The sequence below is a fragment of the Esox lucius genome, chromosome 16 (genome assembly GCF_011004845.1).
Source record: "Esox lucius isolate fEsoLuc1 chromosome 16, fEsoLuc1.pri, whole genome shotgun sequence".
NCBI classification, from domain to species: Eukaryota; Metazoa; Chordata; class Actinopteri; order Esociformes; family Esocidae; genus Esox; species Esox lucius.
The window spans coordinates 16042764-16103711 of NC_047584.1; the positions used below are offsets into that span (position 1 = coordinate 16042764).

Genomic DNA, 60948 nt, shown 5'->3' on the forward strand with positions numbered 1-60948 from the left:
GCTATGCTCCCCCCTGGCCCCTGAACCTTACTGTTTGTGAAAAATTGCTTCCCGGACTTGGTTGGTTGTGGTTTGTTGGCAGGACCTTTATCAAGGCATCAGTGGGCTTTCTCATTCATAGATACTGCTAACATAGAACTCTCATATACGCATGGGTCTAAGGAGATATATATTGAGCCGTGGAGTACTGTTATTGAAAAGAAAAGAGAGATGCTATGACAGCCTTATCAAACAGGGTCCTGTTGGCAGGAGGGTGGCACTGGGTCTTGTTTTATATCTTTTTTTCTATTCGCCTTCATTACCTGTTGTCTCTTGCTTGTATCAACATACATTAAATGAAATACTGTATACCAAAGGACAACACACAAAAAACTGGGTGAAATCCCCAGCATTTTATCCCTGTGTTTATCTCTTAAAGCAGGATGCAGGGATGGAGATTGGGACAGAGGGAGGCAGCTCGCCGGGCTGATTCAATCTCCAGTCTGAGGTCCATCTGTGGCATGCAGGGTTAGTCTCCTCTCACCCTCGGAGATGGTGATGTGGCCACTTTGATGCTGATGCTCCGTGACACTGATGGTGCACATGGATGACCTTTGAGCGTGTTGGCGTGCTCAGGCAACACTTGCTGCATGTGTTTTTTGTCCCTGAGGCCTAATGAGGACGCGTCCGTCTGTCTACACTCTGCTGTAGCCAGAGCCGTGTCGGGCCTACTCTAAGAGGTTGAGAAGTGTCAGGATGTAGATGCAGTCAGCTGGGTTGTAATTACAGCTTACTGCCTGAGACACATTGCCATCTCACCATGGGGTGGAGAATACAGAAGGGGGCTCGGCTCCTCATGCCACCCACAGACCACACCTCCGTTCATACCAAGAACGTGACACACCTCGGGGGAAGGTACAGCGTTGTTGGACTACATTTTCGGAAAAATTTTCTCATTCAGCACGTGATAACCCCATTGCTGATGAATACATAAAAAAACCACCCGGTTTGAATGTTATCATTGGATTGAATGGCCGTTATCAGTGGTTATCAGCCTCATAGATATGGTAGGCTCAGAAGGCTGTTATTATCCATTTGCATGGTAAATCACGGATAAATACACAAGAAGACTCCAGATCCAATCCCAGACGAATTCAGGTTGCTGCTACAGGTAAGACCATTAAAATGGGTTAGGGTTAGAGTAAGTCTACAGGTAAGACCATTAAAATGGGTTAGGGTTAGGGTAAGTCTACAGGTAAGACCATTAAAATGGGTTAAGGTTAGGGTTAGGGTAAGTCTACAGGTAAGACCATTAAAATGGGTTAGGGTTAGGGTAAGTCTACAGGTAAGACCATTAAAATGGGTTAGGGTTAGGGTAAGTCTACAGGTAAGACCATTAAAATGGGTTAAGGTTAGGGTTAGGGTAAGTCTACAGGTAAGACCATTAAAATGGGTTAGGGTTAGGGTAAGTCTACAGGTAAGACCATTAAAATGGGTTAAGGTTAGGGTTAGGGTAAGTCTACAGGTAAGACCATTAAAATGGGTTAGGGTTAGGGTAAGTCTACAGGTAAGACCATTAAAATGGGTTAAGGTTAGGGTTAGGGTAAGTCTACAGGTAAGACCATTCAAATGAGAGCCTTTAAACTGTGATGATTTCATCAATACTAAATTATCTAAATACTAAATTAACCATCCGAATGGATGATAACAGCCTTCTGAGCCTACCAGTAGGCTAGCAAGCCCCTTCTGACCCATATCTATGAGGCTGATAACCACTGATAACGCCCATTCAATCCGATGATAACATTCGATCTGTCTTTAATAATTTTATCCTATCATGCAAAGGTGCCATTTGTCAAAAGATATTTTCTGGTAATCTTTGGTGCCTATTGTGTGTGGGACTGTTTGGAAGCGAAGTTTGTAAGCCTTCAAGTGAAGTCTTGTAGATTTTTTAAATAAAAACTAGTAGTGTATGGTATTTTCTTATGATATGATTATGGTCAGAGATTAGCAGTGTCATAATCTTAGCACTCTTATTTTTCAAAACCAAGGGCTGATTTAACTGACAGGTCCCATAAATAAAATGTCTGTTTGAGCAGAATGCAAGGAACAATACACCCTTCCCAGAATCCTTAGAAATAGTGGCTAGAGAGTGCTTTATGGTCCCCAAAGGTCAACAGTCCTGCACCCTGAGTGCATGTGTGTGTGTACCTATGTTCATGCAATTTACCTGTATGTGTGTTTATATGTGTGTGTGTGTGTTTACGGAGTACCTAAAAAGCAGAGCAGCTTTGGAGTCAGTGTGAAGTCTCAGCGGCACATCCCACTTTATCCGGTCATTCTGTCCTCCCGGATCACATCCGATTATAACCCCATTAAATATTCACTGGCACTCAGAGGACATCACCTCTGAGCCTTCCAACCCACACCTGCCCCCTCCCAGCACTGGGCTCTCTTTCTAAGGCTGTTGTTTGCCTGGACATACCTAACTGTTTGGGAGTCTGATGTTTTTTTCTTGAAGCTGTTAAAAGAAATCCTGTGGAATGTGTGTAAACAGCTTCCTTTGCCATTGTGTTGAGACAAAATATCAAGACATCAGGTAACTCTTATGTGTTGTCATTTGGATCTTGAATAGGGACTGTAAACTGTATACAATCCCTGCATGTACAGTAGTATGTCCTACACAGCATTATACAGTGTTTTCTCTCTGAACTACATCTTCCAGCACATTCTCCATGTTTTCCATTTAAGTAAAGCTTCCTCATTTTTCTTCCAGTGACTTACCATAGACCTACAAGATTTGAGGACATAGTCCTTCTCCTGCAGGGGAGGCAGCGATGTGTAGAAAAATGATATTTCTTTAAAAGCTCTTCTCCATCCAAGTTATACTAGAACTTCTCCAGGTGCAGCTCAGTGGAAGTCATGGGGAAAACACTTGATTATGAGTACAAAACTCTCGTCACAAACACTTCATCCTCATTCGGATAACCCTGGACATTGAGGAATGGATCTGATATGCTTTATTCGCATCATTGACAAACTAGGTTTGGGCTCCAGGCTCTTTCCAATGACTACGCATGCTCATGAATAGTTGTCAGTATGAACAAATAATATAACCTCAGAGGACTTCTAAAACACCCATTACTCTGGCGGGGTTCACCTACCATTGACACGATAAATCATTTTCATGTTATGGGGAACAAAAAGACCACTGACCATCTCTGTTTCAGTGTGGTAGATAATTAGCATTCGAGGTGTGATACACTGTCACAAAAGTCACCATCTGTCAATACAATGCTAGGTTAGCCCGTGTGATGAAGATGTGTTCACAGCTCTGTAACTGTTTGTTTTGGCTGCAGGAACTTCTACTACATCACTATGCTACGTGACCCTGTCTCCCGCTACCTCAGCGAGTGGAAGCATGTACAGCGCGGGGCCACCTGGAAGACCTCACTGCACATGTGTGATGGACGCTCGCCCACGCAGGACGAACTGCCCACCTGCTACGCCGGGGACGACTGGTCGGGCGTCACCCTGACCGAATTCATGGACTGCCCGTCCAACCTGGCCAACAACAGGCAGGTGCGCATGCTGGCAGACCTGAGCCTGGTGGGCTGCTACAACCTGTCCTCCATGAACGAGAGCGAGCGCAACCACATCCTGCTGGGCAGCGCCATGAACAACCTGAAGAACATGGCCTTCTACGGCCTCACCGAGTTCCAGCGCAAGACGCAGTATCTGTTCGAGCGGACGTTCACCCTGCGCTTCATCGCCGCCTTCACGCAGATCAACAGCACGCGCGCCGCCAACGTGGACCTGAGCGAGGCAGTGCGCCGTCGCATCGAGGAGCTCAACTACCTGGATGTGCAGCTGTATGAGTACGCCAAGGACCTGTTCCTCCAGCGGTTCCAGTACACCCGCCAGCGCGAGCACCAGGAGGAGCGCTTGAAGAGGCGCGAAGAGCGCCGTTGGCTCCGGGAGCAGCGGGAACAAAGCAGGACCTCACTCCTAAAACGCAGAGGGGACAGTGGCGAGGAAGGAGGCAGGGGCGAGCTTGCCTCTACCACAGAAGACTACACCAGCCAGGTGGCCCGGTGGTGAAGTCACACTCCTGACCACACACACACACTCACAAACACACACACAGAGGTCACTGGTGATCGCCTACAGAGCAGCCTTACATGGTCTGTCACTGTCTCTCATCCATCCTCACTCCCTCTCTACCACTCCCTAACAGCTTTCTCTCTCTGTCAGTCTCCATCTCTGTCTATCTATTTCTGTCTAGTATCGCTATCTTTAGCCACCCCTGTTTCTCAGCTTCAGTGTGAGCTGTAAAAGTTTCTTTCAGGTCAGGAAACTGCAATGTCTGTGAGTCCGTCTGGCAGCAGCTTTGCTTGGAGTGCCCTTTGGTGTCTTACATCCTCTAATAGATGGTCTCATTGATTTATTTCCAATGGTTTGTTTTGGCGCTCCCTAACTGTCCTTTCTCTTAGCTATGGTTATTTATTATCATGCAGATTGTGAGAACTCTAAGGGCAGTAAATTAAGCTCAAAGACACAATCAAAAGATGCTGCTTGTAATGACTTTATTATTGGGACTCTCAATGTCAAAGGGTGGATCAACTTGCAAGAATATAGTAGTTCAAAGGTAGTTCAAGAGAAACCGATACAAGTGCTGATTCTTGCATGTCCTGTGTCCTTATTATATTTGAAAAACAGTTTGAGGATGGAAAGTTATTTCCAAAAGAAAAGATGAGAGCCAAAGTACACTTGCTCATGTGTTTTTATTTTTTTTCAGACAGATGTTTTATAAATGGGAACTTGAAATTGACAATTTCACAGAAAATAAGATACCATGTATTTAATTTAATTTTATCATGGCAGTTTCAATAATGTCATTTTCTTAACCAAATAGTCTATAGTTGTGGTTGATTTTTCTTTTTTTATTGAAGCAACACAGGCTTTTCTAGGGTGCAATATTCCATAGAGTTTATCTACATGCAGGACCTTTAAATAGGTTTCCATTACTGTTGTGATTCAGCTACCATCTGTGTGTTGGAATGTGAAGTTAATCACAGACTTACAGAAAGAGGATTACGATTAAGCAAATACTTACCACATTCAGCATTCATATTACAAATGGAAGGAACTCAAGTCAAACAAACGTCCCACATTTTAAGCCTGGATTGTTTGAGTTGTCCCCTCCAGAAGGTTGAGATAACCAGTGAAGGTAAACATGGCAGGTGAGGAGGCAGGGCGGCAGGGTTGTTGTGGACTGAATGTCAATGAGGCGCTCGGCATTCGTCCCTCGCCCTTTGCCCCGTCACACTCTGTGGTTTTACATGTTTGTGGAGCCCACGCCAACGGCATTGTGAGCTGTGAGCGGCGTTCAAATGGCAGCAGAATGCCAGTCGAAGATGACCTGACTGGCTCAAACAGAACAATCCTTTAAAATAGAGAGAAAATGTATCATAAAGGTATCTCCTTTCTGTTTGATCCCCCATTCTCAAATGTAGGTAACCTCTGAATGAACATTAAAGGAACATGAAAGTAATAAAAAGAAGATTGGTGTACCGGTTAGGGTTTAATGAATGGAGTGGGGATGGCTGTGTGGATTTCATTATAGATTACATATTGTATATGCTATTATTCTGTTATGAAAATGTGAACTCTCCATTGACAATATTTTCATGAAAATATACATTTGCTGCTGCTTTGTTAAAAACATGTTTTTAATCCTGTTTGTACTTGATTTATTTTCAGAAGATTAAGGTCTGCTTCATCACTGAGAAATAACCTTAACATATGAGTTTAAATGTTTATGTTGTTTAAGTTCATGTATCCAGTGTTTTCACACTGTAATGTAACCATTATCACTATTTGGTTTGGTATCACGGGTCCAGATTAGCTGTTGGTCTAAAAAAAGAAGAATCTGCTGAAAGTGCATTTGTATCCAAGAATAGGCAGAAATTGTTTACAGGTTACTGTTCCTTTGAGTTCAAAGTAATTATTGGAGCCAATAAATTATTAGAGTGGTAGGCATGGGTGTGTGTGTGTGTGTTTCATCATTGTATATTGATCACAAATTTGCCTGCAATTTGAATAAGTCAACACAGTGTAATACATTACCCAAGCTTTTTCAAATCAAACATTATAATCCAAATCCTTTTTTTGTTGAATTTACTCCTGAAGGTTGGAATGTGCTGTGAAGAAAACTCAGCTTATAGTCATGTAATTCTTATATGCTCAGTAGTGTGGTGTGTATATTGATGCAACATATGGAAAGTCTGAAATGAACGTTTCAAACCTATTATCCATATCAGACCACAGTGTAAATTAAGTGATAAATTGGAGCCTGAAAGGGAACTGTCACAATAGGTACTGCCATACTCACAGCCCTGTGACATGACATGTTATAAAAGAGTGATTTGAATAAACTTCAACTGCCACTCAACCTAAAAGTGCACATCTTTGAAGAACAAATAATATTGCATTTATTTACGGGAATAAAGGGAGTTTTGTCTAAAAGGAAAAATGTTATATTTAACATCAGCCTTGGGAGTGGTGTCTAAGAAGAACTTTTTAAATGTATTATTCTGTATGTTCTGTCCAAATTATTGTGTATAAAAAATGGACAGTCTTAATGACAAGTATCATACAATATCAGCAATTTTCTTTGTCAGGTATGCAAAGTTGGGTGAATACTCCATCGGACATTATAAATAAATAAATAACTAGAACAGATATGACTCTTTTCTGCTTGGAATCATTGGTATAGATTTATTGGTAAAGTTAAACATTTTATTGAAGGACACTGAAACACTTTCATGATAACTTGACCTTTAAAATGTGTTTTATGTTTCTCTGCACGTACCAGCTTTGTCCAAGTCGCAAACTACCCAAACTTTTCTTCATCAGTAGACTATGCACTGTAAATATGAACTTCAACCTGTTTACATTAGTGATTAGCATTGTTTGTGTATTGGTCTGTGTGACATGTTTTGCATAAAACTTAAATGTCCCAATATTTAAATTGTCCCATTTTTAAAACTAAGCTTTTGTATATACATCCCCTCTTTCTATGTATCTACACTGTTAAAAAAAAAAAAAGGAAACATCTAAATCACATGTTGGGTCTCTACATATAAAATATGTTAAAGATCAAAATCTTTACTGCACATTGTGTAATTAATTGAGAACAAAATGACGTAATAACGGTGAATGGAAACCAAAATCACCAACCGATTGAGGGCTGGATTCAAACTCACACAGAAAATCAAAGTAAACAATTAAAATCACAGGCTGTTCCAACTTGCATGAATTTAATCACGACAACTCAATGTGACTCAGTAGTGTGTATGGCCCCCACATGCCTGTATGCACTCCTTACAACATCTGGGCATGAGACGGTGGATGGCATCAATGCCTTCGTCATCCAGGACCTGCTTACAAACTCTGGCCATATGAGGCTGGCATTGTCCTGCACAAGGAGGAACCCAGGGCCTACTGCACCAGCGTAAGGTCTGATGGATTAAATCCCGGTACCTAACAGCAGTCAGGGTACTGTTGGATAGCACATGGAGGTCTGTGCAACCCTTCAAGTTCATGCCTCCCCAGACCATCACTGACCCACCGCCAAACCGGTCATGCTGGATGATGTTGCAGGCAGCATAACGTTCACCACGGCGTCTCCAGACTCTTTCATATCTGTCACATGTGCTCAGTGTGAACCTCGACTTGAGGACGATCATCTGTGAAGAGAACGGGGCACAAATGGCGGATCTGCCAATTCTGGTGTTCTCTGGTGAATGCCAATCAAGCTGCACAGTGCTGGGCTGTGAGCACAGGTCCCACTAGAGGAGCTCATGCCACCCTCATGGAGTCTGTTTCTGACAGTTTGGTTCAGAGTAGGTTGGTAACAGAGTAGGTTTGTATTGTTTATTGGGGGTCAGGGTCAATGGATCCCAGGATTTTCACTCTTTTCCAGGGGGGTCGCGCAGACCTGTCTGTAATTACCCCCCATCCCCCCTAATTCTACAACCCTGTTTTTTTCAGAAAGATGCACACCAGTAGCAAGCTGGAAGTCATTTTGAATGGCTCTGACAGTGCTCCTCCTGCTCCTCCTCACACAATGGAGCAGATACCAGTCTTGCTGCTGGGTATATACCATTCTATGGCCCGGTCCACCTCTCCTTGCGTATACTTGTGCTCTTCTGGTATCTCCTCCATGCTCTTGAGACTATACTGGGAGACACAGCAAACCTTCTTGTGACGGCATCTATGAGTGTGCCATCCTGAAGGAGCTGGATTACCTGTGCAACCTGAATGAGCTGCAGGCACTTCCTCAAACTACCAGTAGTGACAAGGACACTAGCAAAATGATTCCCTTTATGGGGGTTGTCTTGCTGTTGCACTTCCAGTGCAACTGCTGTCACTTTCATTTGCACCAAAACAGGTGACTTTGATTCACAAACAATTATGCTTCCTAACTGGACAGATTGATACACATTTTTCTTTTTTTGAGCCTCAGAACCGTAATTAGTGCTTGAATTTGGCGGGAGCTGTCACTTTCATTTGCAGCAGTATATAGGTAACTTTATATGGCACTTGACTTGTGCTGGAATGGTTGAGAGCGCTTCACATAAGCTTTTTTCCATATAACAATGTAGAGTAGCCTTCACATTCATGTCGTGAATCATGTTAACAGGTGTGCCTCTGATCCTTTTCTGAAACTGATCCCTAGACACCTTGTGTGCACCTTGCTTTTAGCATGGTAAGTTATTTTATGTTGTTGCTAGCATAAACTAGACATTAATTTTGTTGCCAGTCGCATTTCCACTAGAACATAATAGAATTTAATAAACGACAACTTCAATGCTGAGCATAAATAAATTACATATCTGACCCTGATTAATGTATGTATATAAACATCTCTGGCTACCTTGTTACCTTATGCCAAACATTGTGGCCTTTGGAAATCTTTTAATAAAGACACATATTTAACTATGGCCAAACACCTATTAAAAAGATACTTGTTTGCAGGCCCTGACCTAAACCCCATACCAACCACATTTTAGCCTAAAAATCTAAGGATTTATGTTTTCAAGAAGGCATAGGTGTGATTCAGTGTTGGATAACATGTCTGCAGCTTTCCTGATACAGTGGCTGATGGGTGTTTTATACAGAATCCTAACATAGTTGTTATTGAAATTGGTGCCTTGATGAAGAGCACAACGGTAGAAGATGGTAGATCTTTTGGATCATAGACCAGCAACTTTCTATTTAGATTTACATTGGACCCCAATAGATTCTGCCAGTCATTGTGATTATTTGAAGGGAGTCATTTAAGAGCCATGACATACCCTGTTCTAATGGAGCAACTTGGAAAAAGACAGCTCCTGCACTTATTTAATTTAAAATCAAGCAATGTCCATAGTTTACAATAAAATGTAAAGTCTTCGACATAATTCACAGATTTTTTTTTACAGAACATTGTTTATTTAGGACCACATTTGAATACATTCTAAAATTGTGATTAATTGTGATTAACTACAGACGTTTTCTATTGAGGAAGCTATCCCCAACTCTGATTCCTTAACGTCATGCTTAAATATCAATATATTTTTAAGTATCATTTTAATGTCTACTAGGTATACATGCTTCTTAGATGTGTGCTGAATATTTGTGGACAATAGCATACAAATATTACATTTGTCAACCCTAATTTCAACCATTTAGAAAAACAAATAATCAAACATGATTATTGTAAAGTGCTGATCTTATTTAAGTACATACAGTATCTCACAAAAGTGAGTACACCCCTCACATTTTTGCAAATATTTGATTATATTTGTTCATGTGACAACACTGAAGAAATGACACTTTGCTACAATATAAAGTAGTGAGTGTACAGCTTGTATAACAGAGTAAATTTGCTGTCCCCTCAAAATAACACAACACACAGCCATTAATGTCTAAACCGCTGGCAACAAAAGTGAGTACACCCCTAAATGAAAATGTCCAAATTGGGCACAAAGTGTCAATATTTTGTGTGGCCACCAGTATTTTTCAGCACTGCCTGAACCCTCTTGAGCTTCAAAGGTTGCCACTGGAGTCCTCTTCTACTCATCCATGACGACATCACAGAACTGGTGGATGTTAGTGATCTTGCACTCCTCCACCTTCCGTTTGAGGATGCCCCACAGATGCTCAATTGGGTTTAGGTCTGGAGAAATGCTTGGCCAGTCCATCACGTTTAACCTAAGCTTCTTTAGCAAGGAAGTGGTCGTCTTGGAGGTGTGTTTGGGGTCGTTATCATGTTGGAATACTGCTCTGTGGCAGTCTCCAAAGGGAGGGGATCATACTCTGCTTCAGTATGTCACAGTACATGTTGGCATTCATGGTTCCCTCAATGAACTGAAGCTCCCCAGTGCTGGCAGCACTCATGCAGCCCAAGACCATGACACTCCCACCACCATGCTTGACTGTAGGCAAGACACACTTGTCTTTGTACTTCTCACTTGGTTACTGCCACACACGCTTGACACCATCTGAACCAAACAAGTTTATCTTGGTCTCATCAGACGACAGGACATGGTTCCAGTAATCCATGTCCTTAGCCTGCTTGTCTTCAGCAAACTGTTTGCGGGCTTTTATGTGCATCATCTTTTGAAGAGGCTTCATTCTGGGATGATAGCCATGAGGACCAATTTGATGCAGTGTGCGGCGTATGGTCTGAGCACTGACAGGCTGACCCCCCACCCCTTCAAACTCTGCAGCAATGCTGGCAGCACTCATACGTCTATTTCCTAAAGACAACCTCTGGACGCTGAGCACGTGCACAAAACTTCTTTGGTCGACCATGGCAAGGCTTGTTCTGAATGGAACCTTTCCTGTTAAACTGCTGTATGGTCTTGGCCACCGTGCTGCAGCCCAGCTTCAGGGTCTTGGCAATCTTCTTATAGCCTAGGTCATCTTTATGTACAGCAACAATAAAAAAAATCTGATCCTCAGAGAGTTCTTTTCCCTGAGGTGCCATGTTGAACTTCCAGTGACCAGTATGAGGGAGTGTGAGAGTGATAACACCAAATTTAACACACCTGCTCCCCATTCACACCTGAGACCTTGCAACACTAACGAGTCACATGACACCGGGGAGGGAAAATGGCTAATTGGGCCTAATTTGGACATCTTCACTTAGTTGTGTACTCACTGTTGTTGCCTGCGGTTCAGACATTAATGGCTATGTGTTGAGTTATTTTGAGGAGACAGCAAATGTACACTGTTACACAAGCTGTACACTCACTACTTTACATTGTAGCAAAGTGTCATTTCTAAAGTGTTGTCACATGTAAAGATATAATCAAATATTTGCAAAAATGTGAGGGGTGATATATTGTATATTCATTGTAATATATTGTATATATTACCTGTCTTTACTATTGTTTTTTCCATTTCCTGTTATTCAGCTCTAAAAAGGTAAGGTAATATTGCTGTGCTTATCAGACACTGATTTGACTATTACAGTACTTGCAGGAGACAAGCTTCCCTCTATGCGGGACATTTCTCTATATCAACATTGTTCAGTAAATAGTTGAATGAATGATCGAAGATTAATTTGCATCAGAAACCTAATTCTATTTATTGCTAAAAAGTTATGAAATCCCTGAGCACCATAATCTTTCAAGTTCTAATCAAGTCTGGAACAACTGTTTTCACATCACAAGAAAACTAACTGACTCCCAACAGATCCTGCTTTCATCCTCCTCAAAGCTGTGGTATGAGAAAGGTAAATGACTCATACCAATAAACACATACAATAACTTATCAGACATAAAACAGAAAATTAACTGTATGATTTCCACTAGCCTGATCAGTCACTCATGGTGCAAAATCTGCACCTTAGTGCTTAAATTAATGAACAAGTTTATGCACTCCCATTTTAGTTTTCATTGTACATTCTAAGCATCCACTGTAGACAATATGAGCTCCAGACACATACTCAAATGAGCCTGTATTATCCCTGTGCTGAACACATTTTTCTTGTTTTTATCCTTATTTGTTATTTTTACTTAACCTCTCAATAGCTATCTATAACCTGTTTATCCCAAACCTGTTAACTACCCGGGATTGCCAAGTTAAAATTAAAGTTACATTGTTGTGCAGTTTGACTGACATCAAACTTACATCTAAATGTGCCAACTGTGCATAAGGAACACAGAAACAAATGTATAATATGAAATATCTGTTAATTTATTATTGTGTTAATTGTTGTGAAAAAATAGGGTCCAGATACACAAATAGAGCTTTATAAAATCAAGTTAAATCAATATTCAAACATACCTTTCTTCCCTTAAGCACTGATACAAAATTCACTTGTAAACAAATATTGACAGTCCTTGAAGACTACTGTTGATTTCCCTCCAGCCTTGAATTTAATTCCTTCTGAGAATGTTTCCCTGATGATTTATATAATTTAGGTAGTCTTGTGTTTTTTACTACTGGCTTCATGCAGAACAGACTGTGAGGTCACTTTAATACTATGAAAGAGCTCCCTCTATACCTGACCACTCCTGAGTCCAATATTGTTGTTTGTTTTTTTATGATCATCTAGCCAGCACATTAAAAGCTTTTTAACTTCAAATCCCCATGAGTTCCTGGATATATATATTTTTTAAATATTAGCCAGTATATATTTTCCTTGCTTTTCCTCCATCATCTCCACTCCAAGTGCATCTGTGGTAGTTTCATGTGTCTGGAATGCTTGTACTCATTCATTGTGAATCCAGCATTGATTGTGATATTATTTCATTGATTTAATTTCAACGTGCTAACATTATTGTGATTCAGCCAAGATTTAACACTATATGTAAGCTGACCCAGAAAAATATAAGTGAAACCTACAATTTTCATACTGAATATGTTCTACTAATGACAAGATCAGCCTGCTGTGCTCTGTCTATCATGCAGTCAATACAACCAGGTTTGTGGCAAAACATTTTAACAACACAAGTAATGTTTGCTTTCACAGTCACCCTAAGGTAAAATCTGATAAAGGTGCACAAAGACTGTTTGAACAGGAAGTTGGTGTGGGGAAAATAATGATATTGTCAGGCCCAAAATCAGACGTAGGTGTGTATTGTTCCCTTGTCAAAAACTAGGCGTTACTAAACATAATCTCCTAAATTCCTCAAAGAGAGGCTTAAATTAATGATTCTGGAAGTAAGGCTGTACAAAACAAAGTGTTTTAAAATTAAATAAAGCATCCATATAAAAGGTGATGTGGTATTTCTTACTTAGATCTTCATCAGGTTAGTCAGTGAGATTCCGCTGCCAGGTTGACTGACTACTTCCACCATGAGGAATTTCTTAGTCCTGAAAAACTTGAGAAACTTGGGTCTCCAGCGGAGGAGGTTAAGGAGCTCCCGGTGGAACTTGTCTCCAGCCAGTGTGTACAAAGCCAGGTTGAAGAAAGTGTTAAGCCCGGCCAAAGGTCTAGATATGGTGTATGCTACGTATACACCCCTCCTCATTACGCAGGGCAATGGATGTGGGATTTCAATCTGTGTGTACACCCTCAGGGCACGGAGGATGTGGTAGGGTGTGAAGCACAGCACAAATACCACCAGAATTAGCACAGACAGCTTGCGGGCACGCACCCGGGAAATACGGCCCTCGAGGGGCCCGGTGGACAGTTCACGTGCAGCTTGAATGTAGCTCAGGCACACCACCACTAGGGGGAGTAAGTAGCCCACGACTGTGAGTAGCCAGCTGTAGACCCACACATCTTGAGGATCGTTACTTGCAAAATCAATGCATGACGTGATGTTGTTCGCGGTCTTCTCCACAGTCAACATGAACACCATGGGGGTTACCTCTAACAGAGCGATGAGCCAGACAGCCAGGCAAACCACCACAGCCCAACGCTTCCTTTGCATCTGGACGGCCCTCAGCGGGTGAACCACCACCACGTAACGGCAGACACTGAGGCAAGCGAGGAAGAGGATGCTGCAGTACAGGTTGAAGTGGAAGCCGAAGCGTACAGCGCGACACATGGCGTCACTGAAGCTCCAGTCTTCAGTGATGTAATAGTGGACTAGGAATGGCAGACTCAGGACATACTGGAGGTCTGCCAGGGCGAGGTTCACCATGATAACGCTGTTGATCTTCCACGGGCGTAACCTGACCACGTAGATGATGATAGACGTCAGGTTACCTAACAGCCCCACTGCAAAGATAATCCCATACATGACAGGGAGGAAGACTTTTGTCATGTTATCATCCACTGGGTAACAGTCAGTACTGTTCATTTTTTATCGTAAGACTTGCTTGTGTTGATATAGCCAACCAGTTGACCTAAAAAAAAGTACACAAGCATAGACGACATTTGGTCAGAATATAGTCCAACAGTCAGAAAAAATTTAATGTAATTAATCTATGAATGTGCTGTAATAGTTTGTCTACCCCTACCTTAAGTCATAAGCTGCCGTGTCCGTGTTCATGGAACTCCTGAATTTCCTGGTGACAGACAGATTTAACGGCAACCCAGAGCACTCCCACACAGATTGAATACCATCGTCACCCAACTGAGGAAATGGAGCACAACCAGTAACTCCTCAACAGGTTCCTTAGGGGTCACACATCAGGAAGGTCTCAGGGATCCACTCAAATTAAGCAGACATGTTTAGATGTCTTGATATTGTCCAATTTAAATAGATCTTCAAAGTGGGACTTTCCTAAAATTACCTTTACTTTTTCTGCTACTGCCCATGTGCTAGACTGAATTCAGTCTTCCACATACCTGAAAGATGAGTCACGTCTCCATCTACTGGACCAAGGACACAAACAACAGGCATCCTTCACCTCTATGTTATTGTTCAACTAGAGATCATACACTACTAATTATCACATATGACGTTCTTTTATTTCCTTATGAGAACCCCAAAAAAAACAAACCCAACATCTACTGAATCGTCCCTGGGACATTCCTGTAGGCCATTTCAATGATTTTTAATAATAGAAATAGCGATACAGAAAACATTCCATAGGGCTTATTAATGATTCTCCCTTTGTGTTCCAGCCGCTCGTGGTCCACAAAAACAGGCAGAATGAGCATGACATCTAGTGGCCATAATATGAAATTGCATCTGTTTGCAATATTTATGCAGCATCATGATAATCATCTGTATTACAAACACATTAGACACAAGACACGTTCAGTTCATAGTAATTTTCATTCAAGCCACTAAATCTGTGACATTCTTTAAAAATCTTAAGGCGTTTGTGTCTTGCAATTATAACGAAGAACGCAGAATTACATCTACATGCGATGCACAGGGTTAAGGCTCTTTCTTTGTTGTTTTTTTTCAGTATTCTGGGGCGTTACATCTGAAGAGTAAAGTAGCCTTCTGTGATTATATGATAGTTGACAGTACTGGCTCTAGCTTTTTGAGGGCCCTAAGCATTTTATTTGGGGTCCCCTCTCCCCTAGTGTGTTTGCCTAGAACCAGCACTGGTGGTTGATTCTAATCTCTCAAGCTTTTATTAAAGAATAGGCAGTTTAGGAAGTGTGTAGCACATAAAAAGAAGATAGTACACAGGCAACATATCACATGTTGAAACTGAGAAATGTAATTTTTTTACAGAGTGGTGAACCCCTCCCTATACTTATTTCTGAAAGGCTTATCCTCTCTGGGATTTTTATACACAGTCATGTTACTGACCTGTAGCCAATTAACCTAATTAGTTGTGAGGTTTTTTTGCATTACACAACTTTTCCAGTCTTTTTGTGCCCCTGATTTTTTTTCAACATATTGCTGGCATCAGATTTCTAAATGTTTCAAGGGACAATTACATTTTTCAATTTAAACATTTGAAGTTGTCTTTGTACTATTTTCAATTGAATATAGGGTTTAAATGATTTGCACATCTTGTCATTCTGTTTTTTTTTTTTTTAATTACACTCTAAACGTATATGTGCACTGAATATGTTCATGAATTATATAACTTGCGCTTCTCACAATATCATAATACAATGCATCATATATTTTAACATTGAATATTATGTTTTAAAATAATTAAATATGAATATGCAGAACTTTAAGCATTTCTCATCAACACATGGAATTTACCTTCAAGACATTTTCCAGAGAATCTCCTTGTTACGGGGAGTTTAACTAATTATCGTTGGCAAAATGGAGAGCAAACCAACATAACCACCAGTCTAGGCCTTATTGCATTACATTAATTACTGTGAAAAAACAATTATTATCTTTTACAAACAAGAGCTGATTTGTAAATTGTACAATATGTATTTACCAAAATTTCTATTAAATACATTGTAAATGTATGTAAAGAAACAACTGCTTATTGTCAGTCATCTTTATTTAATAAGGACATTTATTCACAGTATCATACAACTGCCATTGTGTCACAACATAATGATAAATGTTTAGTAAATACACCAAAGTTTGAACTTCAGTTACGGTCAAGCAGCATATAGCACCTTTTTCCAGTTTCAATATAATGAACCACTTTGTACTCCAAGTTACCATTTAAAAAAACACTATATAAAAACAATATGCATACATTTTAACAGAGTATCATGAATGCCATTCCTCTCTGTAAAAGTACTTCAAAGAAACAAATAGATAACATAATGAACAAATGACAGGTATTACAAACCCTGTGGCTCTTGCAGTCTAGGGTGGATGGTACAGAGACCCGTAACATAAAACTCATACAAAGTGGTGTAGTGTACAGGAACAGTGAGTACAAACGACACAGACAACCAAAGCTACCGTCAAACATAAAACATTTATTATAAAAGGGGCTGAGCTGGACCCAAGAAATAAAATAATATAGTCCAAACACCCCTAAACTGAACTTGCCTGCCTCAAGAATAGCTTCAGCTGACTACTAACCAATACACAAATACAGAGGGCGCTCAGTTCTAACTACTGTTTTTAGACAAAGTTTTCCTATGGGTTGTGTGCCCAAGGGCGACTTGCTAAACAAAATACAAAAACTTTTCCCAGGGACACAGGTACAAACAAAACACAGGTTGAACAAGGACTAAACAGCAAACAGCAAACAATTGACTAGACAACACCAAATAAAACACCACAGCAATACATACTCAGGTAAAACAGGACAAAGTGAGATGTATGCGCTTAACTAAGTGATGTATGAATGAACAAAGTGTCTGTCTATCAAATAAAGTTATGTATCTCAAGAGTGTCTATGTCCATGTGGGGTAAAGCAAAAGAGTCTCTCTGGGAGAACCAACTGACTGGGTTTTTAAACCAGAGGATGTGTGATGTGATTGGGTACAGGAAAAAAGGAACAGGTGGTGCAATTAGGAAGAGTGTCCACTGATTTGTCCACCTTAGCAGTCAGGCGATGCACTCATGACTGCCAGGTGGGAAACACCAACGAGCACAATCAGGAACATAAAGGACACCTGGGGAAACGGCAGGAAGGGAAAAACACATATTAAATATTTGTATGAAATATATGGCCATACATTTATACCTATATTAGCAAATATTAAATAAATATATAGGCACATATTAAAAATATATGTTTTCGCAATATATGTCAATATATAATCCTTCCGTGTGGGATGCCAACTTTTTTTTGGCAGCAGGGTTGTATGTTGAATTATATTCATGGTTGTGAAGTCTGGCTTTGACAAATGTTGGAAGGACATGTATAATGGGCAGCCGTGACTTCCACAATGACCTAATGTACCCAACTTCATGTTGGCTCAGGATAAATGAGGTCTGGTACACAAACTGGAGATTATTATTATCTCTCTTTTCCTATTTCTATGTACAGAAATTATTTTTTTATTTCAAACAGCATGTGTACATTGCTCTCATTCGTTCCTACATACACACACTCAAAAAATCACACATACAGAGACATCTGAGTGTCTTAACCTTTTTTGATTTAGTACATCGATTATAAGCACTTTCAGCTAATGAACTGAGAAACATGGTAAACAAGGCATAAGACATCCAATCCAACAATGTTTGCTTTTGAATGGAGAGTGCCTTTGGGTTTCTGCTACATAAAAATATCCTGCGTAGGGTTGACTGCTATTTCTGGCTACTACAAATGTGCACAGGTTATAATATGAACCATGCATGTACATTCCTGTCTGTGGATACCAGAGAATCCCTCACAAGTCATGTCAATAAAGTAGATTGAATGTATTCAGGAATGTTGCAAGAAATAGTATAATTGCTTCCTTCCTGCAATATCAAAGTTGATGTTGCACATAACTTTTGAAATGTGTAGATATTGAGAACCACTTGACAAAAATGTTAAACAAACTTTTTTACATCACATGGATTCAACCATATAATGTTTGGAACCCCCTGTCCCAGAGAGAAGGTTGGTATTCACAATCATTAGGATCTATTACAGAAAGAATTAATTCAAGGAAATTATTGTTCAAACCATTTTCCAATGTTTCATCTTTTGAAAAGTAGCTTATAGAATTGAAGTAAGGATTATTCAGTTTAACACCACAACAAGGTCAAAGGATAACCCAAGGGTCATGCTCTCTGTTCCCATATTTCAGTCTGTTTGACAGTGACATTTCTTCAGTCTAGAAGGGAGCAATTTTGTGACCTTTCCACAAACAGCTCTGATGTTGCTGCGTCATCCCTTTGAAGGGGATAGTCAATGTGACACGATCAAAGCTTGGACCTCTCCTGTAAGTCAATATCTATTCTCAAAGCTACATTAAATAAATGTGACATCTGAATCCAGCATTTCATTTATACATTACAGACTAGTGGAAAAACAGCAGGATTTTCATCGTATAAGTGGGTTCCTTAATAGATTCTCTATTAATAGAGTTTCTTAACAAGTGCAAAAGACGGTTGCAAAAGTGGGGTTCATAAATTAAATCAATTAATAAATCCAGATAGAATTGTTTGATATTATCAAATCACTGTAAAGATATTTAATCAGTCCCCATAGATGTTTCAAATCTACTTCCAAAAACAATTTGCTGAAAAAATAAACAGATCAGCACCTTGCCTCATCTTGAACTACATCTCTGTCTTAGACCACACTCTTCCCAACCAATCATGAAACTGAGATTTGGATTATAATAATTTGAATTGGCTGTATCATTTCACTATTACATTCCGCTTCTGTTCAGCCACAACTCTGCTTCAGGTTTGCCCCACTTCTACTTCTGTTTTGCCCCACCTCTGCTTCTGTTTAACCACACCACGACTCCTGTGTTTCCCCACCTCTGCTTCTGTTTAACCACACCACGACTCCTGTGTTTCCCCACCTCTGCTTCTGTTTAACCACACCACTACTCCTGTGTTTCCCCACCTCTGCTTCTGTTTAACCACACCACTACTCCTGTGTTTCCCCACCTTTGCTTGCCAGCCCCATGTGTGCCATGTTGGGTTCCATGTTGTGTGGACAGGGTAGTGGAAGCCTGGTCAGCAGGCTTCCCCCAGCAGTTGACTGGCATTTCAGTCTGGTCATCTTTTTTTCTGATGCCCACAACAATACAGGCTCATCATTCCACACATACCACTTTCAATTTAGTGGAAGGAATGTGTTGGTCTCCATAAATACCTCCATAATCCCATATCTGGCACTCAATAAATTACAGGGAAAAGACATGTTTAGGCTGTGTGTTGAAATAGGCAGTCTGTCACAAGAGATTAAATGACAAGAACATCCGTGTGTCGCCCATGTGTGTAAATGTCTTAACAAGCCAGAGCCCCACTAAATCCTCAATCTTCTTCAGCTTTATTGTCCTTGGAGAAATGTATGCAGTGGTCAACCTTAAACTGATTTTCAGAGCTCAAAGTGACTACAGAGGATGGCGGGGTGAAGTACAGGGCTGGCAGATTTAATTGAACTTGTGCTGAAATGTTGAAAATAATTCTATAGCTATACAGTTGTGAAAATGCATTAGAACTTCTATAGATAATGAATTTTCCAACTTCAGGCTCTCACCGTAATCCTATTCTACACAATTTGCCATTAATCAACAAAGTGCAACTCTGCAGCTTTCCTCTAGTTTACAATGTTTCTGTTTTTCAAAAGCCTGCTGTAGATCCATTCTTCTGTGACCTTGAGTGTAATGCAGTTCAGGAGGATGCTTGCTGTTTGTTCTGTTTGTCTATGGGAAGAATTATCAGTGAGAATAGAATCCTCAGAGTTTTCTCCAGGGAGGGGGGGTGGAGATGGGATAGGTGGGAGAGTGGAGCGACTAATATTAATAAATGTATTAAAGCAGTGGTGGTGGGGGTTTAATAAGAAACAAAGTCATGCCAATAAAGTAATTTCAATTTATTCAGGAATGTTGCAAGAAATAGTATAATTTCTTTATTTCTGCAGTATAAAAAATGTGTAGATGAGAATCACTCACCAAAACTGTCAAACCAGATCTTTTACGTCACATGGATTTCACTGTATAATGTTTGGAACGGCCGTCCTGGAGATTTTTTTCTTTTAACATCCCATGATACGTCTGTAGTGTACGTTACATATTGCTGAATACTTTAATATGATTAAGAGAACAATACGCGAATTCCTCCAAGAAAAAAGGGCATGGATCCAGGCTTCACTTTTTCAGAAATCCTTGTAATAAAACCTTGTAATAAACAAAAAATCCTCAGAGTGCCATTGCTGTTCCCTTGGTAACAAGCAAACCCTTGCCCTTCTGGAGCCTCCTGACATTCGCTTGGAATATACCATATGGCTTCTGTGGGGATATCTGTAGATTTCCATTTCACTCTCACACTAATTTTGCCAAGAAGTTTTATTTGGTCAACGTGCCTCATCTAGTAACACGCGTTTGTGTATGTATGTACCAGAGAATTCTTTCGATTTTCAGATTTTAATATGCACATTGTCATAAGGTGCAGGTACATTACCCCTTCAAATAAATCAAGCTGGCAGTCGTAGAGAGAGCTGTCAAATGCTTGTTGCTTGTGTCATATGAAATCTGTGCTACAAAGTAACGGAGAGAAATCAAGCACACCCAGTTGTTTTCCTCTGAAAGTGTCTATAGCTAGCTAGCTAATACGACAATAATTAAGTAAACCGTTGAACAGCACTTCGTGTTCTCCACTTGACATTTTGTTTTTCTCTTTTTCATGTTGCTTACTGCCCTGGCTGCGTGACTGGTAGCTTGCGCCGGGAGAGTCGTCGTGATGATGATGAGGTAAGCAGGTATAGCTAAATGCTAGCTCCAGCTTGTCAGTTTCCTAGATAGCTAGCTCCCAATATCCCCATATCCCCAATGTATCTTGTGTCATGTACTTAAGGTTAGGAAAAGTAAGTGCCGAGTAATAAAGTAATCTCTTAGAGACGAAAATGGGAGTACAGTTAGCATAATATTATGTTTGTCATGTTAGCGCGTCAGCTATCAAAGTTCGAGCTTAGTACTGTAGCTAGCTTTGACGGGTGGTGGTAGCTCGTGTGCTGACTTGTGCTGGATAGCCAGCCATAACCCGCAGCCTATTTTGCTTGCTGGCTGCTACTGCAACGTTAGCTCCCAACAAGTCAGCAATTTGTTTGTTGTTGATATTGTAGATAACTAGCTAGTTAGCTTTGAGCTCACGTTACAAGTTACTTTGATGTCACTTGCTTTTCTGGTTTGTGGGGGAAACGACCTTCATTGTGATTTTTAGAGAAAATAATGAGAATGAAGAGAAAGGTGTGTTAGAAAGAATGATATTTCTAATGATTTGCTTTTCATAGATACCAGTGCATTGTCCTTGAAAACATTACATTATACATTTTTTGTTTTCTTCTTCCTGAGAAATCATAAGTTTCATAAGAAAGTAGTCTATTATCTTACTGTGATGTTATTACACATTCACTTTTTTGTTTAGCTACTTTGTAACAGTGAGCAATAATGCTTCAAAATAAAACAAGAAATATTGTTAAGAACTGTCTCTAGATCACCTGAAATAATGCATATTAGCTGAGCATACGTTACAGGGTTTTGCATAAAATCAGTATCTACAGCTAGCCTGGCTGTCAGTCTGAGTCTTATGCAGCCAGTTTGTACACAGAAAATATGTACCCGATCTGCTATTGGCCGGAGCTTGCTGGGAGGGTCTTCCTGGAGGCGGGCGGGCAGGCAGGAAGGAGGTGGCTGGAAATGTTTCAGCCAGAGAGTTAAGCAGACAGTCTTTTCCTGCACTATCGTGGAAGAAAATCCTAGTCTAGGCATGGGCCCTGAGCACACAGCACTGAGAAGGGAATGACAACTATTATCTTTAGACAAAAAGTCGTTGGGAGAAAACGGATTGACTGCGCAGACTCTGTGGTTAGAGAGACTGAGGAGCTCCAGCACTGCATGAGGTGAGAGGATTTCTCTGGCTACTCGGTTTCCTGGACTTGTAAAGTAAAGGAATTTGCTGCATTATGCTGCATACCATGCGGTGTAAGGGAGAGATAGGGGACTTGACTTGTAGAGGTGGATATAATCTGCTCTACTGATCGTCACGCTCCTCAGGCAGTAACTGAGTGCCTGTATTTGCTTTTGGTTGGCAGTTCCTCTGTAATGTGCAAATTTGGCTGGTTAGCAGTGTGGGGAGTTTACCTCTCCCATCCTGTCAGGAAAGAACAAGGTGCTCCTTTTATGCCTGCTCCACAACATCCGGTGGCGTTTCACCACTCACCCAGTATGTCTGTCCTGTGTTTGACTAACTTCCAAAGTGTGCATATTTATACAAGATTTGTATGAGTGTTTACCTTTGGACTCTTGAAAACTTGGGGCCAAAACATCTCAAAACCATGATTTATTCTCTAAGGCACCAGGTGTTGACCCTTTGTAAAAAACACACCCAGAAATGGAACTAAAGATTTAATGTCACAAATAGGGACATAGATGCTCTACGTACTCTACATTCTCAATTGAAAACTAGAAGTTGGGGTCAGTGTACAGTGTTTCTGTAAATTATATGCAAAGTATTGAAGCTAGGCTATGCTCTTTTTGTAGCGTAAGTTCCATGTTAACATTGCAACTTTCAATTTCCATACAGCACTGCTTGAATTACCTCAACTTTCCTGCTTTGGAATCAGTGTGTTGTTGTCCTGAAGCCATGGAAATTACAGCACAGACTGATTGGAAGGGTTTATTTTCCTCTCACATTTGTTTGGTACTTATAAACTGCTATAGATAAGTACTGCAGTGTGAGTGGAGCCTTAGTAACTTGAAGATTATCAAGGTCACGCCAGGTCAATTTGTGTTTAAGTCTATTAGAATATGAAGTGCATACTGTTGCTGACTCAGTAAATTGTATCCGCATTGCCCCTGGCTGAAAGCTGAATGGTTTACAATAGTAACCCCTGTAACGGTTAAGCCAGGCCCAACAGACAAAACATAATGTCAGAGTTCACACTGACCAATTTATATGAATCCATTAGGTGTATACTCTGCTGAAAATGTGAATTCATCCAAACAATATTTTATTGAGATCAGGTTTTCATTCTGTTGGACAGTAGGCGTAAGTGTTATTCTCTGGGCCATAGGATGTTTCAAGGATCTAGCTTAATTAGCATTTTGTGTCTGTTGTTAAAGCATCCACCTGCCTTGTAGGAGGTAACGATATACAAGAATCAAAAACAGGATTGGAAGATATGGACTACTGCAAATAAGGATTGGCCAAGGGCAAACGAGAGCCTCTGTCTTTCACAATGACAACCTTGTTACTGTATTCAAGAGTATTGCAGTGCTGAGACTCCTACACTAAGCTAGAGGTCAAACTATTGAGTAATACTGTTGCATGTCTATATTTAAGATGCCTAGATGTGTTTTGCTAATAACAACAAAACCATGCTCCCTTTTACTAAGTGTTTAAAGAACAGCCTCCACAAGGCTCTTGACCTTCGCTTAAATATTGTATAATACCTTTTAACGATTGATGTGGAAGCCCAGCCCATCATCTTAATTTATTCTGTACATTCTATTTAAAGTTGCTTGAAAAAGAAACATATCACAATTACCCCAATTACATACATTTCTGTCCATGGAGAATAGGATGTTGAATTAAATCATGCTTTTTTTTCTGTGACTTGATGTCCTACTTTATTATCAGCGCCATTGGTTAGAATTTGAAGGATTCTAGTTGTTGGGACTTAAATCATTAACTGCAGTTGTAGGTACTGTAGTCTAGGCATACATTTTATGTTCAACCTTTGGTTCATGACTTATCTATACAGCAACACAATGGGCTATTGAAAATCGAGATGTATGACATTGACCATGTAAATGTGAATGACAAAACCATGCACTTTACTGTAAGCCTGAATATTATACCTTCTATACCTATCTTGACCTCTCTAATCATTTTTAATTGTTTTATGCAGCATTGTGTCATGCTAGCATTGTGGCCACAATTTAATTCTGTCCTTGCTTCTAGGACTTTAGGGATTTCTTTTTAAATTACTTCTCAGTCAATCAAATGTATTTCATAAAGCCCTTTCTACATCAGCAGTTGTCACAAAGTGCTTTTACAAAACACCCTGCCTGAAACCCCAAAGAGCAAGCAACAACAGTGTTGATGCACAGTTGCTAGGAAAAACTCCCTAAAAATGGCAGACATTTAGGAAGAAACCTAGAGAGTATCCAGACTGAGGGTTGACCATTCCTCTTCTGGCTGTACCGGGTGAACATTTGAAGTGTACAAGTTGTAATAATTAGTGAATGCATTTGGGTTGGGTCCAGAGTCTATAAAACATAATCCAAGTCTGAAGCATGACCAGATGGACCAGTACAGGGACAATTGGGAAGGATGAATGGTTAGTGGAGTGGCGCCTGGAATCGTCAGGTAACGTCTTGATCTGCAACACAACCAGGTGGACTTTGGACAGGGACAGCTACGAACTAATTCTGGTTTGGCATATTAGATTTCTTCATGGTCCATACAGGCTAGTTATAAAGAAAGGCCATTGACAGGTTTCCCCTACCTTATGATTCAGGTTGAGATGCCTTCCCGTAAATAGGGTACGAGGCAACTTGATCCATGGTATGTGTTTTATATTGTCACATATTCCAATAAAGTTTTTGTAAGACAATATATGATAGAAACTTCGTATATTGTGCCACGTCTTTGGTGATGTTATAGGCTGTATTTTGCGATGGTCTCAGCTTCCTTGCTCATTCTACCTCGTTTGCGGCTTCATTTTTAAAATTCTCATTGCACAGGGCAGCAGTTGCCTACCTACCTGTTTCACACGCAAACAGGATGCTGTTGCCACAGTTACTCCCTCGTTGGGAGGAGCAGTGTGTGAGAGAGAGTGGCTCACATGCAGCCACACAGGCAGCCACTCAGGCAAATCGTAAAACAGACAATAGTGGGAAGTTTGATGTAAGGGCAAGAATTGTTCAAATTGCTGTTTGAACAAGTATTTAAACTTGGAAGAAAAACATTTTGTTTTTGAAGTTCGCGCTGATGCAAACCATTAAAAACGTAACATGAAAATCCACAAAAGGGTCCCAAATTCCTACCATTTGTCTAGGTCATGGTCTCCCAATCCAGTGGGCAATGTTTCATAATGTTGTTAAACTACAATGAATTATAGGATATGGTTTCAAAACAAAACGTTTGTATGTCTAAATTTAACGAAATGATGCTGGTTGTATATTTCATATACTAGGCTACCTAAGTAAACAGTAGTAAAACAGGGACCTCTTTGGAATTTTGTTTTGGAAGCCCTGCCCTAGGGAACCCCCAGCTGCTCTGGTTCCCCTCAATAATATTTATAATGATATCTTATTGGACTTGCCTCTGAATAAAAAGGCTGTCGTGATAAATATAGTGCCAAACATGAAGGGATGATAATTAAAATTTCATAAATCAAAGGCTGAATACAGATTCAAGGTCAGAAGCATTAATCAGTCAAATATGTCACTAGATTAGATGAGGTGTGCTTTTTGTGAGTTTGGTGGCTGGGCTGACACAGGGCCATATCACAGGATTACACTTGCAAAAGCCTACTTCATAAAACAGCAGTATGGCATAAGACTATGGATCGCATCATCTCTATCGTCCAGTATTCCAAATGGCAATTTGAGTTTGAACTGGATTAATCTCAAGAGGTCATAGCCAGGAGTGTTTCAGGCACCTGTGTCCTATAATCTGGTATGCCTCATCAGCTTTATCCTAGACGCATATTTAGCCTGGCTGCCAATAAGAATCATATTATATTGTCTGACATAGTAAGCCTTTTAAGAATAGCCCTTATGTAATTTTACCGGGGCTGGTACAATTACAATATAACCATGTAAATGATGCTGACCAAAATGGATAAAGCCAGTGTAACTGTTTTTATTTTGTTTTTACAGGAGCATTTTTTATTAAAAGAATATTGTCATTTCTTTTGTGCTATTCAAACAGGGATAGTGGTGACCAGGGTTAACATCAAGGTCCACTCCAGCTACACATCTTATTTTTGACTGTACTTATGTCATTATTGGTGTTGTGGAGTTGATAAGTACAGGCAGAGGTGTTCTTTTTTGTTTCCACTTTCCCCAAATGGGCTATCCTTTTACTGGATACGGAAATTACTTCAGATTAGGCTAATTGCAAATGGTCTCACATGATATTAGTCTGTTCATTACAAATCTTTTCGAAGTGGAAAGTCCTTTGGGGGAATTGGTAATTAGATCCTGCCTTGACTGTATGCTTATTCTGATTCTTATCATAATTGTTATAATAGAAGATTATCGATGGGTGTGTCAGTCCATTATTTGGAATTTAATGGAAGGTGGTTCACTTATAAAATATCAGTTAGTGGGCTACATAATTCCTGTCTAAAAAGCAAGTGATTGGTTTCACTTAAATTTTCCAAATAAAATGTGCCTAAATTTAACACTAACAAGTATTGTTACTTTTATTAAACCAATGTAATTCCTTGACAATTCAGTGATGTCTTGTCCAGCTAGGCTGTTGCCATGCCTCAAGGTAAAGTGACGTTGCCTTTACCAACAATAGCAGCATAGTGTAAAATCTGAGGAAAATAATAAGACTACATAATTTTAAACATCTGTTTCTTCTCTTTCAGATCACCAACAGAAAGTGCCTTTCAGAAAACCTCTCCAACTTGAACTTGGTCTCTGGTCCATATGTGAATGGACAGCCAACACTCCCTTTAAGGCCAGGCCTGAGCAGTGACTGGGGATACCTCAGCTGTGAATATTCAGCAGCCTCCAATTCATTTCTGAAAAACTCCAAGAGGAAAATATTTACTGTGGAGGGGAGAACTGACAAGCTACAAAGAGCTGACAAATTGGGAGAAGTTAATACCAAGCAAATCTTCGTTAATATTCTGTCAAGGAGGTCCTTTGCATTGAAATACTTTTAATGAGTGTGTCCTAGTCCGTGGAGGAGAGGCACTTGGTGTGTTACACAGCAATCCCCTGCACCCTTCCAGAGGTCTACCTTTGGTGCAAGCTGATTGATGACTTGATCTCCAGTCCTGACTGATGCTGTGAAGGCCTGTCTGGTTGCTTCATATAATTTCAGATTTAAACACAAATCAAACAGAATCTGAAGTTGTAAACTTTTATTACCTGTGGCCATTTTATAGATACATTCAGCCAATATATTGAAATTGCAAAGTTCGATTTGAACCTTTTGACATGGCTCTGAATATATCTTCGATAAGAGACACAAAATGGCTGACTTTGGAAGTGTGTCGTCAGTTTCAGAGAGGAACATGCTCACGGAGTGATGAGGAATGCAAATTTGCACACCCACCAAAGAGCTGCCAGGTTGAAAATGGAAGAGTTATTGCCTGCTTCGACTCACTAAAGGTAAGGAATGCCATGCACCATTCTTCTTTTAGATTCATGATTCTTGCCAACATCTATTTAGTTGATAGAGTTTACACAGATCATATAAGAGATTATAGTCTTTACTTAAACGCAGTTTTTCTCAACCCTTCTCCTGGGCGCCCCCCTGCCCTGCATGTTTTAGATCGCTCCCTGCTCTGTTACACCTGATTCAAATGATCAGTTCATTATCAAGTTCTTCATGAGCCGCATTATGTATGTTAGTGCAGGGAGATATCTGAAACATGCAGGGCAGGGGGGTGTCCAGGAGCAGGGTTGAGAAACACTGCTTAAAGGAAATGGTGACAGAAAACCTCTGACCTTGCAGTTGGCTGTTTCTCCCATCCCACTAGACATCCCAGTGCCAGGTCAAATACTGTACAGTTTATACTAATCCAAAGAGGACATCCTACACTACTACAGCCCTGGGGTGTACATAGACTATCACCTAGGGCTGGCTTCCAGTGAGATTACTGCTGATGCATTCTCTCTCACCTCAGTGCCATGCCTGTCTGTGGCTGGGCCAGAGTTAATCCACAGAAAGGCTTCCCTGCCCCCCACCTGGATTATACTTATGTTTAATCATCTCCTTATCTCTGTACTGCCATTTAAAATACGATGTGCTAGGGCAAAGGGCCTTGTCGGTCAAGGCTGGAGATTAGACAGCCATCAGCATGAATTGATACAAATTACCTATTTCTCTGAAATGTCTCTTTAGATGTGGAACTTTTTTTGGGAGGGTGAAAATGGTTTGCGTTTGATTTTGCCCAATGAGTTTTCACCTCAAGCCATTAATGGAGACAGCGATACTGTTGCAAGTCACTTTTTGTTATGGCTATGGATGACCGGACAATTAGGGCCTGACTCGTTGCCTGGCCATTAATCTTAGAAATAGTCATACTCTGTTGCTCAAGCTCCTTCTAGAACAGTGCAGGCATTGAGCTGCTTGTATCTACCTACCATGAATCTCATGTGTTAGCCTACTGTTCCCTCTGAGCCTGGAGTCATCACACCACAAGGCTGGGGATAGAAAATGAGGGGGGATGTGCTCAGGAATCACATGGTTCTTTACAACAGAAAACCGCATGCTTGCGATCTTTTTAAGTTTAAAGGGAAAGATGCTTTGCAACTGTGTAAGTATAATGACTGTAATCCTTCCACTCCAAACACGTATCATTTGCTTAACGATTCATGTATTGTTCTGAAATATTGTGGTGGGCTAGGGTGTATTAATGCCCTTAGAAAACAGGATTAAATTTTCTCTGGCTCAGCCCACCTACGGATGCTTACATTCACCCAATGTAGTCTAAGTTATGTCACAGCCTTTTAATGAGAGGGTATTCCATATTTTTTTATTTACTATCCTACACGTTTTAATGCTTTAATGATTTTAATGTATCTACCTTTAATGACTTTAATGAAAAGGTTCCATGTTTCCGTGCAACTTTTCATGCAGATGAATGTACTTACGAAAGCAGCATATGTTAATACAGTTTTCTACATGTTGATAGACAGTATTTTTTTGTATCAACATGGTGGGATCTTTTTTTGTGTCTTACTGCTTTCAGATGGTTTTGTGTTAATTGTTTATACATAGAAATGTGTACTCCAATGTTTGCAGCATGCATGTTTAATACAGACATTGTGGTAGAGGGGAAATCTGCCAGGTACATATACTACAGTCCATTCAGGGTCGTGGCCTGGCTTTTGGGCCTAGTATCGGCTAATGTTTGTTGGCTTGCTAAAAGCATATATTACTTTCCATAAAATTTGGTCTTAACTGTTCCTTTAACTAGTCAGCTATACAAGAATTAGGTGCACTGATTGACACTGAAAACATTTAACGTTACATTTAGAACTTTGTTGCTTTTACAAACTTTGCACTGTAGTCACTAACTCAAAACACTGACTTAATAATTAGTAAATATCCCTCTAGTGGCTAATGAAGCACTGGCTTAATAACTTGTATTATATACTCTGGGTATGACGGAAACATATTATTACACAATTTGAGAAATGGTCTTTATTATGCTATTATATTATTTATTTGCATTTGTTATACTACCTGATACTCTATGGCATTTCCAAACCAGTTTCTTACATGAATCAAATTTTCTCCCAAATACACATCCATGTTAACTTTTTTACGTTTTACAGAGGGGGTATTCACTTATTTTTCTTTTTGTGAATATTTTTAACCTGCTGTAGCCTGAGACAATTAAACGCTTTAGGTGTCATAGACACCTAAAGCGTTTAGTTGAAAAGTTTAATATTCTGTATTTATTCATTGTTTGTGTCCAAGAATTTAAACAATGTAACAAATTAAAGTTAGGAATGTTAAAAGAAAAAGTGTCTTAAGTCAGCCCCCATTTTCCAGCTAGAGTGCCAAGGCCAAGAACAAAGAGAGCTTATTTGCTGTTTAACAATACCTTTGTGGCAAAATCATCAATTGAGAATTAAAAGCAATGGAAACACAATGAAACATCATATTTTTTCCTACATGAAATCCTAAGCTAAAGAGTACCTTCTATGTGTACTGTCACAGTATTATTTTTTTATCTGCGAAAAGTTTTAGCAAAATATATTTTGCCAATTGGACAAAAACCTAGCTAATTAAATATTTTCTGCACATCACTTTAGCAAAGGATTCTGTCCATCCTCTGTCGTGAAAGGGGACTCATGTAATGAATATTAATTTGTTCAATTTCCAGGTGAATTGATTTTCTGCTGAGGTTCAAGTGAAATAATGATTAATAATCTGGATTTGGATGAGCCTGGCAGCACCACAATGCCTAATGATATTAGGGGAAAGACCAAGGCACAGTATGAGAGAAGGCAGGAAGGAGAGAGAGGCTCCGTTGTTATCTGATGGAAGGGGGATGGGCAGAGATTGGCTAGAAAATGTACAAATGCCTCAGTCATGTGATGATGTCACAATTTGTCTGCTGAATAGCTTGTTGTCTAAGAAGATTTCCTTGAGTGTTGTCTGTTGCTGACATTCCTCTAGCTAGATTTTGACAGTGGTTTACACAGTGATTTTGCCAACACTGGCTCTGAAACATATTGGTAGCCATGTTGGCTAACTTCTTTAGTCTTATTCGTAATATAATTTGGACAAACTTTTCAGCTATTGGATTTGCTCAGTTTTTCCCCCCAGTAGTGGAATTCATCTGGTAAATTCTTTTGGAGGTGAATCTTCAAAAAAATACTTACTGGAGTTTAACTCTGAACAAGTGGTGTCTAAGTATCTCCTCTTATGGATGCCAGGTTTGTTGTCCTAATAACCTTCCTCCCCTGACATGCCTAACTTAATGGTGTGCATGTGATTCCGTTTTCCACAGCATCAACCCATGCATGACAGTAACTACTGTCTTATGACTGTCTGCAAATTGACAGACAGAGAGAAAGGAGTTTTGTCAATTTTTTTTAAATCTTATTCCACAGTGTAGCCCGCAATATCAGAGTAAATATGAAAAACCTAAATAAAAATATTTATATTATATAAGCATGTAATATATTCTTCTCCTAGAATATGTTTGCACATGTTGTTGTTTGTTGGAAACTCATATATGCGGCAAGAACATAATTAATGTTTATCAAATTTAAAAATGTTGTGGTTTTGCTATTATAAGGTGTCCCATCCATTAATGTTATAGCTTTGTGTGTATACAAACCCTAGTATAACCGCAATAGTGAAACGGTGTGCCTTCGCTACGGCACCTGCTGCAAATCCGACAGCAAATCTGAAAGGTTTAGAGAGGGGAGTCTTTTACAGTGACTTCTCTTGGGTTGTGAAATGCTTTAGTCAACATTTATGCATAACATTGTTATCTAATGAATAATTATCTAACGATAACCTTAGTTATTTGTGCTAACGTGACCGTTAATATGACTTAATATGACAGCTACTATGTTAGCTAGATAGCTACCTCTAATATAAGCTTGTTACGTCGGGGTACTCGTAACTTTAACAGGTGACTTTCTGCTGAAGTTGATAGGATGATGTTGACTGATAAGAGTACAATAATAGCTATTGATCGTTTTCGCATAACGTCATGGCAAATGGGAACGCCCACTTGGCCGGCATATCAGTTTCCTTCCAATGCGCACCACGGACAACCTTTACTAGGCATTGTACTTCAAAATGCCAGATAGTTGCAGTTTCATTGGATGCGCCAACCGCATATATGTTGTATTTGCAATCATATCTACATGTAATGACATCGTCCAACCTTCTCCACAGCAACCTAAACTGTCAATGGTGGGTCATTTAAACAGTAGGAGTGGTTTACTTGCCACTGGGGAAATGTTTATATTATTACTGACGGTACATTTGTCACAATATTATGTGTTGAACGGCTGCACTAGCCTCTACTACGCTACACTGACCACCCATACCAACGGTAATTTAGGTAAATTAGCACTCACTCAGCTTTGACAATGAAGAATTTCTCCTTCACCTCCCAAACAATTACATTATTGACCCACCCTGATTGAATTTACAGATCACTGTCTGTAGGCTACTTTTGCATGCTTTCATTTTGGTGGCTATGTAAGGGGGTGGATTCTTCACAAGGTATGAGTACACATCCCCAAAGGACAGTTCCGGCAGGGATTTCGCTGTTTTTAACGATGTAAGTAACGCAGCGTGTGCCCTATATGGGTCACAAGTGCCGGATTTGCAGTGTGTTTGTATACCTTTGTGTTTCATGTTTTGTGAGGTTATCTAAACATTCAGGCTGCACAATAAAATTTGACCGGCTTGTGCAGTAGCTCCATAGAATTCCCAGTGTTAGCCGGCATGTTTTAAATACGTTTTGACCACCAATCACGTGACTGAAAATGATGAATATAAACAGAACTTGGAACAGGCAGCGCAGGACCATGACTGGTCCACAAAGCTGTGCTGGTCTCATTTGAGTTAATGGGTCTCATTCTTTGATTAAGATCTGTATGCTTGTATCATTTCTGTCCCCTTGTTTAACTGAATATTGTGAACATATCCACCCACTGCATATTGCAATGCCTCAGGAGGATGTCGCAGAGGTATTATTCCACAAAGAATCACTTACGCTGATGGTTAATATACTACTTTTTCCCTCTGTGCTTGGCTATTTACAGTTGTTGCCGCTTTCAAAGAAGCGCGGTTTGACGGGCGTAGCTACAGTAACATAGGCGGGGCTTTTGCGAAAGGTCAGTTATGCAAGGTCTGTACATCCAACTAGGTCTGCACAATATATCGTTTCAGCATCGACATTGCGATATATGCATCGGCAATACATCGCAGAACATGCGATTTAGTAAGGTAAACATATATCAGTATACAATATCTATTTATTTTTTTATGTTAAACTGGCATTATATCTGTCTGATTTACTCCGATTTATGGGTTATTGGATACACAGATTATTATTATTATTATTATTTATGTGGTTGACATGCAAGCTCTGCTTGTGCATGACAAAATGATGAGCGAGGAACAGGAAAAAAAGATTGAATAACATTTCACGTCGCTAAAGACATGGAACCAATTAACACGGTTACCAAAGAAGGTTTTAAAAACATCATCCGGTCGCTTGACAAGCGGTTTGTAATGTCATCACGCAATTATTTTTCTCAAGTTGCCATCCCAGAGTTGTACGAGAAATGCAAGGCACAAGTTGAAACAGAGCTGTCACAAGTGGAATATTATACAGCAACAACAGACTTGTGGTCCAGACGAACAACGGAGCCCTACATAAGTCTGACCATACACTTTATTAATGAGGACTTCCACCTGAAACGTCGCTGTTTGCAAACTGCATTTTCCCCAGAGGATCATACAAGTGAGAACATCGCAACAGGGATGAGAGAAGCTTTTGCTGATTGGGGCCTAGGTGAGAGTTGTCTAGTCTGTATAACAACAGACAATGCCGAGAACAAGGTGAAGGCTGCCGCCCTGAACAAGTGGAACAGATTACAGTGCTTTGGCCACAGACGGCATCTTTCAGTTGGTAAGTTATGCCCAATTGCGCATTCTATTTTACCACTGTTGCTATTGCTATACTATTACTGTTACATATTATTACCTAGCAACTTGTTCTGAAATATAACAATTTTCATAAGTTTCATATATTTTTATTGTAGAGGATGGGGCTGGGGAAGAATGAAGGATACAGACTGTCAGGTTGATAGCCAAAGCTCTGAATGCCAGGGCTGATATCCTATGGCATTAATGTTTCATATCTATATACCTCTGCTCTCTTTTTTATGTTTAAATTTTGCATTTGTTTACAATAACAAACAATGGAAATAAATGCCATTATATTTTGGGTTATCATTAAGTAATATAGTTAGTGCTTAACTCATGAGATATATGTTATATGAGAATGAATATGTTTTATTATATGTCTTTAAAACATAAAGAAAGCATGCCGAAACTAAATTGTATCTGTAAATAACTAATGTGGTATTATTTGCAAAACGTTTTTACGAGCAATTTTTTTTTTTATAAATCATTTATTAAAGTAAATGTATTAAATGTGTATAATAATAAAATACTATATTTTGTCTTTGTTTTTTCCCTTAGAAAATGCAGTGAAAACGGATGGACTCATTGACCGTGCTGTAGGTGTCTGCAAGAAGCTGATGGGTCACTTCTCTCAGAGCTGGAAGGCCAGAAGTGCTCTTGAAAGAGCCCAAAAGGGACTCAATCTACCTTCACATTCCCTCATATCAGAATGCCAAACAAGATGGGGCTCCAGACAGAAGATGATCAGCAGAATACTACAGCAGCAGAAGGCTATAACTTAGGTCCTGTCTGAGGACAGCATCTAATTATATTCTGGCAATATATGGATGTCCTGGAATCTATCAGTAAACCACTGCTGGACTTCACAGATGCACTCTCAGGAGAAGACTATGTTAGTGTCTCATATGTGAAGCCAGTTCTTCACCTCTTCAACACTTCAATGCTGCTAATACAAGAGGGGGACACAGACTTGATCAAGACCTTGAAAACTGAGGTGTTGCACTACATCAACAAGAAATATAGATATGAAGCTAATCAGGAGCTGCTAGATGCAGCTTCTTGTTTGGACCCCGAGTTCAAGATGGACTTCTTCAGTGAAGACAACAAGCTCCAAGTCAAGGCCAGAGTGGCATCAGAAATGATGGAATGCCAGCAGCACTGAAGTGGAGCCTAAAGTTGCTGATACGTCCCAGGCAAAGAAAGCCAAGTAGTCCTTGGGAAGTTTCTTTAAACAGAACGGAGCTGCAGCAAAGGGTGATTCCTCTCTGACCCACAAGGATGCTGTGGAAGCAGAATTAAACAACTACCTGCTAACACCTTCCATAAACAAAGAGGAAGATCCACTTGGTGGAAAACGCATAGAGTAAGCTTTCCACATCTCGCCAAGCTTGCCCGCAAGTATCTATCCATTCCCGCTACAAGTTCCGCCTCAGAGGCTTTTCAGTACGTAAGTGGCAACATTGTCACTGGCCGACGGTCATGTCTCAGGCGTGTAATGGTGAATAGACTGGTATTCTTGGCCAAAAACCTTCATGTTTGAGTGAGCAATGTATACATGCTTAAAGTAAAGTTATTTTATTTGAATAGAATTTAGATTTACTATATTATTCTACTGTTGTGAGAAATACATTTATCTATTTTACTAGATACTCTGTTTAGAAAGAAACCATATTTTATACAGTTAAAAAGTTTAATCAGTATTTGTCTAGCCATGATGATCGTCACTGTTTTTCTTTGGCACTGTTGCAAACAAAAGTTTGTGAAATACAATGGTTCTGTGTTGATATTTGTTATTCATGTTAAGTTCATTGGTATTTATTAGTCAGGTTTTGCTTTTTATTATTACAAATTATTTGTTTTATAAACTCTATTTTGTTTTTGTAAACCACTCAGGATTGGTGTATAGCTGCTCTTTTACATTTTTCAAATAGTTTAAATTAAAAGATTTATGTTTCTGTTTTCAAAAAGGAGTTTTGTCAATTTAAAATGTTAAATGACTTTTTGATTTGATTTGGTCATTCACGTGAATTCCCTATGGTGATAATGAAACTTCCTCCGTAGAGAATGTTTTAACCTGGTTGGAGTACTGAGATAAAGGCTCCTGTAATCTCCTGGATCCCTTATAGCAGTGGGGAACCTTCAGAGCCTTCTACGCCTTCAGAGAAGGCCTAAAAAACTAAAATAATAATAAAAATAATTAAGTATTCAATATAAAAATATAAATATTTCATTTCATACAATACATTTTCTCTCATCTATGTTCTAAAGTTAAGCTTACTTTCAAGTTCATGTCCTGACAACATGTTATCCAATCAGAATCGTCTATCTCTATTAAGGCCCGGTTAGCTGGTTCATTCATTGGTTAGGACTTCACGAATCCTGGGGAAGGCCAAGCTGTGTGTTTTGGTGTGGAGAGTGACGGGCAAATCGACCAATCACGCTTTGTTTTCAAGTGGGCGGGAAAAAACACTACAGATCGTAGGCCTTCATGAAGTCCGAATCTCTGCAGAGTGGTAAGAGCGGTATAGAGGCTGAGTTAAATGGCAGAAGACGAGTGTGATATCATCGCCTTTTTCACCGAAAAACTTGAAATAATAAAAAACGGAAGACCAACTCCAGGACTGGAATTAAAAGAAAAGATTAAGAAAGTGAAAAGGCCTTTCAAGACCCGAAAATTATCAGCGACATCCATGGATGACAGGCTGTAAGAAAACAAACAGGCTGTACTGCTGGAGTTGTTTACTTTTTACAACTGACAAGTCATCCACCTGGGTCAACGGCGGATTTGTCAGCCTTACAAATCTGACAAAGTCAGCCAACCGACATCAAGATTCTGCGGCACATCTGCAAGCAACTGTCAGTTTGAAAACTTTTGGGGACAGTTGATCTTCAGCTAGATGAGCAGCGCCGTAATCATACTACGGCCCACAACAAACTTTATCACGCCGCCATCGCCCACTTCACAAAGACTTTCACAAAGACAAAGAATTAAGGAGTTATAGTAGAACCTATAAATTAAAATTGTGACTTTAATTTATTGCCCCATGCGTAATTGCGCATGGAGAGGCATTTGCACTTCATTGCAAATTTAAAACATAGTTTTTGTATTACCAGCTTTGTGTAACTTTTGGCGCATTGTGATTTTGAAATTGTATTGTAGATTGATGATGGTCATGAATTTATTTGTCAGTGATGACCGAGGTGAAGGTCCAGCTGTATTACTCACGGTTCACCACTGCCTTATAGACACCACACCTCTTTATTCACAAATGAGCCCCTTTATTTTAGGGTAAGCAACATGCATTATTAATATCATAACATTATAGATCATTGACTTAAGTCTGAATTGATAGGAGAGTATTACATTAATACAATAGAACGATGGTGAATTAAACAGTGTATTAATTAATATAATAAATTAAACTACCCAAAATAAGTCAAAAGGTAAAAAGACATTTTCAGTTTTATTTTGAAAAATAAAAAATCCATGAAGATGCAGTTCTTTACAAAATCACCCCAATCATTCTAGAATAATTAATTATTCTCAAATAGAGCTTTTCTAGTCATCTGGTGAAGACATCCTGTATTTTTTCATATTGCAATATATATCACAGAAAAACAAAATATCGCAATGTCATGTATTTCCAATATCGTGCAACCCTACAATGTACATTAATGTTTTTGAAAACCCTGTGACGCCAATTGCATAAGTTTGCTGTGTGAGACCTACGTGGTAAACAAACATCTGTGAATAAATTTGCTGGTGGAAATGATTAAAAAAAAATTTACTTGTATATTAGTGTGTGTATTTACCACTGTGGTTGAAATTTCTTTCAAAATCTGTGTATAATCTACGATTTATAAACGGGAAATTCAGGTAATATTTTGATGCAGGCTATCCCACATTGTGTATCTGTAAGCTGTTGGCTAGAGTTCATGCGATACTTCAGTTGGCAATTCACTCCAGTAGTTTTTTATGTATTGATTTTATATTATGGTATTTCTTTCTCACAGAATTAAAGTAATCGCTTGTTAAAATATAATAACCTTACAATTATTATATTTTCAATGTTGTACAGTCTACATTACCCTATTAGGCTGTAGGCTTAGAAATGCCTAATAGGCTAGCTAAAGCAAAATGACATGCTTTTATTTATTTTCTGTGTTCCTCACTATGTGTACCTCCCAAAACAAGATGTAAGCTAAATCATGTCATTTGAAGGACCATGTGTCAAAGCAGTATGATGTCCTGTCAGGTTTTTGTATCATAGCTGACATCCCTGAGAGGTATTCAAAGCAGCATCAGGGATATTAATGGAACATCCATTCCAAACCTCTTTAGTGGCTGTCTGCCTAGCTCAGAGTGTGATACTGAATCTATACCAAATTCCCCCCTGACACATTTGGGTGAAAAGCAGACTATGTTTCGGGTGGTTTAACGAGGCTGATACCAGAATTACATTTTCACATAAACGTGGTCAGCAGTGCAAATGTTTATTCTGCACTAGGCTGGTACAACAGCTGAAAGGCTTATGAAAAGTCACAAAGAGAATACACACTGGGTCCCCAGAATCACTGGTAATCCTTTTAACCTGCATCCCAAGCAGCAGCCTACTGAGGGCTGAGGAGCAAATATGAATCGTGTCCTTTGTGCTCAGGCCGCTCCCCAGTTTTTTGTCTGTCTTGTTTATTGCATGGCGTTTAACATTCAGTGTGTGGGTGGTGTGGCCAGTACAGCACATGCTGTTATACTTGGATTAGTCTAATTTATGCTCCACGTCTGCTGCCGTGCAAGCAAAGATTTATGAACAGGGCTGCCACCAGACACAAGTACATCACAAAAATGGGTCTTCTGTTTCATGAGCTTGTTCTTTCCTTTCCCTCTAGATCATATATGTGTTCCTTGTTTTAGATTTGTAGGGTTTATTCCAGGGAAAATATAAAACCTCTTGTTTGGTGTGATACTGTCTTGTGAAAAAGTAAGTACACGGCCTGGAAAGTTGTCTTTATTTTTTATTTAGTTAGATATTTGGACCTATGGACATGTAATCTTCACTTCAACGCTACCGACCTGTGAAAGTAACCTAATTTAAACAAGAAAAGGAACCATGCACGTCTATTTCTGCCGGCCCGCAATTTGAAGGAATGAATGTTGTTGTCCCTGGCTGGATTTGATCCGCGATATCTGTGTCTTCAACCAGTATGCAATGTTGCACGTGATGTGTAGAGGAGTGGTGTCTGTTTACTCGTGTATTGTCAAACCAATTAGACAAAACTCCACGGTTCTCCAAACTAGTTTCCTACCTTAGCTGACATCCAAACCAAATACTGTAATTTCCTGTTTATAAACCATGGCTTATGTACAGATTTAGATGTTTTTTTCAACCACAGCGGTTAATACATGGGTGCAGCTAATACAAGTTTACATTTTTAAAACTGTTTCCACTGCAAACTTTTTCAAAGATGATTGCTTGACGATGTAGAGGTCACAGAAACTCATGTAGCAAATATGATACAATTTGCATGGCAGGGTTTTCAAAAACCTATTTTATTTTTCAAAAAAGTAATTTTGGTAGCGCCCTATGATAGATGTTTAATATTAATGTACAATGTATGTAAGAGTCATAATTGACCTTTCGCTAAAGCCCTGCCTATCTTAGTTACTGTTGCTACGCCCGTCAATCTGCTCTTTGTATGCGGCGACTACTCCGTGAGAAACAGAGGGGAAAGTAGGATGTTACCGGTCAGTTTAAGGGATTATTTTTGGAGTAATACCTCCACGATATCCTCCAGATCAAGACATTGCAATATGCAAATGAGGGATTGCATTATGTATAGGAAAAGATATGTTCACAATATTCAGATTAACAAGTAAGGGGACAAAATAATTGAAACGGGCATACAGATCCATATCAAAGACTGAGAATTTCCATGAACTCAAGTGCAACCAGCACAAACTTGTGGACCAGTCATGCTCTTGTACTGCCAGGTAAGTTCTGTTTATATAGCTTTTGAACTCGTTTTTGTCTAATGAATAATTATGTATAAATGTTGACTAAAGCATTTCACCACCCAAGAGAAGTCACTGTAAATCACTCCCCCCTCTAAACTTAGTGCCAATAGCGAAGGCACATCGTTCCACCATTTTGTGCCTTAACGACGAAAGCTTGATGACCGGAAGCTCAGGTAGGATTGGACTAGGACTGTTTGGGAAATTGTGAAAGGTCAGTTCTCTGGGCAAATGCGGTTTATATAGGGGTGCAGGTAATACTCAGGTTTGTATACACAAAGCTCTAACATTAATGGTGTGGTTTATACACCGGTTGTAAATGGGAAATTACGGTAACAGTGTCACTACACTACATTCAACGTGTTAAATGAGAAAAAATATTACTGTAGATGGCAAGCTATTAGCTATACAGTACCAGTAATGAAAACAATTATTCCAATCACTCCATGGCTGGTTCATTTCTTCAGAAAACAATGATATTTGAATAGCTAACCACTCTGTTATGTGAACTATGCTATGTAAATTAAAATCGAGAGCAATGTGTTTATTGTTGGTGCAGTTCGTCCATCGCAATATAACCATAAACAGTTTCACTTCAGACTTACTATAATGTAGCTACTGAAGCGTACCCAGCAAAGTTTGAGTCTATCCTGAACAGATCCTAATGCCTAATTAGTTTTTTCCGTGGCAAAGATGGAACCCTGGTCAGGCAGGCACTCAGAGACATTCACTCGTCCAGGACAGATACGCTTACGTGGACTGGTAAAATGGCACTGAAATATTATGCTTTCAATTATTTGTTAATAAAAAATACATAGAAATGCAATTTCATAGCACAGAGAAAATAAGTACACCCCTAGCTTCAGTAGCTGCCCCGTGTTGCACTGTTCAGCTGATATAACTTCACGTAGCTGTTTCTTGTAACTACCAGTCCATCAGTCACTTTGACTGGGAGTAGCTGTTGCCCAGTCGTCATTACAGTACTGCTTCAACTGTCATGTTCAAAGGCTTTATTGCATGCCTGGCCCACTTCAAGTCCCCCCCAGAGCATTTACATAGGAGTGTGATCTGGTTTTTGACTCGTTAATCCACAACCCTCCATTTCGTCTTTTTGAGCCATTCTGTTGTAGCTTCTCTTGTGTTTTGGTTCATTGTCCTGTTGTGATATCCATGTTCAATTCAGCTTTAGCTTTTTGACAGATTGCCTCACATTCCCCTTTATGAATTCTCTGGTACAATATGGAATTCATGTTTGACTCAATAATGGCAAGTTGGCCAGGCTCTGAGGCAGCAAAGCAGCTCCAAACCATAATGCCACCGCCTCCATACTTTGTGCTTAGTATGTGGTGCTTCTGTTCAAAGGCAGTGTTTTGTTTTTACCAGGCATGACATCTGGCATTTTGGCCAAACAACTCCACATTGCCTCATCAGTTCAGAACACGTTGTTCCAGTAGTTTTGGTATTTTCCCAGGTGTATTCAGTCATGTCTTGATATTTATTTTTCAGAGTAGATGTATTCTGAATTGCTTGGAAATTTATTTGTAACCCCTCCCAGACTCATGGGTATCAAAGATCGTTCTTCTGAGGACTTTGGAATGGCCCACAACAAATCAGTTCAGTATGGCCGGACCCTCCAGATTTACTCTATAGGGATTTTCATATAATTTGGATGTGTTTTTGTACACCATATTCTTATTTTAGCCATTTTATATGATTGTAAAGGTAGGGCTGTACTAACATTTTCTGCATAAGGTAATTGTTTTTCTTTTTTAAAAATGTTTAATGGTTTAAAAAAACTTTTTTACTTAAAATAAATGTTTTGTGGATGATTTGTTTAATTGGGCTATCTTTATCAATGAATGTGGTTGGAATTCAGCCCCAATACCATGTGTCAAAATAGATGGAAAAAAAATACAACTTTCCAGCGGGTAGAATTCATTTTTCTCAAGACTGTATGTCCTCCAAATCGCTTTGCAATATATGCTAATTTTCCTGTAGCCTGAGACAATATATGTCACGACAAATGTATATTCGATGGACTGTAAACTGATCACTGAACAACAACCTCATATTAAAGGTGACATTTCCTTGACATCATGATATATGCCATTTTCTAAAGCTGGTGTGTAAATCCTGTTCTCTAAGTCGAGCTGTTATGTTTTCAAAACATAGGCAAAACCTTTTCTCCTCCAAATCTAGCGCTGATGAATTGAGTCTGCCTTCACCAGTGGCATTCCTCATGAACAGCTGTGCTGTAGGGCTCGCCAGGGCCACTGGAGGGGTGTGCCAGGGGTCAACTGAGTCCACGTGTCACAGGAATGGAACTTCACTAATGCCTCCCATTCCACACCAGGACCAAGGCTGTCACAGCAAACCACCAGGTGAAAGTAACAGAGCCAAAGACCAACTGTAAGAATAACTCAGTACCTGATGAATAGGTCAGTGCTTCAATTAATCACCATACATATTTGATGGGGCTACTTCACTACTTTCCCCCATCCCTCAACACTTGCTCCACCTTCTTTTCAGATGTAAAGCCAATTGAGGGTGATTATTATTTTTATTTTATTTTTATTATCACAGGGTGATTACTTCCTTTATTTCTCCCCTCATTCCTCAGTGTTGACCAAGATAACTGCGCTTTTAAAATGTTGAGGGCAAGGAAATGCATCAGCAGAAGAGCTGAAAGGCCATGCATTGTACAGATAAATACTATTCCGCCAAATAACGTGAAGTATTTCAGCACCTCTGTGCTTTTTATGCTCACTGAATTTACACTAATCTACTATAGGTTAGTTCTGTATGCGAACCTTGTACGCATGGCTTCCAATGGCATTGGGTCAATAGTGTTTATTGATGATGTGACAGATGAGAGAAGCAGCTGGATGATTCTGAAATCTCCCAGAGAACTTATAAGCTGCTAGCATCATTATCATTGGTTATTAATACTACTAATACTATTAATACTGTTGTCCTTTATTATATGTCCTGTCTATATTTTTGGATTCTACTAAAGCATTTAATTTGTAAATAGCTATTGGATTGGCTGCACGTTAATGTAAAATATTTTGTGGATAGCCTTCATTTCAATTAGAGGAAAAGAATGCCAAAACTTTTATTACATTGTACCACAATGACTAAGGATGTTGCCTGTAGAATAGGAACCCTATTTAGATTTCTATTGGGGGCCTGTCTTGGTTTAGTGGGTAGTGCATGGCACATGCAAATTCAGGTTTGTGTGTACGATTCCCAAGTGTTGTCATTATGAAAATGTACAGTATGCTAATGCTACTGTAAGTCGCTCTGGAAACAAGCATTTGATAAATGACTAAAGTATGCTTGTAAAATGTAGACTTCTCAAGCCAGCTTGTTTTAATTTGCCTTCCCCAAGGTCATGAAAATGTGTTGCCTACTGTACCAGACTAACCCATGACATCAGAGAAACAAATGAGCACCTTAGTGGATAGCTATTGATAGGTACATGCCTTTATGCATATTAGTTTAACCAGATGGTGATTGTTGGTTCAGGTGCCACACTCACACATCAAAGCCCGGCTCACCACAACCATCCCGGTGAGTGAGCTGGAGATATGCAGGGCCATAGCAGCTGGAGAATAGCTTTTAGGAATCTGAAGGGAGATGGCCTGCGCTGTTTCTCAATACGATCAGGTTCAGTGGAAGCAACGAGAGCCCCTTGTTCTCCCCCGGACTACCGCGTGTGGCATTTGGTCTGGTGTAGGTTGCTCTTGATGTTTGCTGAAGTGGCACACTGTGCAGTGTGGGTGTGTCCAGCCCCCTGATGCAAGTTGGCCTGTGCAGTATTGAGTTGTCCTGGTGTGAGAGCTGGGTGGGAGAGTGTCTGGCTTAGCTGCAGGAGCTCACTGCAGATGATCTGATGTGGGAGAGGGGGGAGGAGGGAGGGGGAGGAGGGAAGCATGCGTGTTGCATTAGCACTCTCACTGCGGTGGAAAGCCAAGCTTAAGAGACACCAGCTCAGTTACGTATGTTAGCATGCTCATTTGTAGTTTGTCCGCAGTTGTCCTCATAGCCCATCTGTAGGATTATTAGAGGAGGCGCAAGCCCACCAGTTATTTACCCCAGGGAATATGAGCCATGTAAACCATTAACAATGCTCTGCTTCTGTGTGCCTGTTGGCATACTTTTTGCTGCGCTGTGAAAGTGAACCATAGATCTTTTCTAAATGCATGTTGACTTTAAATGTTTTACCAAATGTGCCTTATATTAAATGGCCACAAATCTGAATCCAATCAGCTCCACAAAAATGTCCTGGACGTTTCCTATTATTGTTGCTCGTCATGTCAACTTGGTTGCCTGGCACTACTGTGAGCTATCAGTCAAAAACATAAAATGCTTTGAGAGGACAAGCTGAAGCTCTCCTACGACAGACATTCCCATGAGGCTTTTAAAACTCCCTGAACAATGATCCTTTCATCCTGCTGCAATATTCACACCTCATCTGGTTGTGTTTGAAACGGAACACTACACCAACACAACCATTTCCCCCTCATTTAAGTGCTGCACTAATGACACCGCTCATTACTCTTTCCAATGTCAATTCAAGAATAGCTTCATTTTATTATCTAGTGAGAAAAATTATTGTAGCGTATGTCACATCCCCCCTTTATGTCTCACTATTACATATAATACAGCCTTTATGTCAACCTTGTACCATTCAGATGACTGGCAGTATCTGAATCTGGCAGAGGTCCCACTATCATGCCGTCACACTTGGGAGGGGTCCTACGCTCCTATGGCCCCAGACAAGAGACCAGTGTGTGGGTTCTGCTCTCTTGTCAGGGACCAATTGTCACCACTTCACCCCTTCCTAGCCTGGCATCAGACTTCAGGATGTCTTGGGTGACCAGAGCCTTTTAGCAGCCAGCGTGAAGAAGTGAGAACAGGGCTGTGGTATCAGGATATTGTGGCTCAGATTGAGCCTTCAATTGATGGGATTACATGAGCTATCCGGGTCAGGCCAGAGTACCTGAGACTAAAGCTCTTTTTGTGTTGTGCACCTGGGCATAAAGACTCATACTGTACTCACCAAGGGAAAAGGATCAGACTCTTGGTAGTAATTCCACACAGGGCTCTTAAAGTGTAATGCCAAAATGCTGTGAGCGTCCGGGAGAAACATTGAAGGAGCACAGTTGTCAAACTGATTCCATGATTTATTGTTGAGAAACTAGATAGAATGCCTGTGTTTTGTGAGCGTTGAACAGGGAGCCTGTGTTGTTATCACTGCCGCATTGTTGCTCTTCACATCTTTCAATAATTCAGACCCTCTCTTATTTACCATGAATAGAAGACATCAATTATGGGTAAAAAAAAAAGGCAATTTGAACTTGTGTGTCCCGAAAGTACTTTCAGCCCTTGTTAATGAATAAAATAGAACTGTGTTTGCTGAACATCTGTTTTAGCTGTTCTGCTGGCTGAATAAACAGCTAAATTGTGTCTCATTAATGTGGAATAGACTTCCATTGATTTAAGATGTAAATCACAGCCACACAAAAGTGCAGTGTGTCTGCGTCTGCATCTGTGCATCCACAGCGTAGGCTCATTATAGCCCTGTTGGCGTTTTTTTTAGGAGCAGGAAGACTTAGTTAATGAAGGGAATGCAGTGTGGTAAGCAGTCTATACGTCTAGCCTAGAGGCTGTTTAGGCTACATGCTTTTATTCAAATGTCCTTCTCTGGGAGCTACAGTCGCTCAGGACCTGTTGGCACAGAGGTCAGCCCAAATTCCATTGGCTTGAATTTGACCCTGATCCAAATGTTACCTTTGCTATTATAACTTGCAGATGGGGGTGTTATTGACTGGTGAAAATCGGAAGTAAATGTGTGTGATCTCTGGTGATAATGTACATGAAATCTGTGGGGAGTCTTAAATGTATTCAGTAGTTACATTGCCTTGACTTATTGAAAGATTTCTTGATTTGAATATGAACGTGACAGGCTTGGCAGTTAATCTCTAATATAATTAATTTTTGACTGACAGTAATATAAGTCCTGCTTGTTTAATACATTTTCTGGCAAAGTATTACACAGTCTAAATCAAGTTCAGGTGGCTGTCTATTTCAAGTCCTTGCTCCTCAGAAGCTACTTCACTAAATATTTTTGCAATGCTTTTGAGGTCAGGCTTAGAATCATTGCCGGGTCAAGTGAGCAGAGAGGACTAGAGTATGCTATCAGGCTGAAATCTGGATTGTTGTGAATAGACTTTGGGTCCTACTGTTCGATAACAAAGAGGATGGGATGTCAGTGTGAAGAGATTCCCTACGTTGGCAACCTCAGAGAAATGTTCTGGCCATTCAGCTTTTCCCTCTAAGCCTCTTTCAGCTGCTAGTTTTAAAGCCTACAGCTAGTTAGCAATAGTGCCGTAGGTCACAGCTAGCTTCATGATGCTCAACTCATTACCAGTGGTTTTCAATCATGAGGACTCCCCATGTGTGCTGAGACATTTTGTTCAAGTAATACAAAATTATTATAATAATATATTATGTATGTAAATAAGAAATATAAAATATACACACACCCACATAAATTACTATCGCATTGTAGAATGTATAGGTTTAATGTCATAGCCAATGCTAGATGCTAAACCACCACAAGCAATGATGACGTGTGATGATATCGTGGAGGTCAAGCAGGAGAACAGTGGGATGTTTAAGTTGATGTTGCAAGGGGTGGTGCTGAAGGGATAGCTTGCCATTGTCCGCTATCCAGCAAACTACGATTGTAATATGTTTTTATCTTTGTGGCTTTGCTAATACCATTTTTCGAATTGGTTGAATTAATTTATTTTACAGATAGTTTGGTCTGGGAATAATTGGACACTGACACCAGTTTTGTTATTTTGGCTGTTTACCGGAATATATTCAAGTTACAGGTAAATAATGAATATGGACTAGAAATGCTGTCTCTCAGCTTTAATTTCAAGGTATTCAAATCCAAATTGGAGGAAGGGTTTAGGAATTACAGCTCTTTAATATGTAGCCCCTCTTTTTCAGGGGACCAAAATGAATTGGACAGTTGACTCAAACGCTGTTTCATGGACAGGTGTGGGCTATTCCTTCATTATTTCTTCTTCAATTAAAGAGGCAAAAAGTCTGGAGTTGAATCCAGGTGTGGCATTCACATTTAGAAGCTGTTGGTGTGAACCCACAACTTATGTGGTCATAGGAGCTCTCAATGCAAGTGAAACAGGCTTCAAAACAGAAAATCCTTCAGAGAGATAGCAGGCACCTTAGGAGTGGCCAAATCAACAGTTTGGTATTTTCTGAGAAGAAAAAAAACGTACTGGTGAGCACTGCAGCACAAAAAAGCCTGGACGTACACGGAAGACAACAGTGGTAGATGATCATAGGATCCTTTCCATGGTAAAGAAAAACCCCTTCACAGCATCCAACCAAGTGAAGAACACTCCAGGAGGAAGGCATATCATTTTTTAAGTCTACCATAAAGAGAAGACTTCACTAGAGCAAATACAGAGGGTTCACCACAAGGTGCACACCATTCATAAGCCTCAAGAATAGAAAGACAAGATTAGACTTAAGAATAGAAAGGCTAAAAAAAACATCTGAAAAAGCCAGCCTAGTTTTGGAACAGCACTCTTTGGACAGATGAAAATATCAACCTGTACCAGAATGATGGGAAGAAAAATATAAGGAGAAGGCTTGGAACGGCTCATGATCAAAAAACATACTACATAATCTGTAAAACATGGGGGAGGCAGTGTGATGGCATGGACATGCATGGCTTCCAATGGCATTGGGTCACTAGTGTTTATTGATGATGTGACAGAAGACAGAAGCAACTGGATGATTCTGAAGTATATAGGGTTATATTGTCTGCTCAGATTCAGCCAAATTCAGCGAAGTTGATTAGACGGCACTTCACTTAACAGATGGACAGTGTACTGCAAAAGCAACCCAGGAGTTATTTTAAGGCAAAGAAGTGGAATAATTTGCAAAGGCATAGTCAGTCCCCTGATCTCAACGTGATTGAGCATGCATTTCACTTGCTGAAGACAACTTAAGGCAGATAGACCCACGAACAAACAACAACTGAACACTGCAGTAAAGGCCTGGCCAAGCATCGCATAAGAGGAAACCCAGCATTTGGTGATGTCCATGCAATCCAGACTTCAAGCAGTCATTGCCTGCAAAGGATTCTTAACAAAGTATTAAAAATGAACATTTGATTTATGATGAATGTGTCAATTTGATTTCTGATTAAGGTGTTAATTTGTCCAATTACATTTGAGCCCATGAAATACTGTTTATGAAAATGGTTTCTAAACATTTCGTACAATATTTTTGTTCAACCCCTAGTAGTAAAGATGAGCCAAAATTATGAAAATTGTGTCAGGGTCCAAATATTTCCAGACCTAATTTTTTTTCCCGTTTGTCCGTTACACACTGGTTAGGACTTTTTACGAAGGGATTGAATGAACTAAGGTTTTACCTTGTTGCACTGTTGTTAGACATACTGTGCCAGCGTTTGGCATCACAGGCCTACTAGCTGCTTTTGACCAGATGCCCTTTTTCCGGGCCATCCCGGACTTGTCATGCCCATTACCCGCACCTGGACTCTTCCCCAATCAATCTGTGCATTTAGTTCCCTCCGTCTCCACCCAGTCTTTGTTGAGTGTTGTTTGCATGTGTTCCCTGTGTATTTCCGTGCTTCTCCGGTTTAAAGATTGTTATTTGCTCTGAGAAAGTATTTGTCAGTTTTCATTCTCTTAACGCCTTTACTTTGTTTTTTCTAGATTTGTTTATTAAAATTATTCTGTTTGAAATCTCACAACTGCCTATCGCCTCTTAAAGGGGCACTGCGCAGAATCTTGCCACTAAAGAATAAAACGACTTGTCTCCTCTTCTTCTCTTACCAATTGAGTGTTTGCTAGTACAGGGGGATTTACGTGGAAATGATGGTACTTCTTGTGTCTAAGGCGAGTATATGGAGATTACAAGTCAATGCAAACTGATAGAGGGACCGGCGAGAAAGTTTAAATGGGAGAATATCTCAGGCACTCGTATTCATTTTGTAGAAAACGATTATTTAAATTAATTAACAATAATTTAAAACATTAACTGTAGATGTCTACAGGTCATTTTTGATTGCATTTATTCTAGTCGTACAGTGAAAAGCTTACATATTGCCCCTTTAACCCATGCTCAATACAGTGCAGTCCATAATAATTTTGACAGTGACAGTTCTTTTGGCTCTGTTGTCCAGCAAGCTTTGTAGGAATTACAGGAATTGGGTCATAATATGATGTAGATGGAAGCAAGTTTCTTGCGTGACCCGGATCCACATTTAACCCCACGCCTCTAGATTTGGAGACCTGTCACCTTCTGATTTTCTGCTGGTTTAAACATGTATGTCCATCTATCAACTTTGTTCAATAATATTAACATAATATATGACTCATATTGTGTGCCTGTGGATTACCTCCTAATATAGAAAACCACATGTTTTTGACAATAAACCATTTCAAGCAGTTTTCTGTTCCATTGCTCTGCTGGCGTCCATCCCCTGTGTGCATTTGTCTCGGGGCGCAGTGTGCTCTTCTCTGTCAATCATACATCTTGTAGTGCAACAACAATAGCATCCTAGAAACAAACTCACTCTCTGACTCCCCACAGAAAAGCATCTCCATTGTTAGGATGTGATTCTCTGTCACTATGAGATTGGGGTACTGCATGATCAGGGTATGAAAATTGTTAAAGGCAATTTTCCTGGAATTTTGTTGTTTTTTTTGTTGTTGTTTTTTTACAGAAGTCCTTCTCGCTTTCCTTGATTTGTCAATAAATTCTAGTGGTCCAGGCCAGAAATGACGCTTCACTGAAAGAAAGCCATATTTAAGAAGCTCTAGACATCGACCCCTAAAATATCAGGCGAAAACGGGTTGTCTCGTCTCATATTTTCTTTCTTTTCTGTTCTTTCTCTTTTCCAGGGTCGATGTTCTAGAGAAAATTGTAAGTACCTTCATCCACCTTCACATCTAAAAACCCAGCTAGAGATTAACGGACGCAACAACCTCATCCAGCAGAAGACGGCGGCAGCCATGCTCGCCCAGCAGATGCAGTTCATGATCCCAGGCACCAGCATGCAGCCTGTAGTAAGTTGCTCATATTCAGTAGTAAGTACAGTTTATTATGCACCGTCCCAGACCTTGGATCCGTTATTTTACACAGATAGTAGCGTTTTTACCGACTGTTGTCCCTTCTCTTCCACAGCCCACGTTCAGTGTAACCCAGGGGCTTGGTACGAGCCCTGGTCTCAGCTACTCTCCTTACCTTACACCGATGACATCCATGAGCCACGGGATGACCCTGATGCCCACAGAGATGCTCCCCAGCACCCCAGTCATGGTCCCTGGAAGTCCCCCAGTGACAGTCCAGAGCTCCAACTCCTCCTCACCCTCACAGAAGCTGCTGCGCACCGATAAACTGGAGGTATTAAAATCAGTGTCACACAAAGTGAAGTACCGACTGTACTGCTTTAATTTGAGGGTATTTACATCCGTTTCAGATAAACCATTAAGAAATAACAGCATGTTTTGTACATAATCCCCTCATTTAAGGGTACCAAATGTATTTGAGCAATTGGCTTCACAGCTGTGTCTCATTAGGCAGCTATGTTTGTGTGCATCTGAAGTGCATCTACTACAGAGCTAGTAATGTTTAGCCTTGATTCAAGGCATTAGTTGTTTGATGGTGTCTGACAACACGAGGGCATAAGAAGTGTCAAAGTCAAACTGGCTATCATGATGCAGGTAAGTCAGAATAAGTCGGTCAGAGGCATAACCGAAACGTTAGGCATTAGGCCGAAATCATCTGTTTGGTGCTGAAGGAATAAGAAACGAAGCAATGGTTAGGTTAGCTATGGCAAATGGCCTGCTAGACCAAGGAAGACATCTACACTGGATGACCAAAGAATGCTGACCATACTGAAGACAAAAAATTAAGATTTTTTTTTTTTAAATGGCTTTTCTTTATTGATGATATGGCTGCTGATGGGTAGCAGTGGGAAGAATTGTGACGTGTACAGAAAAATATTGTCTGCTCAGATCCAACCAAATGCCTCCCAACTCATTGGGGGGCCCCTCACCTTGTCTGCTCAGATCCAACCAAATGCCTCACAACTCATTGGAGGGCCCCTCACCTTGCAGCAGGACCAACGTACTGCTTAAGCAAGTTTTTTCAAGGCTAAAAAGTGGAATGTTCTTGACTGGCCAAGTCAGTCAGCTGACCTGAATTCACTTGCTGAAGCCAAGACAGCATGGAAAAAATGCCCCGAAACAAACAGGCACTTAAGATGTCTGCAGTACAGACCTGGCAGAGCATCACCAGGGAAGATACCCAGCGTCTGATGGTCTACAAGATGGAAACTTCATGCCTTCATCGGATGCAAAGGGTTTGCAACAAAGCACTAAATATGATGAGTTTTATTAACACTATGTTAATTTGGCCAATTACTTTTAGTCCCCTAAAATGGGGTCGATTATAAAAACGGCTGTAATTCCTACGTTTCATGGTTTATGGGTGCAAGTAACATAATTTTATAGCTGACAGTCTGTATTTTAACCTCTTAGTCATTTTTAAAATCAGTTCCAATGAGGTGGAGTGCAGAGCCAAAATAATGTCGCTGTCCGAATACATATGAACTATGCTGTGTATACAGTATACATTCATTACTGAAGACCTGTCATTCTGTCCAAGAGCAAGACAGGTAGTCCTAATTGCTCCCTCTGCATCACTCACTGTTGCAGCTCCCTAACCCTTACCAATATGGAGGGGTTGAGTTAATGCTAAACCAAAATCGCGGCTGGACCTTGTACGCGAACAGACAAATATGCCCTCTTCCCTTGGGTGAATCGAACGGGGAACCACATTCGCAGGATGCTGAAACGGTGTCCATGTCCTCCTGTGCGACTTCCTTATTCCAGGTGTGCCGCGAGTTCCAGCGGGGAAACTGTGCGCGAGGCGAGACGGACTGCCGCTTCGCCCACCCCAGCGATAGCCCAATGATCGACACCAGCGACAACACGGTCACCGTCTGCATGGACTACATCAAGTCGCGCTGCTCTAGGGAGAAGTGCAAGTACTTCCACCCCCCTGCGCACTTACAGGCCAAAATCAAAGCCTCTCAACACCAGGTCAACCACACGGCCGTGGTCGCCCAGGCAGCTGCCGCAGCCATGGTAAGATCCTTCCCCCCTTCCAGACACACAGACGGCAGCTTAGGACACACGCCGTATTAGCTAGTACAGTAGCTGCTCTACAACAGTAGTGTCCCGTGTTCATTAAGGGCAACTTGTCCTAATTATTTCACATGCAATGCATTCTGCATTCACAGCCGTAGACCTAATCCTGTTTCAGTACCCTCTGTTGCTTGATCAGCCAATGTCATAGAATGTGGAGCACTGCTTTATTTTTGTATAGGAAGTAGCTTTAGCAGTGAAGGCCTGTCGTACGCTTTTAAGACTCAAAATGTCAGTTGCCCAGTATGTAGTGGTTCCGAAGTGGCCTTGAAAACGTCACATATCATAATCATTAATTTGCTTATTATCTTCTTATGTGACGCTAACTTTTCAACTAGCCGTTTAAGAAAAGATTTGCTTTGGCCTTCTCCCTGTGCTTTCCATGCTTTTTGAAAACCTCTTTTAAATCGGCAGATGCTGCTATGTTAACCCTGTTATAGCTGCTGTCTTGTTTCGTTGCCATCTACTGTCTGCTGTTGGTTTTTGCCTTTACCTTCAACTTCCAACAATTCCCTAATAATTAAGCCTTGTCTGCTAGGTTATTACTCTGGATTAGGACATCATCCAATCAGATTCAGCAATAACCTTCTAACCGCTGATACAAAATTAACATTTAGTTGAAAATATACTCAGTTCACGTATTGGCGCATTCATACTTTTATTTTTGTTCTGTAGAAAAACATGCATGGCCTTTCATAGAATGTGCCGTATTCTCCACCTTAGCATTGCCGTTTTCCGTCCATGTATTTTCCTCATCAGTTTTGTCGTCATTACGTTATCATTTTTTGCATGGTCTGAGTACTGTAATAATTCTAGAATTCTGCAGTTGGTAAATACTTTAGGACCCTGATACATGTGTAATACGGAGACATAATGTAGTGTGGTGAAGGTGCATTTATGACTGAAAGAAATTAGAACTATGAAAGACCAATGTGGTCACCTAAGAGATTCATCCAGAAAGCTAAACCCAAAGGGCAAATTGGAACGCTAATATCCCAATAAACAGAGCTCCACATTCTGTGCTCAGGTTACTCTCAATGCAGTGGGTATATCACTCTCTCTCTGCTCTCTATTTAGTATGTCGTTAAAACACACAGCAGAGATGGATGACCTCACAGCAGCCTAGCTTATACCAGTTAGCCTGTAACTTTTTCTCTCTATTACAAATTTCTGTTTACTGTGTAAAATTCCAGTCCTTTTAAGCAATTGTATGTCAATGCATATATACAACATTGATTTAGTAGTCCACAATGCATATTCAAATTGATAATGTAGCTTATGGATTAACAACTTTTGACCAACTACTGTTGTGTTTTTTACATAGCAAATAACAGTATTGTTGTAATTTTAAATCCTATTTGATGAAGCTATTAACGAATATGGTAGATGCTTACATACTAATTCAGGAGTCAGTTATATGTTCCTTGAATCAGTTAATTTTGTTTATTGTGCATGCCTATTTTTTTGTATGTGGTGGTAAACTGCATTCAGATTATTTTGTTTTGTTTTCTCCTTCTCACCTATCCACAATGCAATGCTGTCCCCATGACGCACCTCTGCTTGCTGTTACCTGTATGTTAATACGCTTGAATCCCATTGGCCCACTGCCATCATGTGCTCGCTGCCTGCTATTAAAAGACTCAGTCGACTGCCAAAGCAATGAAGCGACCCCTCGAGGCAACTGTAGACCTGGTACTTTGACCTTTCACCTTTTGCTTTGCATGTAGCTATTAATTGTAATGTAGCAACTCACAGAATTTAATTTGGCATTTTTGTTTTGACAGCCTCTTAAAAAACTCATCTAGTGTGTACAGAATCATTCACCGTCAGTTATATTTCAGTAATTTAATAGATGTTTAATTAACTTATGTGACGTTATAGCCATTCACTAATTTGATCATGAATAGCGTTAATTTGTCATGTAGTAATTTTTTACAATTTAGCTCTACTATTTGGCCATGATATTATTCTTATTTACAACTGAACTGCATAGCTAGTGGATTTTTAAAAGAGAGGTGCTGCTAAGTATTCTGGCTGTGTTGTGTTAACATTTCTTTTGTTCTCGGCAGGCATTCCCCCATGGCTGCCTGCAGCCTCTACCAAAGAGACAAGCACTGGAGAAGAGCAATGGGGCCAGCTCCCTCTTCAACCCCAGTATGTTGCACTACCAGCAGGCTCTGGCCAACGCACAGCTCCAGCAGACCGCTGCTTTCTACCCCACAGGTATGATCTATGGCTCCTCAGTCCAGATGTCCCTCTATGACTCACCTCCTGTTCTTTATAATTGGCTCCCCATTCCCTCCCTGCTAATGTCTGGTTGGGCACTCATCATGTGTCTTCTGTTAGCTTATTGTCGGTCAGGTGTCATTGCTTGTTATTCTGTATTCCTTGTGGTCCTATGTATCTAGCTATGATGATGTAATGCAACACATTATAATTTGAGCTGTTCATTTGCAAATGATGCACATTCAATGCCACTGTCACATACTTAATAGTTCAATGTCCTGGCAGGCAGATATATCAGTGCTTCCAGATTACATCATCCAGGTTAGTTGAAAGTGATCTGCTTTAATCAAATACATCATGTTCCGGCCACTGGCCTACATTGCTATGATACAGTACATTACTAAGTAGAACAATGTATTATTGTAATTATATCATGAGCGTAGCTCCTTCTCCTAAACTGGCCTCTTGACAGCCAGTAATCAACTGTAACAACCACTATGAACTCTTCTCCGATGCTTTATCTCATTGCTGAGTTAACTACTATACCGCCGGGCTGCCTTAGCACTGATTCCCATGTCAGGCAATAGGAGCTATTTTATTGTGCATGTGCCTCCCCCTTTGAAAACAATGATCTTATCCGCACCCTACACTTACACCCACAGACTATACGCCTTCAGACGCATCGTTTCTCATGGCCTTGTGTTTGTGTATGCTCACCAAGTTAGAAAATCCTTGGTTTGTCCATTGAGGGAGTAATGTCTTACTTGTGTTTGGTTCTGGATGTGTAAAAGCATGCAAAAAAAAGTCTAGCTAACCTGTTTTTCTCCCTTATTAACTTGTATTAACTTTCCACTGCATAATCACACAGGGTCAGTGTTTTGCATGTCTCCTGCTTCCAGCATTGGTAGGTGCCTTGCTTATTTTTTCCTGATATCACCTTTAATAAATGAGGAATATAGGTGGAATGCTCTTGCTGTAGATTTCTAAGACATTCTTGTTATTCCAATGTGCCCCTGGATAAACCGTTTCAGGGTCTTAGATTTAATGACATTTTAAATCACCTGTGAGAAAGTGTATTTTATAACATGTTTTAAAAAATAAATAAAGAATGTATATATATACTTGCATATATACATATATGTGTGTGTGTGTGTGTGTGTGTGTGTGTGTGTGTGTGTGTGTGTGTGTGTGTGTGTGTATGTATATGTGTGTGTATGTTAAACATGTCAAGGATGAAGCTGCTGGTGTTATTTTATACACTTTCCCTCATTGGGCTACTTTTTCTCACAATTAAGTTACTTCATTTATTATTTTATATTTTGTATATATTTATATTTATTATTTTATATATATCTATTAAAACAATTTCTAAGCGCTGCTAGTTGATGTATCTAGTTTTTGCTGCTCTGTGGATTAGGACATTTGATCAGTTTCCCAGAGATTTTATATAACTTTTCTTGGTGTTTCCTAAAAGTTAATATTGTCATATTATTTAACCTCTATTTGTATAAAAATATACATTTCTAACATGGCAGTGAAAATACTTTTCTAGTTATCTGATGCTATGCATAACATACTGTTTCGACTGTTGTGATTCAACAAGTCTAGTATTAAATGACACGCGTCTAGTATCTTCTCTGGAAATCAGGCAAATATCAGACACAATTTCTAAACTGTGACTTTAAACAGCTTTCCTCCATGCTTTCTTGCTTTGCACTGTGATTGCATGCCATCTGCTGGTCTAACCTAATGATGGCTTGCTGCTAATGTTGTACTGTATTCACCATGCAAAAAAAAAAAAAATAGCTATTGTTACCATAATGCTCCACCTACCTGTTCATTGCTTCCATGGTTCCCTTCCTGAAAAAGTACCCATGATGTACAGTGCTACGCCTGCTACTGTCTCTGCAGCAACTACTCCTGCCACAAGTGTCCCCTACGCAGCAACAGCGCCAGCCAATCAGGTTTGCTCCTTTTAAAGCTTTCTTTCATGAATCCCTGAGCTCTAAATAAGTGCTTGTCATGGCAGAATAGGAGACAGTTCTCATCATGGCATATTGCTCTCATTCCATGTCTTGTTTATGAGCAAGCTTGACTATCATTATTGTATATGTATTACACTGTGGATAAGCTAATGACAGAAAGCACTTATTTAGAGATCTCTCATCCGCAAATAGTAGTTGTGTTGCAAAATTTCCTTACTTGTTTTTCGCATGTTTTTGCTTTATTTAGTGCAGATTGCCCCTTATTAACTTCAGGCGTGATTGTTCTGTAAAGCAACGTTCGTTTTTTTTAAACAGTAACGAAAGATGAACCTCTTAGACCAAAGAGGTCAACTGATAAAATGAAGATCACTGAAGCTCAGCATTGGCTGTTATTATCACAGAATGAGCGTTCTTTTTTTTATGCTGTCAAATGTATTGCATTTATAAAATGTGAAAGCATTACATTTTTAATGCTGTACAGTTTTGGTGCCATTAACCACATGTACCCTTTTTAAGCGCACATGTTTCAGCACTAAATATTTTTGGTGTAACACACAATACTCTTTGTGGTTTCCACTAGATAATTGAAGCAACAAAGTTTTGATCAGATTCCACAGCCAGAAAGTTAAAAAAACATAACATTTGAAATAGCTTTTTGGTTGTAATTTAAGGTTAGGATTAGATTTAAAATCACATTCTAAGAAGAAACATTTTATGAATAGGCAGGGTTTATTACTGTGGCTATTTAAGCTGTTGAACACCAGTGTGCTCAGACCGAATGACTCATTGGCTGTTGTTATGTAGCTAGCACTTTCTGTCTCTGTTGTGGTTTTTAAACATCCACAGCTTTGACAAATCATTATGAAGGAAAAACGTACAGAAAATTCAAAGATAAATGTATTTCCAGGTGTTTCTTTAGATTAGAGCAAAAACCATACAGAATTCTTCAAGCTGGTTAATACAACTGGATATACACAGTGATTTTAATCAGAACAGAACATGATACCTTATAAATACTTTTGTTCAAGTGCTAAGGTTAAAAGCTTTTTAAGCAAATCCCAATTCTTGTAGTAGCAGCTTGAGAAAAATTTATACATAGCCTAGACTTGATCTAAAAGTTGTTTTGACATGGCACATCTGTTATTTTCTGATGTGGAATTTATGACAGAAAGCTTTTAATGCTTTTTGTATCCTTGGAGACAGTTTCTTGCTTGCTGGGGTCAACCTTTCGGAAATTGGAAATTGGGATTGTACTAATTTACAATGCCTCAAGCTTCAACATTACTTTGTGTGAGTGCCTTAATTCAAGAGAAGATTTTCTTTCTGAAAGAGATATATTTTGCCATCCCTTAAATATGCGAATAAATGCATTTAAAAAATAATCCAATTAGGGCAGGATTATAGAATTGCTGAATGTGTATCTACTTGTTTCCCTACTAATTCCCCAAAATGTCCTGACATCCATGACAACGTAGTAGGGTTAGGGTTAGGAAGAAAACAAGGTTAGTCCTGAAAAGTCCTGAAAACATAACTTTTTCCCCATCCCAATTTTTCACTTAAGTATTAGTTTAAGGGAAAATGTTACCAATCCTAGAATTAGGGTTGGTGTTACTGGTTAGGGTTAGGCATTAGGGCTGGGTTAAAATTAGGCATGAATATTAGGTTATGGAAGTTAGGGTTATATTGAGGTTAAGTTTAGGATCTTTTTAAGGACAATTAATTTGAGGGTCCTTATTTAAACCATGTGTATGCGTGGGTATGCGTTTGTGTGTTTGGGACATGACTGTCGGATTTGCCTGTGACTCATTTTAGACACTCCCACATAATGAGCAGGTCAGGCGAGGTTTTATTTTTTACATCAGGATAGGAAGGGCCTCTGTTTTGGGAGAATCATTGGCCTCTTGCAGCTTATTCAGGGGTTTTTTGGCATTTCTTTCTCCCACGTCATTGAAATGGAATGTGTCTTCAGAAAGGCTTTTGGGTTTTATTCACTATGATTTCAGTTTATTTTAGTTGTTTTTTCAACATTGTGTTTTGAGATTTTGTTGATATTATTGTAAAAAAATATATATAATTGTTGTTACAATCATTTTGGAATGTGGACTACTGTTTCTGTTAGAAATTGTGTCTAAAAGATTTCTTGGCTCAACGTATTGTTTTGTTTCACTTGCTGGATTCCAATTAACATTTTACTTGTTGTTTTCTTTGTGTCTTTCATAATGTGCTATGATAAGTGTTGTACTGCAATGTGTTAGTAATCGTTTTGCCATCCAAGAATGCAATGGCATTGGTAGATGGTCCTAAACATTAATCGGTCATATTTGTTAATGTCAGTATTGAGTAACATGATGTCTCTTTCAATCTCTGCTCCTGAAACAGATAATCCTCAAGTAACCAACAGGAAAGGAACAGAGTGTCATGACGCTGCCCTTATAGGCCCTGAACAGTCCCTCTGTAAATACTACATTTGCTCCACACATGAACTACAGCAACCTGCATGCTGAGAAGATTATTACTGAGGAAATGTATAACATTGAGCTATAAAATATACAAATGATATACCTGTATTGCTAGGACTAATACCATTACTGATATGTGAATGACACAAATGTATTATATGTACACACACAGGAGTGGGGAAGATTTAATTGTAAAGGTATTCAACGATTACTATTATTTCCTTATTAATGTTTTGTTAGGACTGCACAACACTCAACCAATTCAAACTTAATTTTTTACAGAAATGATTGTGCATCGAAGTGCTTGATTGCTTTTATTTGAAACACAGACCATTGAAAAACACTTGTGTGTACCCCTTATACGAATTGCACTTGTCTTTTGGGTCAGGCTTGGAAGAGTGCCCTTCTACGCTCTTGCAAAGGAAGAATGTGATAGACAATAGCCTATTGGTGTACCTGGTGATTATTCTGTTTTAGTACATGACCACTGCTCCCCCTCCTGGTATGCCTTGGCCTCTCTAAACATTAAGTGTTTTAGAACAGAACCCCCTGATTATAGCTGACCATACATGTCTCTGCCTTACTGCAGCCAAATTGCAGTGATGTAATCAGCCACTCAATTCCAGAATTTATAACAAATTACAGTACCACTAGCTCCAAGGTTCTGTTTGTGCTGCACTGTTGTCTGTTGTCTTTTTAGTTGGGCCTTGGGTGTTTTGCCATCCATCAAAGAAACACCATGAGCCAATGACAGCAGATAATTGGTGGGCTGGAAATAAGACACCTTAAAGGAGTTGAAAGGCTGAGTTAAGTGTCTGGTGAGCTATCTCAAGCATGTGAAGGGTGGGGTGGTTATAGTCATGATCATAGTGTAGGGACCACAGACATTAAAGGAGGCGCGGGAGTAACACTTCAAAGGAAAGGAACATTTTGTGATCCTTAAAAAGCCTGAGTTACACATGCAAGTAAATCTTGCAGTGGCGTGAGGTCACTTGTAAATCCTGTCTTATTTAAACTGCAGAAGTGCCTAAAGTGATGTGTATATAACGAGTATCTTGAAGAAAAAAAAAAAGGCTCTGTGAAAAGGAATCGATTTTGAATAGAAAACTCCCAGTTTCAACATACCCCACAATCGCACAATGTCTTCTGGAAGAAAATGAACAGCCATTTGTGTGATGCGAATTCAGTGCATTAGTACGCTCTGTACACTGGTTAGTTTTAGTGCTTTCAGTTTGAATTGACTTTTAAGTTTCAGTATCTGACTCATCTGAACTGGACTGCTTCTGTAGGATGTACAGTGATGGTTCAATATATAACATGGTTTATAGTAGTTTTCAACTAAAACGTTATTGGAGCTTAGTTTGGGAAAACAGTTATGTATTGTGGTTCTATGTTGTTAACTCATTCTTCTCTTTATACAACTGTTTTTATCATGTCCTCACACTTAATCCATTGTTATCATAGTCTAACATCTTTAGAGTAGAATGTATCACATTAAATGTTTTAGTGGTAGGACGTGGTCACATAAGTAATCACATTGTGCAATGAAAATCATATAACCCTACATATTATTATCAAAGCTGAATTGTATTTAGAAACTGATCTGTGAAACTAGCACTTACAAACATAGCCAGGTTTACCAACCAATGCACCTGTGAAAAGTCTACACCTGTTATTTGCAGAGGGTTTAAAAGAAAACGACAGAGTTAAAAAACAAGGAACTATTTGGTATTATCTACTTTATATTGTTTTACCTTTTGCTTAAACTTGTAATTTTATTTGCTCTTGGAAATAGCAGTTAAAACTTCTTACAGGTACACACTTAAAACCTTGCCTGCAGTTTTTCATTCTCCCTTTTTCATTTTGTGTGTGATTGAAGTCAGTATGGTAAAAAAAAAATATATATATATATAATCAGTATCATGATATATTGTCATGATGTTTGATCCACTCAGACAATCCACAGAATCATTTGCGCATTTTATCACCATCTGTCCTTTTTCATCACTTTCTTTTTTAGAAAAGTTCATTTTTATGTCAACTTTGATGGAAATATATGGAATATACTTAGTTTTATTTGTTTAACATTAGTTTTAGAGCAATGTTGTATTCTATTTTAAAATGAATGTAATTTATTAAGCTGAGCTTTGCTCTGCT

The 60948-nt window shown here is 39.6% G+C and overlaps 3 protein-coding genes across 25 annotated transcripts in view; 2 read left to right on the forward strand and 1 right to left on the reverse strand.

Annotated features, from left to right (window-relative positions):
* The window catches only part of hs6st3b (heparan sulfate 6-O-sulfotransferase 3b), a 106441-nt gene extending 99733 nt beyond the window's left edge, over positions 1 to 6708 (forward strand). Inside the window, exon 2 of the mRNA XM_010894866.3 lies at positions 3339 to 6708. Coding sequence (XP_010893168.1) covers positions 3339 to 4080 — 742 coding nt within the window. The 3' untranslated portion in view covers positions 4081 to 6708. The remainder of the gene's footprint in view (positions 1 to 3338) is intronic.
* Positions 5337 to 14525, reverse strand: LOC105024750 (2-oxoglutarate receptor 1). The gene is made up of 3 exons (XM_010894867.2): positions 14449 to 14525; positions 13275 to 14334; positions 5337 to 5425 (listed from the first exon to the last, which is right to left on the reverse strand). The coding sequence occupies exon 2, from the start codon at positions 14286 to 14288 to the stop codon at positions 13275 to 13277; it is 1014 nt and encodes a 337-aa protein (XP_010893169.2). The 5' UTR covers positions 14289 to 14334; positions 14449 to 14525; the 3' UTR covers positions 5337 to 5425.
* Positions 14526 to 20949: 6424 nt separating this feature from the next.
* LOC105024751 (muscleblind-like protein 2a) lies at positions 20950 to 59851 on the forward strand. Of its 23 annotated transcripts, XM_010894869.4 has the most exons (11): positions 20950 to 21190; positions 27046 to 27796; positions 49812 to 49997; positions 50095 to 50313; positions 51807 to 52061; positions 53760 to 53813; positions 54191 to 54344; positions 54633 to 54668; positions 55216 to 55251; positions 56217 to 56311; positions 58712 to 58834. In XM_010894869.4, the coding sequence occupies exons 2-11, from the start codon at positions 27623 to 27625 to the stop codon at positions 58724 to 58726; spliced, it is 1224 nt and encodes a 407-aa protein (XP_010893171.1). In that variant the 5' UTR covers positions 20950 to 21190; positions 27046 to 27622; the 3' UTR covers positions 58727 to 58834. The 23 variants fall into 23 exon arrangements, with proteins under 23 accessions (XP_010893171.1, XP_019910518.1, XP_010893173.1 ...); XM_020054959.3 differs by lacking the exon at positions 56217 to 56311 and having other exon boundaries at positions 58712 to 59851; XM_010894871.4 differs by lacking the exon at positions 56217 to 56311 and having other exon boundaries at positions 49812 to 49976; positions 58712 to 59851.
* The last annotated feature ends 1097 nt before the right edge of the window (positions 59852 to 60948 follow it).

Bases quoted from the DNA above. Each gene is read 5' to 3' on its own strand.
- LOC105024750 (XM_010894867.2), bottom strand. From the start codon at position 14,288: ATGAACAGTACTGACTGTTACCCAGTGGATGATAACATGACAAAAGTC.
- LOC105024751 (XM_020054959.3), top strand. From the start codon at position 27,623: ATGGCTCTGAATATATCTTCGATAAGAGACACAAAATGGCTGACTTTG. The intron at 49,998-50,094 runs GTAAGTACAGTT...TCTCTTCCACAG, and splicing joins TAAGTTGCTCATATTCAGTA to CCCACGTTCAGTGTAACCCA. The intron at 52,062-53,759 runs GTAAGATCCTTC...TGCTATTAAAAG, and splicing joins AGGCAGCTGCCGCAGCCATG to ACTCAGTCGACTGCCAAAGC.